At 35.5% G+C, this 70,113-nt stretch overlaps 2 protein-coding genes and 1 pseudogene across 2 annotated transcripts; 2 read left to right on the forward strand and 1 right to left on the reverse strand.

Annotated features, from left to right (window-relative positions):
- The first annotated feature begins 25,521 nt into the window (after nucleotides 1–25,521).
- On the forward strand, nucleotides 25,522–33,320 carry LOC127149586 (uncharacterized; annotated as a pseudogene).
- Nucleotides 33,321–45,122: 11,802 nt separating this feature from the next.
- On the forward strand, nucleotides 45,123–45,746 carry LOC103499218 (uncharacterized). The gene has a single exon (XM_008462164.1). The coding sequence runs from the start codon at nucleotides 45,123–45,125 to the stop codon at nucleotides 45,744–45,746; it is 624 nt and encodes a 207-aa protein (XP_008460386.1).
- A 6,555-nt stretch (nucleotides 45,747–52,301) lies between these two features.
- On the reverse strand, nucleotides 52,302–58,822 carry LOC103493004 (chaperone protein dnaJ C76, chloroplastic). The gene is made up of 9 exons (XM_008453620.3): nucleotides 58,563–58,822; nucleotides 57,518–57,646; nucleotides 56,158–56,287; nucleotides 55,502–55,622; nucleotides 55,038–55,119; nucleotides 54,693–54,746; nucleotides 54,252–54,290; nucleotides 54,053–54,155; nucleotides 52,302–52,720 (listed from the first exon to the last, which is right to left on the reverse strand). The coding sequence occupies exons 1-9, from the start codon at nucleotides 58,773–58,775 to the stop codon at nucleotides 52,590–52,592; spliced, it is 1,002 nt and encodes a 333-aa protein (XP_008451842.1). The 5' UTR covers nucleotides 58,776–58,822; the 3' UTR covers nucleotides 52,302–52,589.
- Between the last annotated feature and the right edge of the window lie 11,291 nt (nucleotides 58,823–70,113).

The raw sequence follows: 70,113 nt of genomic DNA on the forward strand, positions 1-70,113 counted from the left end.
GTTAGGACATATAATTTGTAATTCTAAATTGATGTAAAGCATGCACGCATACATTAGATATTCAAAATACATAGTATATATCATTTAAATTGTCATACAACCCAAGGGTTCTAATTTTCAATTGTTTTAGCTATGTGTTACGCAACTGTCATTCAGTGAACATCGCTGCAACTAATTTATCGTGCCACTGAGACTACTTGTTTGTGGTCTCAATGTACTGATTGTCGTCTACAGCGGTGGTTGTCGCATACTCGGAGTCCCCCTCGTCAACGTTGTCTATGTCTTTGTAATTTTTCATTTCTCTGTTTATCAAATTGTGCAACAGACAACATGTTAGGATGGTGTGACACTGCACTTAGAGGGGATAGTACGACTTACCACGAAGCATTGCCCACCGATCCTTGAGAAGGCCGAACGCGCGCTGAATCACATTTCTTGTCGATGAGTGTTTCATGTTGAAGTATTCCTTTGCAGTGGTTGGGGAATTTCCAGCACCACGCCACTCTTGCAAGTTGTACCTTTGGCCTCTGTATGGAGCGAGAAATTCCTCAGCATTTGGATAACCCGCATCGCACAGATAGTAATATCCTGTTATGAGAATCAATGGTTTATGCGCGTTTAATATATAATTTCAAAACAGCGTAGTGGGATAAAAAATTGTAAATACCCTTAGACACTTGCAGTCTGTTTGGTCATGCAAGGGCATCCTTAAGAATCCATGAGTCTTTTGCGAATCCTTTCCAACCGGCCAATACGTATACAAAATTCCCTTTCATGTCGCATACGTCGAGTACATTAGAGGCAATTTCCCCTTACGCGTTTTGAATGTAGGGTGATCTGTTGTGGGCACTTGACCTTTATGTACGTCCCATCCAACGCCCCAAGGCAATTCTACAAGTTTAAACAAATGTGCATACATTAGTGGGACATATTGATATGTGACATACAAACGACTTCGTCTACGCGTACTCTAAATACTTCCAACGTTGATCAATGCAGTAGTTTGTTACTACCACCAGTTTCTTTATCAACTCGTCGTGGAGTCGTAGCACAACCAACAAGACGGATTGAAATGTCGTGACACTGTCTCACCGGACCGTACAAATTCCCATTGAATAACGCAATTCTTCATGTCATAGGTCAGGACGTACAAGAACATGACAACCATTTCCTCAACATCGACAATCTCTGTTAATGAAAGACCAGCTACAGTTCTAAGTAAAGCATAGAATAGCAAATGTTCGCCTGTCCATGTGCATGCTTTGTCGACACACAAGATCAGACTCGTGTATCATGTGAAAGTACACAAGTTGCCTAATTCTATGTCTAATATCGTACAGTGTATGTGGGAAATGCTTATTGTCGTTCATTAATGCCTCCAATGTGAGGAGCATTTGATGTTGAGCCAATGTGCATGCAGTTAAAACTCCAAGAAGGGTTTATTGATCCATTTAAAAGTACCTAAAATTTCCTAAAAATTATTTACTAAGTATGTTATTATAATGTCCATATACATTGTGAAAAGATCCCTATTCAAGAAAAAAAAATCCATATTGAACATAAAGTTAGTATATGGAAGCTACGTAAAACTATTTAAAAATACAAAATTTGAAAACAGTGCCGACTAATGTTTGATGATGTTTTAAAGAAATAATGAAAAATCGGAGAGACGTTTTGTAAAGTATAATATTACAATTGATAACATCTGTAACGAGACGGAATGTGAAGAAACCATTTTTTTTTTTTTACTTTTGCAAAATGTTTTTACTTTTATTTAGTCATTATCGAAATTCACACTTGTAAAAACTCTTCTTTGAAAAAGTTTACTTTTTTTCTTTCAAGTTATTTTTAACATTTGATGAAAAGTTATACTAAAGTGTGTTTGAAATTAAATTACTTTATTCTAAGTGAAAAAAATACGGGTGAGATTTCTAAAAATAGTTTTACAATTAAGTTTGACAATGAATGCAAAATTTTTAAAACATATAATTTTGTACAATTAAAACTATAGTATGTTTGTAAGCGTCGAAGTTTTATTTTGTTGACAACTTTGGACGATGAGTTGAACACTTTTTACATTGTTGTCAAATTGAAAGATTTGTACGTCTCAAATGGTGTCAATGTAATTTTTAAAACACTTAAAAGCGGGAAACCTATTTTTTAACTTTTGAAAAGCAGAAAACCCATTTCAGTGAGATGTTCTAATTTTTATTGCCTTCGAATTAACCAAATTCACGCCTATACTATGTATGAAACGATATTAGGAAATAACGGGAAATAATTTGTTGCTCATTTTTTTCTTACACTAGTGTGATTCGATGAAGTGAAATTCTTTACATTAGGATGCTAATTTCCAAAATAAAATCTAATTCCATGCATGTTAGAAAAAATAATAGTACAAAGTTGAAAAAATAATAGTACAAAGTTGAAAAACATAGGATAAAAAATAATAATACAAAAATTATTCAATAAGTCCATAGAAATGTCCAAAAATTTAAAAATTACAAAACCAAAATTTCTTCATTATATTTGTAAGGAAAACTGACAAAAAAATGCACTACAAACATTGAATCTAGAAACAGCTAATCCATAGTACCTCTTAGAAGGGTGAGATGACCACGGATGTTCTGCGAAAAAAAATAGACGTTATGAAACGAGAAATGGCAAAAAGCATAAACTATTTAAAATTTACCCGAAATGAAGGAAAAAAATAAATAGAAAATCGTGAGTACATACCTTATACGTTGACGAATGCACTTGAAATGAGGATTTCAAAATGTAATACGTAAAAAAAAAAACATTGAAACGTACAAAATTTATTTTGGAAAAAGTTTGTTAGGAGCCTCAGAGTCATGAAATTGGTTAAAAAATGTGAACCAGATTTCAGAGGAAAAAAACATAGAACAAAGCAAATTAAGAGAGAAACTAGAAGGTACAGACAACACGCATGAAAATGTATCAGATGAACTAAACACATGTAACTACATTAAGACAAGATTCATTGTGGTTGAAACATCAGTGAACATATTTGAAAATAGGTAACAGTATGTATATTATCATCCAACATACATTAGAAGAGAAGACACGTATTCATGAAAGGTTTCTAATAATATAGGAAGAACAATAGGAATAAAGAAAGTGCATGGGAAAGTCATACAATGATAGGTCAGAAAGTGATGGACAATGAAGCAAAAAATGGAAAGGAATAAATTGCATACCAAAGACAAAGTAGCAAAAGACAGAAGAAGTGAGCAATAGAAGTCCTACAATGTAAGTGCAAAAAACTGAAGTGGAAAGGTGAATATATAGGGGTGGATGAGAGAAGTTATTATGCCTTTAATGCTCACACACCAAAAGAAATCAGGGGATCTCTACAAATGACAGTGTGAAAACATAGAAAAGTCATACATGTGGTTAAACCCTAACCATTGCAACCTTCCATTTTTAGCATAGAAAGGGTAGGTTGTCAAAAATATTGAAGGGACTAAACAATCTACAACGAAAGGGATTGGACGGCCAATATTTATCCCTAAAAAGTACTCAGTACAAAAATAAACAAAACAAGGAAGAAAGTACATAATCACAGAGAAGGGAAATCACAATGGAGTACTAATAATCAGATAGCCCAAACAAGAACAATTGAAGAAAAATAATTCAGTATCAACTATTGCACAACCGATAAAAGTAGGGGACCAAAAATACAGAACAACGTATTTATTGACAGAATTAGGTAATGGGGAAAGAAATATCAACTATCAACTATCAAATATGAACCAAATTAACTAATTCAAACAATATGAATTATGAGAAAATAAATTCAGAAATCGTGAAATTGATATACTCATCATCGACTTTAATAAAAAAATGTTTACAAAAGTAAAAAGATACCTCCCTACCATACGCCAACCTCACCAAATGCCCAAAAAATGGGTGTGGTGTGTAGCATGGATCTGAAATCAGTGAAGGCCAACATAAATCAACAACGGGAACACCCACGGACAAATCGACAAGTGGAGCGGTAAGGCGACTTCTAATTTTGTAAACCCAAACATGTATGTCCGTGGAGAACACCGATTAAACGTGTGATTCAGGATTTCGGAGGCAAGGAATACTCTTTACCGGTCAACGAAACCTACAAACCCTAAACCCAAACGTTTTTGACGCAAAACCTTTCGGCCAAGCCTTCAAAAAATTCATTTTAGGTTTCGAAGAGTGAGAAAGAAGGTGAACGGAGATGTAGATACGGAAACGACATTGTGGAAAGGGAAATACGCAAATACGGAGCAGAAGAAAAAGTAAAATGTCAGAAATCGAAGGGGGTTCAACTGAACCAACGTTATACACAACCATTTGAACTCCGAATTAAAGGGATATAGGGAGAAGAAGAAGAAGAAACAAGAAGAAAAAAGAAGGAAAAAGAAACGAGGGATTATTGATGGAAGGAAAATCGAAAAGCCAACACGGATTGAAGGGATGGGTGAAGATGCATTGAATAAAGAAGTGAAGAGGCTGGGTTTTCGGCAGAATAAAAAAGAAAGAGGAAAAGGTTTGATGGGTCAAAAACGGGTTTGTGAAAACCCTAAAACTAGGGTTTCCATAACCCTACATCTAAACGGAGGTTAGGTTTAACTTAACTTAACCCTACAGTGTTAACACTAACACCAAACACTCCCTTTGTTTTTATTGGTGGATGTGATGGTTATTTAGAAGAGAGGATTTAATGTACATACATACGTACGTACGTATGTTGGAAAAGAAAAGAAAATTTTCATTTTTAAATATAGTAAAATAAACTAAAATATTTACAACATATAACAAATTTTTGGGGTCTATCAATGATAGGCATTGACAGAATTCTATTAATGTCTATTAATATGATGGATAGAAGAATATCAATGTCCATCATTGATACAATATGAAAATTTCCTATATTTTATAAATAGTTTACCAAATTTACCATTTTTAACGATTCTTCATAATAACGATTAATTCCCTCATCATCTTTCGTAAGGAACCACCACCCATCTCCCCCCCCCCCCCCACCATATTCTCTCCTCTACAACAAGCTCCAGCCACGTAGACGGATGAATGTTTGCCTCACTTCGCAGATGGTTTTGAGTGAGTTTTTGACAAATTATTGGTGTTTTGTTATGGGTTACACTTTGAATAACCATTAAAGATTAAGTTAAGGATTTATTTTGAGATAAAATTGGCTATTTTTTTCTTCGTTATTTGAAGGTTTAATTGAAGAATTTGGTTGCTTTTCTCTGACAAGACAAGAATTTGGAGTTTCAACAACAATTAGGTAAGTTAAATAAGAGAAAATTGGATTGAAATTGACAATTTTAATGGATAAAAGTATTATTGATTTAAATTCATTATGTTTAGGTTGAATTTGAGAATATAATTGCAACAAAGGAATTAAGCTCTAAGTTTGAGATAAGGGGTAAACTGAATCCTCGACATGATACAAGGTTGAGTTGGATTGAACCAAATTGATTTGCGTTGACAAAAATATATATTAAGTTGGATTTGATGGTATTATATTACATGGATAATCTGATTGATTAAATTCTCATTCATTATATAAAATCATAAAGTATGATGATTAAGTAAATTGAATGAGGTTATTGAATAAATTTTCCATGATATGTTTATGATTGATTGGACTGAAATTGACTGAACTATAATGCTTTTGGACCGATGATAATTGTTAGTTTTGGCTATTAAACTAGCATATTCCTTGTATGTATGGTGTCTTACGGGATCACTATTTATAGAATGTTGATTGCATTGATCAATAAGTGTACCATCAGGTTCACAGATTGATGCGTGTTCCTACGAGACCACAAGACTGATATGAAACTATACATTGTTGTCTTACTTTCATGAAAATATATTCAGTTTTCTTCGAGTGTACCACTGATAGGACACTAATCAACAACATCAAAAAAGCAACATTGAAATTATGTATTTTCTTACTTTTCATGAAAATAAGTTCAATTATCTTCAAGTTTATCGTTGATACAAAAAATCCATCCAATAGACTCTAAACAACATAACAAAAGAAATGGGACCACATTTTCTCGCTTTTCATGAAAATATATTCAACTTTTTTCTAACACGGAAAGACACTTATCAACAACATATAAAAAAAAACAGCAATAACAATAAAACTATGAATTTTTTCTTACTTTTCATGAAAATAACTTCAACTTTCTTCAACTCTATCAATGATAGAAACCTATCATTGATAGACTCTAATGAACAACAAAAAAGGAAAAAAAAAAAAGCAATCCCTTTAATAAATATATTTTAAATGATATAGTTATATTATTGATGGAAGTTTATCGACTACAAAAATCGAAGTGAGATAATCAAATAAACCTCTAGTTAATTCTAAAGTATTTGACAGTTATAATAGCTAAAGGGACAGCAGAAGAAAATAACACAAAGAACTTTGGTAACCCAGTTCGGCAAATGTTGCCTAAATTTGGGGAGTTGCACACAGCCCTGATGAGTAATGTTATTATGATTCACACATAGATAATATACATCAATACACCAGATGCTCTCTGATAAACTATATGACCATCTTAACAAGCGTAATAGCTTAAGACTCTAGGCTCCCCTTGAACGTTTGAGTGAATCTCCTTGACGATGTCTTCATATGTCTTTCACATTACTCATCAAAAGAATCATCACAAATCAACTTGTTGGTACCATAGATAAAAGGTCGCACTACCTTCTTTATGCTCATAGCTTCTGCAACAAAAACTCTCGACTAATCTTCTGCGGAGGATTGTTATTTCAATAGTTATCAACAATCATCCGTTCCGTGTATATATATATATATATATATATATATATATATATTACTTCATATATAATCACAAAAAGATATTGATACAAGATTCCTAAAATAAACGAAGATCTTTTTATCATTTTGATAATTAAGTAAAAGATAATTTCATAAAATCTTTTTCACAAAATCCCAACAAACTCCCTCTTTTGTCAAAAAGAGGAGATTTATTTTCAAGTTCAAGATAGCGCTTCTCTGAAACTTCACCGGTCATTAACTTTTCATGATCAGCCTCAGAACAAATCATAAGATCATGATATTAATAGGACATTAGATCATCACATTCAACCACAGACTCAATCACAACAGGTGGACACATTCAACAACAGAGTAGACAACCACTTCTGAAACATATCATTTCATTTCACTAAGATGTAACTATCATAATAGTAGTAAAAAGAAATAAACATCATACTAACTTTAATAGTCCAACAAAGCTTCAAAAGAACAAACAAACAAAAAAAAAACTTCAAAACAACATCACATCTTTTGCTTAAATAAAAAAAACAAACAACTCCTCCTGCTTGCCCTACTACTCTCCCTTTGAACAAAAAAGAAATATCACTCTTGACCTTGAGCCCCAGTGCTAGAGGAAGGAATCAACATTTTTAAATAAAGAACAAACGAATCCACCTCTAAACGCCTATCAGAAAGCAAGTTAATAGATGTAAAGAGAGCGAGAGACTCAGCTATAAGTGTATTTATAATTCTAAAGGCTAAATCTCGATGAGTAAAGAAACCTTCAGCATTCTCATGTACATCTTCTGTGTCAAACATGCGGGGGTTCCTTGAAGGTCACATGTCATGTTTTATATTAGGAACATGACTTCCCTAAAAAAGTCTGTAACTTAAAGATAATGTCTTTGGATCAAGACTAGGAGCATCAACGGGCGTCAGGATCTCAACATTCAAATGTATCAGCAAACTTGAGAAAAACGGGGCAAAGAAATAGGAATTTTAACACCAAAAGTCCCTACATATCTCCTAGTCCTATAGTAACTTTAGGTGCTAATTCATCATCATCATCAATTCGTTTATATATATGCTCAGAATCATTCACAACCACATTAATCATTTTCATAACCATTCTAACTCTATTATTGAAGACTCTGTATTCCCGGCTATTTTGTGAATAACCAAGAAATATTCCCTATTCCGATTTAGCATCCCATTTTCTATGATACTGTCTGTCAAACAGAACGTAGCAAGTACTCCCAAAAACATGGAAATATTTGACATTAGGTTTCTTACCCTTCTATAACTCATACAAAGTGACAGTCATTCCAAAACGAGTAGTAATTCTGTTGTGAATATGACATGTTGTATTAACAACTTTAGCCCAAAAATGCAACGGCAAAGATTTGGCATGAATCATGACTCAAGCCATCTCTTGTAAGGTTCTATTTTTCCTTTCTACAACTTCATTCCGTTATGAAGTTAACGGAGCCGAGTATTCATGATGTATCCCTTCCATCTCATAGAAATTATTCAATTCTTCATTATCAAATTCCTTTCCATGATCACTCCAGATTCGAACAATATTTTTTCCTTTTTCACGTTGTAGACTCAAACACAAACTGATGCAAGCTTTTGCAGTATCAGATTTTCCTTTTAAAAACCTTACCCCATATAAACCGAGAAAAATCATCAACAGCTACAAACACATACTTCTTCCCTTCAAGACTCTCAGTTTGCATAGAACCCATAAGATCCATGTGTAATAATTCTAAAACTTTGTTTGTGCAACACTCCTTCACACTTTTGTGAGAAGCTTTGATTTGCTTCCCAACTTAACAGTCGCCACAAAAGAATGTGTTTTTCGAGTCAATGTTTGGAATTCCTATGACAGCCTCATTTTTTATAGCTTTATCAATACTTTTTAAAGTAGCATGTTCTAGTTTTTTGTGCCATAGCCAAGTACGATCTTCTCTGATTGAGTGACAAATATCAAAATTGTTTGATATCCAATGGTAGCAATTATTAGCCTGTTTACAGCCATGCATAAGAACTCCTTTATTTTCATCAGTCACTACACAATTGGCTTTGATGAAATTTACATTGTAACCTTGGTCACATAATTGACTGACACTGATTAGATTTGTCTTGAGTCCTTCAACATATTTAACATCATTTAGATATGGTAGATTGTTTTTCACGATATTACCTTTTGCTATGATTCTTCCTTTCGCACCATCTCCAAAGGTAACGTGTCCAGATGCACACTCTTTTAATTTAGAAAAGAAGGATTTGTTTTCAGTCATGTTCCTATCAAAATACCATGCATCAGTTGAGGTTTGAACTATTGTAAAAGCAATATTACAATTTTCTGAATGTTTTATTCTTCAAACCTTATAACTCCTCCTTTCATTTTGATTGAGAGAATTACATTTACACCTCTGATAACGATAACTGACCTTCTGTTTATAAAGTCTGACTCTTTATAACAAATAGAAAAATGGCCTAATATGACCTCTCTGACCACAGTAATGACAAATTCACCTAGTACTTTTAGCTGAAGGGCTAATAGCTTTTGTTGCAGTAGGTACATCAAATTTGACATTTACTGAGGCGGGAACAAATTTTATCTTAGTTCTTGGATTAGTGTTTTTTACTGATGAATCGAAACCAAGACCATATTTGTTGGAACTCGTTTGTTCTGAACTCAATATTACATCTAAATTCTCAAACCTCGAATTTAACATTTTTACTGACTTCATTGTCTAGTCATATTCATTCAGAACTTCCTTAATTTTAGCTTCAGTGCAGATATGGTGGACAATAATCGTTCATTTTCTTCCATAAGATCTTGAATTTTTTTTTTTCTGTATAACTCTGGCTTCAGAATCTTCTTTCCACAGAACTTTCAGCTCTTCAAGAGAACTCATTATCACTATTTTCTTCAAAATCTTCACTTTCATCTTCAAAATTAGTTTCTGTAACACTTACTATGAAAGCATTTATGACATTCTCATCTTCCTCACTATCATCAGTGTCCTCATCTGATAAAGTAGCACGAAAATTTTTCTTGTACTTTCTTAAGAACGTGAGACATTTAGCCTAATAATAACTAACTCCCTCACATTCTCTACATCTGAAAGTTCTCCCTTCACCATCATTTTTTCGTCCATAGTCACCATCCCTCCTGTTTGAGATTTCATTAAATCTTCTGGTATTGCTATCATCATCTCTTCTTCGATAATTAGTCAGATTTCTAACGTTGGATCTCGTAGTATTCAAATTTTTTAAGTTCTTGACAACCTTAGAAAATTATTTCGTCATAAGAGCTATAGATTCGTTCATATTTGCTTCGTTACCAGACTGATTTATTGTTGTCTCTTCTTCATATATTGACTTAAAGGCAATGCCCTTCCCTTTCTTATCCTCTCTTTGAGATATGGTCATCTTAAATGTAAGTAGAGACCCAAACAACTCATCCAGTTTTAATTTAGTTATATCATGTGCTTCCTCTATAACTGTGATCTTCATGTCAAATTTTCCTGGTAACGATCGTAGCACTTCACGCAATATCTTGGATTCATAAATTTTTTCTTCAAGTAGTAACGATTCATTTGTTATTTCTAGAACTCTCTCGTTGTAATGTGATACAGACTTATCTTCTGACATTTTCAAGGCTTCAAACTTTGATGTTACCAACTGTAATCTGGATATTTTAACTTTTGTAGTGACTTCATAAGCGACTTCCAATATTTTTCAAGCTTCTTTGGTTGAGCTACAAGAATTTATAAGTTTGAACACATTCAAATCAACACCATTAATATAGCATTGAGAGCTCTAGCATTCCCAATTGACGCTTGTTCTTCAGCATCAGTCCAGTCGACTTCTGATTCTGGAACAAATACACCATCTACAGTGATCATCGGTGATTCATATATAGCCACAAGGCCTCTCTACGCTTTTCCATCTAAAGTTCTAATAAAAGAAATCATACGAGGTTTCCAATATTAATATTTTTTGCCATCAAGGACAGGAGGGCGTGAAGTTGAAGGTCCTTCCCTGATTATCTCCATCGAATTGCAACTCGTTATGATACCAATTGAAAAACAGAGTAAAACAATTAAATAAACCTCTAGTTATTTCTAAAGTATTTAACAATTGTAATAGCTAAAGGGACAATAGAAGAAAATAACATAAACAACTTTGGTAACCCAGTTCGGCAAATGTAGTCTACGTCTGGGAAGCTGCACACAACCCTTATGAGTAATGTTATTATGATTCACACATAGTCAATATACATCAATACACTAGATGCTCTCTGATCAACTATATGACTATCTTAACAAGCGTAATAGCTATAGACTCTAGGCTCCCTCTGAACGTTTGAGTGAATCTCCTTGAGGACGTCTTCATACTCCCCCTGAGTTTAAGGTGACCACTTTGATCACAGCTACGTCTTTCACATTACTCATCAAAAGAATCATCACAAATCAACTTGTTGGTACCATAGATAAAAGGTCACACTACCATATTTATGCTCGTAGCTTCTGCAACAAAAACTCTCCACTAATCTTCTGCGGAAGATTGCTATTTCAATAGCCGTTAAACCATCTGTTCCATGTAAATATATATATAATCACAAAAAGATATTGATACAAGATTCCTAAAATAAATGAAGATCTTTTATCTTTTTGTGTATGGCAACCACTTAAAATAAATTTTGAAAAATTGAATTTATAGAATAATGTGGTTTAAGATAAATACATAAAACCAACTTTTAGAAAAATAAATTTTGTGTGTATAATGGTCAATGTCCCTAAGTTGGTCATTTTTCTGTGACCGTCGTTGGCTTATTTTTGTCAATTGTTTTATGGTAATTGTTATCGGTCAACTTTTGTCAATCATTTTTCTATGATTGTTATCGGTCAACTGCAAACGACTATTTTTTTTTTTTGGCAAATTGTATTGGATGGCAAAATAAAAATCAAATTTAGCAATATTAGCACTAACATTTTCAATTTTGCAATTATAGCAACTTTTTAATTTTGGTTGATATTTCTTATTTTATTCTTTTTATTATTCCAAAATTGCCCTTCTTTAGTGTTTTCTCTTCCTCTTTCGTTTTTCTTTATTGTTCTCCTTCATTTTTCGTTTTCTTCTTCTCTTCTCTATCGTTATTCTTCACCATTTCTCCTATTCACCTACTTCTCTTCTCCTGGTCTTCTTCTGCCTCTTCTCCACTGTTCTTCTCCACCGTCCTTCTCTTCTCTCTTCAGGTTCATTCTCCTAGATTTCTCCCCCTTCGTCGGCTTCTCTTTTTTTTTTTTATCATCTTCTCCTCATTTTCTTCTCCTATTCTCCTCATTTTTTCTTCAGGGAAAACAAGAATTATGTATGTATTTCTTCCCCTTTTTTGAAGCTCTAATATTATTTCTGTAAATTGCTCATATATTATTTATTAAAATTAGGGCTACGATTAATTCTTCCTCATCTCTTTTATTTGTTCATAATATCTTTTATCGAAAGTAACTTTGTAGATCAATTTGGTTTTATTTAGTTACGTTCGGTTCTGTTTTTTTTTTAATTTGTATCAGTTTTTTATATCAACGGTATGATATACTTATATTATATGTATTAGTTGACTGATCACTAGAAGAATTTTGGCCTTTAATGTCGGTTGAAAACCGACATTAAAGGCCTTTAATGTCACTTGGCAACCGACATCTTTGTGAGCGTTATTAAAGGCCTTTAATGTCGGTTGGGCTTTAATGTCGGTTTAAAAACGACATTAAAGGCCTCTTTAATGTCGGTTTAAAAACGACATTAAAGGCCTTTAATGTCAGTTTTCAACCGACATCTTTGATGGTGTTATTGAAGCCCTTTAATGTCGGTTGGGCTTTAATGTCGGTTTAAAAACGACATTAAAGCCCTCTGTAATGTCGGTTGAACTCTGATATGTCGGTTTAAAACCGACATTAAAGCCTAGTTTTTTTATTCATTTTTACAAATTTATTTTTATTTAATTGTTACATTATTGTCCTATAGACCGACATTGGGTCAATGTAGATAAATATGTTTTTCACACGCCAACAAATCAATGAAATTCATATTATGTTAGAAACTATAACATTTGTCGTTTACATTTGAATACACAAAATAAAATATTAATATTATGTTTATATATACATTCTACAATAGTACATGAAAAAAGATTCTAATACAGAATTAAATAATTACAGAATAGTCCATAAAGTAAATGACATTTGAAGCCCACCTCCTCCCCCACCATTCACAAGCACAGGACAGGTCGAGCTTATGATGCCCTTCTATGACTCATCTAACTGGTCCTGCAACAATTCCACATAATTCATTTATGTTAATGCCCTCCTAATAAAAGGGAATAGAGGCTGCAATTTGTCAATTCTGAGAGTTTCTTTTGAGAAATTTTCTATTTCGTCTTTAGATTTCAAAATGTACCTCAAAATGGTACATTGTGTTTAGTTTTCATTTGGTATTTGGTTTCAAAATGTTATATTTTACCTTAAAGTTTGGAGGTCTTATTTTCATTTAATCTCTAAGTTTCAAGATTTAGATTTTTACCATTGTTTTTTTACTAAATACTCATTCAAAAGAATTAAATTATTACTCACTAATTTTTTTATCATGGCTAAAATTAGTTAAAATGCTCAAATTATAATTATTTTTAAAAATTAACTAAAAGCTAACATGTCCGAGATCAAAAGTGAGTTTTAGTGAAACTTGGAAAAAAGTGTAAAATGTTGAAACTATGGACTAAATGGAAACTAAACTCAAAACCAAGGGTAAAGTATAACGTTTTGAAACCAACTACCCAAACTTATACTATACCAAGGAACCCTATGTTTCTCATATTTTTTTTAGGGTGGATGGTGTTCACTGACCTGCGCATCTGAAGTCCAGAGAGTAAGGTTGTCCCTCAATAGTTGCATGATGAGGGTACTGTCCTTGTATGATTCTTCACCCAGAGTGTCCAGCTCAGCAATGGCTTCCTCAAAGGCCTGATCGGAGGAGTATGAAGGGATGAGTAGGCACACGAAAGAAAGATGGGGAAAGCATACTTCTTGTAAGAACAGTTCCATGCATTTTTCAGCAAAAGGGAATATGGAAATGAACCAAAAGACTCGTGAAAATGTTAACATGGGAATTGGTTTCAAATCAACAGAGAAATTATTTAATGAAACCATCATGATGTAATTGATAGTTATTCACCATTAGATGTACAGAAGATAATACCCCATTTGAATCCAGAAATAATTCTATTCAGTGTTTGTAGCAATAATTCTATTCAGAAATAATTCTATTCAGCAATAATTCTATTCAGAAATAATTCTATTCAGAAATAATCAATGAGGTGGCTTCAAAGTATTAGCCAAGAAACAAGCCAATATAATTGTCCCACGATTAAGTCATATACTATTCAGAGATTAATATAATGTCCAGACAAGGGAATAATAGCTGTCTGCCGAGCTAACTTAAAATGAACACTTAAGTCCTCATTAAGGAAGGAAAGAAACAGCTTAATTATTTAGAGTTGAAGCTTAGAGACACTAAAAAAATATCTGAAAATGAAAACTAAACTCTCCTCTGGACCAAAAGTTATATCTGAAGACAAAAACTAAAAAACTCTTCTCTTGAAGAAGAAATAGTTGGGATTATTATTAGTTTGACAGATTTCAACTTTGGGCTAGCAATTTGTTGACAAAGGATCCAAAGGAAGGCAAATTCATTTTGATTTACATCCTACTCATAACCATTTAATGGCTGCTGCTCAAAGTGATCTATTAACACAATTATCTTAGAGTATGTGTAAACTGACCTGAAAATTACTCCATCAATCGCAACCATCAAACTGCAAGTTCTATATTTCTTGTGAGAACAAAACACCGTTTTAGAATAACCCTTTTAACCTAATAGCTTAATAATACAAGAAGAAGGGAACTCTTCTTTATCATGTAAGATATGTCATCTTTTATGAAACATCTAAGCTTTTTATTGGGATGGAGTCCTTTTCTGAAGTTAGTTCCACGGATGTTTTATGTATGCCTAGTATATTCTTTCATTTCTCCCCACGAAAGATCAATTAATTACCCAAAAAGGAAAAAAAAAATGAAACATATAATAAGCTGAAATCCAGACATAAGAGAAGAACGGTCCTATTTGTGCAGATAACAAAGGAAATCAAGCCGTGCTAACCCAAGCTGAAGTAACGTTTTGCCAATATTTGATGATGGAATAGATGAATAGAATAACTCAAGTGTCCATCAAGGTAATAAGTTCTAAGGGAGACAGTAACCAAACTCAACCATATCAATCAAAGCAAAAAATACAATCATGCTGACAAATACCAGAAATAATGCTGACAAATACAGTGAGAGAGGTTACTTGATACTTCTAAGACCATAATAGTTTAAATCTTAATGTTTTTGTCAATAGTTGGGAGGGACAACTTACATGGCCGTAGTCATCGAAGTCATGTCGATCCTGCAAATTCAAATTTTAAGATTAGACTAAATCAGTCGATTGCACATGTGCGCTAAACTGAAACAACAGTAGCTTTGAGAAAGAACACTCTAGGTGTTTGGACCCCATCTTTAAGTGGGTGAAGTGAGCTATAATAGTTGTTACAATATTTACTTGTAGTATTATAGCGACACATACTCATATAACCAACACATGGTAAAAGCAATTGATTTTAGTAACTAAGTCAGACTCCAAAGACCTCTTCTTTGAATAAACTAAATACACTAATAGGTTAATTAGGAGCTCTGTGATCACTAAATTTGGTTTCAAATGAATTGCAAAAACTTTGAAACAAGGCAAAGGATCCCGCGCCATCCAATACATATTACCTATGGAAAGTTTGGTTTATTGTTTACCTAAGCAGGCAAGGAACACTTATCACCCAAAAAAGAAAAATGAAGGAAAACCAATCAGGTATAAAGCTAACAAATTCTTGGCTATTAGAAGAAAGACATAGTGAAAGGAATAAAATGAAGAAATTAAGAATTCATGTTGTGTTATGTCATCGGGCAATGAAACCAACAAAACTTCTCACCTTTTCTTCCCTAGCCTTCCTTTCTTTTTCTGCTTCCTCAAAAGCTTCCTTTTCAGCCTGAAATTATGAGTTGTATGCTTGTTAAAAGATTTGCAGCAATCACTGAAGCCACCTGCCCAAAATCAAGGCAAATATCATTATTAGGAAGGAATACTACAATTTAAAAAACACACATGAATCTGGCCACGAGCACAACAGATCTTGTTATCTTAAAATCTCAACTATCCTTAGTTAATTTATTTCCCTAAACAATGTAGTTATAAGAGAATGTAGTTATAAACTCTACAAATATATGAAAGAAATACAATTAATAGCATAGCAGCCTCCTGCAAAACAATCAAGAAAAAACTAGATCAGATACAATGATTAAAATGTCGCGAATCCAAATATTTGATAACACTTGAACCGTTTCCATACAACTAACAAATAATAACAAAACCAAAAAAACAGCGATGTTGAAGTAGCGATTCTAAGACTAATTGAGCCAATTAAAAATCTACCGGATTAATGTGCAATTAATTTCACATCACGCAAGGACATATATAAACAGTCCATACTCCAGACACCGCCTTTCTCGAGCAAGTCAAATTCCATCAACAATTAAAGACGAAAATGAAATCAAATCCAAGCAACGAAAGTGCACAGTATACACTCTTATAACAGTTAGATGCATAGTTAATCCAACATTAGATCTTTTCCCTCACACATCGAACCATTAGGAAACCATCATGAAAGTGACAATCATAAGTACCAACTATACATTAAATAATCTCTCAAAGTCAAGAATTCAAGTGAGAAAATCAAAAGTAGGAAAATATATACTGTCAGTGATCAATAATAAAAACCAAAAAAACTCTAAGGTTTTTTAGATGGAAATCTGGCCACAACATGAAAATCTTAGTTAGTGTTATATTCTACAATCATGCTCCAAATATAAACATATAAGATGAAGAAGAAAAAAAATGATAAAATGAAACAAAAAAATATGGGTTGATCCATTGCATTTGGTCGTCCCCTTCAATCAAACATTTTCTCCAATTCACCACAGTTGTTAGGGGTCGAAAATATTGTGACAAGTTGTCTCTCGGCAAATAATTCATATCCATCCTTCGAAACCTAAGCCAACAAGAGTTGTATCTCAAAACTTAGAGAAGAGAAATCAATGAGCAAAATGAGGAAGGGGAAAAAGTGTTGCTGATTACCTGATGGGCACGACAGACAAGATCCAAATAATGTGTTGTTAATAACTCTTTCCACCTTATCAGGACTAAAGGTGTACGAGACTTCTCTATTATTCATTACCCAACCTTTAACGTCTTTACTGGGATCTGAAATCGCAATTTTAAACTCAAAATTGAAGATACTTCTCCATGGCTAACCTTTCCGTAAGTGAAACAATGAACTGGAACTGGAATGATCATCTTCACTCTCCTCTGTTGGCGACTGACGATGACTCCAACTTCACCATCTAATTGAATACCTTCCGCGAATTAATGAAAAGGTTTCAGAGCAGAAATCATCAACTAAAAATACAAGGTTGCCAGATTGGTGTTCGTTAGATTTTCGAACATCTCAGACGGCGCGACGTGGATAACAGATCTTCGAAGGTCTGGGACAGTGCAACGATGGACGGCGTGGCAGTGGTAAGCACGAGGGACGACTAAGCATGAAGGCTCGATGGTGGATGGCTCGACGGTGGTGGTGCAGCCCTAAACCTTAAAGTGAGATTGAGAAGAAAGGGAAGAAAAGCATGAGAGAGTAATGTGAAAGTTGAGAAAAATCGTGAGATGCCAAGAGTAAATTAGGTTTAATGGGGCTTTTAACTTTATTAAATTAATTTTATAAAATTAAAATAATTAAAAAAATTAATCATAGCTTTAATGTCGGTTTTAAACTGACATTAAAGCTCTCTCTTTGATGTCGGTTTAAAACCGACATTAAACATCCGTATTTTAAAAAGTGACATTAAAGATCCATTTTCATTTTTTCCAACCGACATCAAAGCCCATATTTCTTCTAGTGGATATACTTACTACGTGTTTTTTATTTTTCTAAAATTGTTGCAATTTATTGTAGTTATGGTTAAATTGGCTGTAATTGTTTTTCACAGTGGTCAATGGGATGAGCAACATTACTACGTGGATTACAAAACAAATTGTGTTTTGGTTGATGGAGCGATATCATCATTTGATTCTTTTGTGAACTTGATTCATACTGAAATTCAGGTTGAGTCATGTATTGAATTTTCAGTTTTAATTTGTTAACTATAGGCGATAATGATGTTCAACATGTTATTAAGATTGTAAACATATCATAACAACTGTATCGACAATACATAAAGTGTATCATGCTTAGTGCATCAGGTGTATTTAATTAATTGAGTGTATCAACAGTGTGTATCAACAATATATCAAGTGCTTCAAACTAATAATATGTATCAACAAAGTTTAGCAAGTGATTAAGTGTATTAAATCTATCAAGTATATCAGCAAACAATAACAAGTGTATCAACGATATATAACATGTATCAATGATATTCGGCTATAAAAACAGAGAAAAAAAGGAGAGAACAGGGGGATATGTTTTTTAAGAATGAGAGATCAGTTAAAGGGTGAAAAGCAAAAAAACTATTCTGCCAAAGGTAAGTTTGTTTTTCTTTACGTAGATTGTTCTTCCATTCTTCAAATTTAATTTGTTTTTAATTAGTTAAATTGATTTTATTCCTTCATCAAATTTTAGGATTGTGTTTAAATCTTTTAGGGTTAGAGTATTTTAATTTTATTAGGTTTAGACCAATTGAATCTATTTCTCATTAGCCTCTGTTTTGTATTCTAATTTTGTTGGGTTAAACCAATTGGATATTGTTGCATCAAATTTTGCCTAGGCTGTATTGTGTTTAATTTTTTTTAGGTTTATGGTGTTTTAAATTTGTTAAGTTTAGACCAATCGAATTTATTTTTCTTTAAATTATGGCTCTTTAGGTTAAACCAATTGAATTCCAATAGAATAGTGTTATATCAATTTTGCTACTGTGTTTAATTTTGTTAGAATACTATCACATCAAATCTGCTTGTGTACTTTAATTTTGTTAGGTTTAGGTCATTTGAAAATTGTTACATCAAACTACCTATGCTTTAAATTTGATTTAAAGTAAGCCATTTGATTAAAATTTGTTAAATGTAGAGTTTAATTTGGTTGCTTTTACTGTTTATTAAATATGTTTGATATTGATTGATTAGATTGGTTGAATGGCAGAATACTTATTTCACCACTTTATATTATTTACTTTCCAAACATTATTTCTCAAACATTATATATCTCTAATGTAGTATATTATTTTCAATATTTTATTTTTAAATATGTGGATATTATCTCCAACTTGTATTATTTGGCAACATATATTGTTGGTTGTATTATTTGTCATATTTGCCAACTATTTTATATTGTATTATTTATGGGAAAGAGTAATGTTCATTTATGGATTTTATGGTTAAAATTCCATAAATACATGAAATTTCTCAATTTTTAAAAATTAGTAAATTATTTTTAGGGGCTCTTGCAAATATGACAATTATAGTATCATAAATTAGGCCCATAGCACATCATTTTTACATTTGCAAAAATAGCAAAATTGAAGCCCAGACCGCATTTTAAAATTACGAAATTACGAAATTATCCTTCAGTCATTACTGATACACCAATATATACGGTTGATACACCAATATATTCGATTGATACACCAATATATCGTTGATACACCAATATATACCTTCGGTACACCTGATTTGATGTACTGCTTGTACACTTTTTTTTACACTTTTTTTTACTCTCTAATACTTCACTGATACATATTATTAGTTTAAAACACTTGATATGTTGTTGATACACTCAATCAATTAAATACACTTGAAGCACTAAGAATGATACCCTTTATATATCGTTGATACACTTGTTATTGTTTACTCGATAGATTTAATACACTTAATCACTTGCTAAACTTTATTGATACATATTATTAGTTTGATGCACTTGATATGTTGTTGATACAGTTGCTCAACTGTTGATATACTCAATAAATTAAATACACTTTGATGCACTAAGAATGATACACTTTATATATCATTGATACATGTTATATATCGTTGATACACTTGTTATTGTTTGCTGATACACTTGATAGATTTAATACACTTAACCACTTGTTAAGCTTCGTTGATACATATTATTAGTTTGAAACACTTTATATGTTGTTGATACACTTGCTCAACTATTGATACACCTAATCAATTAAATACACTTGATGCACTAAGAATGATACACTTTATATATTGTTGATACACTTGTTTGTTTGCTAATACATTTGATAGATGTAATACACTTAATCACTTGCAAAACTTCATTGATACATATTATTAGTTTGAAACACTTGATATGTTGTTGATACACATTGTTGATACACTCAATTAATTAAATACACATGATTCACTAAGCATGATACACTTTATGTATTGTCGATACAGTTGTTATGGTATGTTTACAATCTTAATAACATGTTGAACATCATTATCGCATATAGTCAACAAATTAAAACTGAAAGTTCAATACATGACTCAACCTGAATTTCAGTATGAATCAAGTTCACAAAAGAATCAAATGATGATATCGCTCTATCAACCAAAACACAATTTGTTTTGTAATCCACGTAGTAATGTTGCTCATCCCATTGACCACTTTGAAAAACAATTACTGTCAATTTAACCATAACTACAATGAACTGCAACAATTTTGGAAAAATAAAAAACACGTAGTAAGTATATTAGTCAACTAATACATATAATATAAGTATATCATATCGTTGATATAAAAAACTGATACAAATTAAAAAAAACAGAACCGAACGTAACTAAATAAAACCAAACTGATTTACAAAGTTCCTTTTGATAAAAGATATTATGAACAAATAAAAGAGATGAGGAAGAATTAGTCATAGCCCTAATTTTAATAAATAATATATGAGCAATTTACAAAAATAATATTAGAGCTTCAAAAAAGGGGAAGAAATACATACATAAATCTTGTTTTCCCCGAAGAAAAAATGAGGAGAATAGGAGAAGAAGACGAGGAGAAGATGATAAAAAAAAAAAAAAAAAAAAAAAAGAGAAGCCGACGAAGAGGGAGAAATCTAAAAGAACGAAACTAAAGAGAGAAGAGAAGGACGGTAGAGAAGAACAGTGGAGAAGAGGCAGAAGAAGACGAGGAGAAGAGAAGTAGGTGAATAGGAGAAATGGTGAAGAAGAATGATAGAGAAGAGAAGAAGAAAACAAAAAATGAAAGGGAAATATAAAGAAAAACGAAAGAGGAAGAGAAAACACCAAAGAAGGGCAATTTTGGAATAATAAAAAGAATAAAATAAGAAATATCAACCAAAATTAAAAAGTTGCTATATTTGCAAAATTGAAAATGTAAGTGCTAATATTGCTAAATTGGATTTTTATTGTGCCACCCAATACAATTTCCCTTATTTTTAAACAAAGTATATCTAACAATTTTATATTTTAGAATGGGACTGAGTAGTGTTTTCTTTAGAATTCATTAATTCTTTAGATACATGAAATTTTCCATTAAAGGCCTATGATGGAGATCAAAGTATCAAAATTTGATATTTTAATATTCTTGAGGTAAATAAAAAAATATTTTTAAATAAAAATTAAATTCTATTTTTCTAATGGCTCTCATGCCACCCATATAATCATCAATTCAGTCTTGGTTTTTTTTAGTTATGAAATGATAACCATGGGACATTTAAAAAATATCAAACAAAAAACTTTGTTTTGTGAACCTCGTTAATTTAGTTTAAAAGATAAATTTTGGTAATCATTTTTATGGGTGTTGTAGGGTGCTAATACCTTCCCTACACACAACTGACTCTCGAACCTTAAATCTGAATTTACGTAGACCAATTTTTTTGTGGTGACCAATCACACCTTAATATGATTGGTGGCAACTCCAAACCTTTTAAATATCAAAGATTAAATGATTGGGGATGTCGGCCGCTCCCCGCCGCGATCATGTCGCGACAGCTTGGCGACTCCACTAGGGAACTTTTGAATAATGTGTAAAAGAGTCGAGCCGTTACATTTTTTATCTTTTATTCTTATTATATTATAATTCATTGGTTCACTTAATTATTTATTTATTTTTAATTAATTTGTATGAAATATTTGTACTATTTTTATTGGTACATTTATTTTAAATTAGTCATCATGCATTTTACACACACTCACAAGCCCTCTACCCGGGTTACAACCTTTTAGGATTCGAATTGAGGATGGAGTAGTGTTGACCTTCGAGGGATTTCGACTCCTGTGCAGGCACATGAAAAATCCTCACTCAGATTAATTCTTTTGTTATTTCTTGAAATAACATTGGAATAAATTTAAGGGCCTTTCTCTTCTAGGAGTTTAGATGAAACCGATATCATGACATTATATTTTGACATATTATTATCTAAAAGTTAAATTGTCCAAGTTATTTTTATTTTTTCTAAACAAAGTTTTGCATTTTTCTAAATTTTTTAAATCATACATATTTCTTTGTTTTTTTAAAAAAGAAAGGTTCAATCACAATACTGATTTGTTAGGAAAAGCTTGATTTAAATAATGTTGTAAAGGTAGTGTTTATCTTGTAAAGGTACATGAAAACTGTTACATTTTCTAAAATTAAATAATTTTTTCCAAAATATAATAATAAGGAAAGTAGTGTTTACTCTCATTATGACACTAAAGTGCATGAAAACCTTATTTGCTTTTTCTTATTTCTTATTTCTTATTTTTCTTTTTATTATTATTATTATTACTTTTTACTTTTTACTTTTTACTTTTTAATTTTTAATTTAGTTTAATTTAATTTTTATTTTATTAGTTTTATTTTTATTGTTTTTGTTTTGGTCTTTATTATATCCTATTTTATTTTGTGCAAAGTGAAGTGACATTTTTTTTCTTTTTTTGTCTTTCCCTTCGTCATAATTGTGCAAAAAAGAAACAGTCTTGAAACACCAAGATGTAGATGCATTCATCTTTTGAGTCTAAGTTTGATGAGCCAAGTGATGTTCTTAAATGGGCTGAAGAGATGCAACAAAAATTTTGGGACGATATAAACAATTCTTCTAAAATATCAGTATTATCCAGGTGCCAACTCTCTTTTACACAAAATGATTAAACGAACCTAAAGATGATCTGGGAAGCATTGACACCTCAGCGTAGATTCATGTTCTCGAAGAAGTATGGACATATAGCAGAGTTGATGTATATACCGGTGAATTATTTTGCCTTAAGAGCCATAATTAATTTTTGGGATCCAGCATATGGTTATTTCACGTTTGGGTCATGTGATTTACTGCCAACCATAGAAGAATATCAAGTTATGCTTAGCATGCCTGAAAAAGAAAGAGAAATTGTTTATTTCTTTAACCCTAAGAAAACAACAAAAAAGACCTTGTCAAAGTTTTTAGAAACCGTCCATGCCACAGAAATTCAAAAGTATATAAAAGTTAAGGGTGGGGAAGAGAATGTGCCCTTTGATTATCTAATAAAGATGACGCAAACATACATTGATGAAGACAAAGGTCTTACACTCTTGGCATTGTGTATTTACGGAGCGGTGATTTTTCCTAAAGCAGAGGGTTATGTTGATGGAAAAGTGATCAAATTGTTTTTTGAAATGGAACGAGGATTCAATCCTATTATACCCATACTAGCTGAAACTTTTCGATCTCTTAACTATTGTAGAAATAAAGGGGAAGAAAAATTGAATTGTTGTGTTCCTTTATTATATATTTGGATACACAGCCATATCAAATTTCCCGCAGAGTTTAGGTGTCCAAGGTTAGATTTCAATAGCCCATGGAATTTAAGGCGCAACACAATCAGTGAGTTTGATATGGCAGTTTGGGATCCAACATATCCAAGGAAGGAGGCTTGGTTGTCTTCTTTTGCAAAACTGACTTTTGAAAATGTCATATGGAAGGCTCAATGGATGCCTTTAAAGGCGGTGATATATAGATGCGGAGATTTTCATAGTGTGCCTTTGTTGGGACCACGGGGAGGTGTTAACTATACACCATTGTTAGTTTTGCGCCAGGTGTAGCTCAAATAGTTTATACCACCAACTCATAATCTGCAAGAGTCCGAATTTTCATACGATCCTGAAGATTGTCAAGGGAAAAAACGTCAAGCAGTATGCGCATGGAAATCTATAAGGAAGATAAAAGACAAAGGACATTACGAAGGAGTTACTAGTGGGTACGAGGCATGGCAGGCAAACAGAAGGAAGAATATAATAGATATCTCAAGGGAGGTAGTTGAAAGGGGAAAAGAGACAAGCTTCAAACAACCAAATCAGTGGATTGAGAAGAGCAAAGAACTAGAAGAGAAAAATCGATTGTTAGAGCAAGAGAACAAGAAACTTCGTAAAGAGACAAGTCAATGGATGGATCATGCGACTTATTTGCAAAACGAACTCGAAAAGACTAAGAGTTTCTTAAAAAATCAAGATAAGTTAGAAAAGAATCTTGAGACTTTAGATAAGGAGATGAGGCGAATGAATAAAGCAAATAGAAGCTTGAAAAATGAGAAGACAACATTACAAGCAACAGTGGGGTCGCAAGATGAATATATTAAAGATTTAGAAAGTGGGAAGGAATATTTTCTCCAGCTTGTCAATGATTTGAATACATCAATTGGAAAACCAGAAACACAAATAATGGATTTGGAAGCACAAATCATTCTTTGCGTCAAACTGTTAATAGCCTACATCTGAAGATGGTCGAGTGCTCTGAAGAGTATGAGATACTGAAAAATTATGTCGATTCCTTACACTATCAACTTACTGCGCTTCAAAATTCAAGTAAGAGGATAACACAAGAATATGAGTCATTGGATACAGATTACGTGCAAATGAAGGTTGATTATGATCTGCAAACAAGAGATTTCAAGTGCTAGTGGAACGTGTAGATCAGACAATCGAATTTCTCATAATGGTGTTCAAAAGAGCAAATGGTTTTGCAGAATGGGCAGCTGATTTGAGAGTTAATATTTTCTCAATGCAACCTCATGCAATGATCTAAATAGATTCTTGAAGATGATATGCAGAGAACTGGAACATTTTGATCGTTTTCATTAATTGTTCATTTTGCTATTGACAATAGGAGTGATGTTCATTACGTTTTGTTTGTTTCTAGTTTCAGATTGATTTCCTTTATTTTGTCAAGCTTACATTATGTTTGTTTGATTTTATTATTGTTGTTTGAATTTTATATATACTAAGATTTGTCTCTCTCTCTCTCTCTCTCTCTCTCTCTCTCTCTCTCTCTCTCTCTCTCTCTCTCTCTCTCTCTCTCTCTCTCTCTCTCTCTCTCTCTCTCTCTCTCTCTCTCTCTCTCTCTCTCTCTCTCTCTCTCTCTCTCTCTCTCTTTCCCCTCTTCTCTTATACTTCAATTTTTTATTTTTCTATTTTTTATTTTTTATTCTATTTTATTTTTTAAAAAAAGGAAAATATAGCTCGTCCTACTCCAATTCATCATCTTTACAATACTAGGTATAAAAGTCGAATCATGGAAGAAAAAGATAAGGACATGGACAAAATGAGACAAGAGATTAATAATCTTGGGGAACGAGTTTCAAAAATACTAAAATTGCTTTCAATGGGGAAAGGAAAAGTCGTTGTAGATACAGCACAATCAAGCAATCCAATTCAAGACACAGATGATCTCATTTATCCTCCAGGATTCACCTCATACCACATGAATGTTCTGCAGTCTCAAACCACTCAACACTATGTTCCTACGAATTCGCTGTATGTTGTTCCACCCATTGGCCCAGGTATAGAACATTTGGAAGCTCAGGCTAAAATTCAACACATGGGACAAAACGAGAACACTCCGGCTAAGCAAAAGTTAGATGTTTTGGAAGAAAAGTTGCGAGCAATTGAAGGGACTGATGTCTATGGAAATATAGATGCAACACAATTGTGCTTGGTGCCAGGCTTGATCATTCCAGCAAAGTTTAAAGTTTCTGAATTCGATAAATTTGATGGATCAACGTGTCCAAGGAGTCATCTTATAATATACTGCAGAAAGATGGCGGGGCATATTAATAATGATAAATTGCTAGTCCATTCCTTCCAGGATAGCTTGACTGGTCTATCTAGTCAATGGTATATTCAATTAGATAATGCACACATTCACGTTTGGAAGGACTTAGCTGATGTATTTCTAAAGCAATACAAACACAACATTGATATGGCTCAAGATCGTTTAGACTTGCAACGGATGGAGAAGAAGAGTTCGGAAAGTTTCAAAGAATATGCTCAACAATGGAGAGATATGGCTGCCGAGGTTCAACCACCGTTAACAGACAAAGAAATGACATCTATGTTTATGAATACCTTGCGGGCTCCATTCTATGAGCGAATGATTGGTAATGCATCAACAAATTTTTTTGATATTATTGTTATTGGTGAAAGAATTGAATATGGGATAAAACACGGGAAGTTAGCAGAGGCTACAACTGAATATGGTGGAATAAAGAAAGGAACAATATCCAAGAGGAAAGAAGGAGAGGTTCATGCAATTGGTTTTCCTAATTCAGGGAAGCACAAATCAATTTTTGGTCAGAGAAAATATGAGCAAAACTTTCTGTCATATATAAGCAATGTCTTTCATATCCCTTATAATAGATATGTACCAGCCCATACTGTCTCTGAAACTCCAAAACCCGTTAACTTAAATTCTCCTCAACCATTTGTACAGGGTCAAGGTAGCAAAACCAATTCATTTCCTTTTTTTCTTTGATGAAGTGGGCTCTGATTTCTTTCTTTTGATCCTTTCGGACCGGACCAGGGTTACGTCTTCCTAAAAATATAGGGTAGGTCCTCCGGAATGAAACTAGCATGGACCGGAAGGTGTGAAGGCGCGAAGCGAAGCATAAACCTATGGCAAGTTACTTACGAAAAGGAACCTACGGTAAGGAACCTACTAAACCTACTTAAAGGAATCGGAGGAGGGGAGGCAAGGTTCAATGTAATATGAGATTTAGAAGACGATTCGTCCGAAGGACTCTGAAAGCCTTCTGATTCTTTCATTCTCGTTAATGAGTGAATTGTGCTTGCTTTTATTAACAACACATATACAGGGAAAGCCTATAAGAAGAAGACAAGTCCTTCTCCAGCGTAGTGCTTTCATTTTCCTATTAGGTTCACAGTATGCTTGGTTTTCTTTGGTTTTCATTCTTTTCATTGGACGTGAATGAGAAGATTCAGTCAGTGATCTACTATGCCTTTCAACCTTTCAACCTTTCAACCTTTCTCCTTTATTAGGAGTGGAACTCAGTCAATGGAATATTCTGAGCTTTGAACCTTGTGAATTTCATTTTTGCAGTTTGATTCGATTCCCATGACTTATACAGAGCTTTTACCTTAACTAATTCAAAATCGACAGTTAGCTTCTATTCCAATGATTCCTATACAACCTCCTTACCCAAAATGGTATGATTTAAATGCTTGATGTGATTATCATGTTGGAGGAGTGGGACACTCAACTGAAAATTGTTTGGCTTTAAAAAGAAAGGTGCAATCTCTAATTAATGTTGGATGGTTGAGCTTCAAAAAATCTGGTGAGAAGTCGAATGTTAATGAAAATTCACTGCCTAATCAATAAAATCCAAAAGTGAACGTTGTGGATGGCCTTGTTGAAAAGTGCAAAAATGAAGTCCATGGGATAGTAATGCCTATGGAAGCACTTTTTGAAGGTCTTTTCGAAGCAGGATATGTTACTCATGAATATCTAGACCCCAACATAAGATATGAAGGGTATGATGAAAGCAGACATTGTATATTCCATCAAGGAGTTGCAGGTCATGTTGTCCAACAATGCCAAAAATTTAGATCCAAAGTACAACAACTTATGGATTCAAAGATACTCATGATATATAGAGGACAAGAAAAAGACGAGATGAAAGACAGTAAAATATGTGCTTTAATGGATGAAGTTTTAGAAAACGAAGATTCCTTTTTACCAAGACCTTTAACAGTTTTTTATCAAGAAAGTCATAATGAGTCAACCTTCTACAATCCTAAAAAACTAATACAATCCAAGTGCCGAGTCCTTTCAAATTTAAGGATCTAAAAGCAGTGTCATGGCAGTATGATTGCCAGGTCATAACAGGTCCTTCGGTTGATAACATTACAGGAATCAACGGGGATAACCCAAAGTAGAAGATGCTACAAACCAAATAACTTAACAGTCCCTTCAGATGGTCTAATACTGGAGCAAGGTAGGAAAAATGAGAAAAGAAATGTGAAAGAGCATTGCAAAGACCAAGATGTGGAGATGCCTATCATTGCAAAAGATATAGAATACAAAAAACAAAGTGAGTATAAGATCATAGAGCAAATGCATCATACTCCAGCTCGAATTTCTTTGTTAGCATTGTTTTTTAATTCAGAGCCTCATCGAAAAGTGTTATTAGATATTTTGAACAAGGCACATGTCGAACATTACATTTCAGTGGAAAAGTTTAGTGGAATTATTGGAAACATTACATCTTCAAATTCCATAGTCTTCACAGATAACGAAATTCCTACTGAAGGCTTAGGCCATACAAAAACACTGCATATTCAAGTGAAGTGTAAAGACTACGTCATTGCTAGAGTTTTAGTGGATAACGGATCAGCTCTCAATATAATGCCTAAATCTATACTATTGAAGCTTCTCGTGGATATGTCACACATAAAATCAAGTACTGTGGTTGTGAAAGCTTTCGATGGGTCTCGTAGAGAAGTAATGGGTGACATTGAACTACCAGTTAAAATTGGCCCATGTATTTTCAACATAGTCTTTCAAGTCATGGAGATAACACCCACGTACAATTTTTTATTAGGACGTCCTTGGATTCACTCCGCAGGAGTGGTGCCATCCACATTGCATCAAAAATTAAAATTTATTGTTGGGAGTAAGTTGATTTGCGTGATGGGAGATGAAGATTTCTTAATAACAAAGTCGGTCTCAACCCCATATGTTGAAGCGACGGAAGAAGCATTAGAGTGTTTTTTCGCTCTTTTGAAATTGCTCATGCACCTATGATGGAAGTAACTGTAGATGAAGTGATAAAGCCACACAAGTCTAAAGTTGAAGTTATGACCACTAGAATAATGGGAGGTGGAGGATATTCTTTGAATCAAAACTTAGAGACACTTCTAAAAACACCGAGCAATGATGGGAGGTTTGGTTTGGGCTATAAGCCATCCATATATGACAAGATTAGGCTTCAGGAGGAAAAGAAGAAAAAGCGTTTGGCAAAGCTAGAGATGAGAGAGTTTGATCCAAGTATAAAATTTATACCTGAATTATATGATATTTTCAAGAGTGCTGGTATAAGTTATTCATCACACAACTCTGATTTGAAGGATGATTTGTTAACGAAGATGGAAAGTTTATCAGTTGCAGCAGTGGCACAACAAACATCATTTGAAGGCAACACAGTTTATGCATGTCCGCCTGATTTTGAGCTTAACAATTGGGATAGTGTAGATCTACCTACATTTTCAAGAGATTTTCAAGAGTAATGATTAAGCTTTTATTTGTTTAAATTTTTATTTTTCGAATGGCTCTATCCAAGGCCATAGTATTTATTTGCTTTACAACATTAATGTACTGCTTTCTGGTTATTTAATGAAATTTCTGCATTTTCATTTCATTCATTCTAATTTTTTCTTCTCTCTACTTTCTTTCCTGCATTTGCAAATTAAACACAAAAGTCTAAGCCCTTTCATAGACAATATTCATAAGAATGAAGATGTTAGTAATTCCAGTTCTACCATTGATGCCTTAATATACACTATGGAATCTGACAAGGAAAGTGACGATGAAAACGACGTGGGAATATCCTCATAATTGTTAAGAATGGTAAAAGAAGAAGATGAGGTTCTTGGTCCTCACCAAGAACTAGTTGAAGCAATCAATTTGGGTTCTTAAGAGGAGTCAAAAGAGGTAAAAATTGGCACATCATTGACCAGTGAATCACGGAAAAAACTGATCAATTTGTTACGTGAGTATTCATATATTTTTGCTTGGAGTTATCAGTTTATGCCAGGATTAAGTACGGATATTGTAGTACACCGAGTTTCTTTAAAACCAGAGTGCAACCCAGTGAGACGAAAGCTACGTAAAATGAAACCTGATGTACTGATTAAAATAAAGAAGGAAGTACAGAAGCAAATTGAAATAGGATTCCTCACAGTCTCCAAATATCCTGAATGGGTGGCAAACATTGTCCCAGTGCCCAAAACAAAACGAAAAAGTGAGAATGTGTGTGGATTATAGAGATTTAGATCGAGCCAGTCCAAAAGATAACTTCCCTTTACCTCATATCGACATGTTGGTGGATAACACTGCAGGATACTCAACTTTCTCCTTCATGGATGGTTTTTCAGGATATAATCAGATCAAATGGCTGAAGAAGATAGAGAAAAAATGACATTCATTACCCTTTGGGGAACATTCTGCTACAAAGTAATGCCTTTTGGTTTGAAAAATGTTGGGGCAACATATCAGCGAGCAATGCTTACACTTTTTCATGATATGATGCATAAAGAAATAGAGGTGTATGTTGATGATATGATCGCAAAATCCAAGGCAGATGAAGATCATACAACCACACTCCAAAAATTATTTGATCGGTTGAGAAAATATCAATTGAAATTAAATCCATCCAAATATATATTTGGGGCAACCTCGGGAAAGCTACTGGGATTCATCGTCAGCGAAGAAAGGATCAAAGTAGACCCAGATAAAGTAAGGGCTGCCATGGAAATGTCATCCCCTAAAACAGAAAAAGAAATTCGAGGTTTTCTGGGAAGATTGAACTACATATCCAGATTTATCTCACATTTAACACCAACATGTGAACCAATCTTCAAGCTCTTACGTAAAAACAACTCAGGAAAATGGAATGAGGATTGTGAAGAAGCTTTCAACAAAATTAAGCAGTATTTGCAGAGCCCACCAGTACTGATACCTCCAGCTCCAAGGCGACCGTTAATCTTGTATTTAACAGTATTAGAAAGTTCCATGGGTGGTGTTCTAGGACAACATGATTTATCAAGGAAGAAGGAGCATGTCATTTATTATTTGAGCAAAAGTTTATCGATTATGAATCTAGATACTCAATGTTAGAGCGAACTTGTTGTGCTTTGGTATGGACCGCTCATCGTTTGAGGCAATATATGTTATACCACACGACATGTCTTATTTCAAAAATGGATCCAATAAAATACATTTTTGAGAAACTGTCATTATCTGGAAGATTACAAAATGGCAAGTTTTGTTGTCAGAGTACGATATTGTTTATGTTACTAAAAAAGCAATAAAGGAAAGCGCAGTTGCTGGTCATTTAGCTGCTTAACCAGTAGCAGATTACGAACCTATGAGGATTGATTTCCCGAATGAAAACATATTTCTAGTTGAAAAGAATGCTAGAGATCATGAGACATGGACTATGCTTTTCGATGGTGCCTCAAATGAGTTGGGACATGGGATTGGAGTTGTGCTAATTTCTCCAGAAGGAAAGGTTTTCCCCCTAACGGCCAAGTTATGTTTTGAATGCACTCACAATATCGCTGAATATGAAGCTTGCATTATGGGACTTCAAGTAGCATGCGATATGAGTATTAAAAAGTTGAAAGTTTTGGGTGACTCGATGTTAGTGATACATCAAGTCAAGGAAGAATGGGAAACAAGAGATGCTAAATTGGTGCCTTATAGCCAATACGTTACAAAATTGTCTCAAAATTTTGAGAAGATTTTATTTGACCATGTTCCTAGGGAAAACAATCAAATGGCGGATGCATTAGCCACTCTGGCAGTGATGTTTGATCTTAATCTTGAATTTGAACTTCATCCAATCCAAATTACAAAGCGAGATGTGCCAGCATATTGCATGAATGTTGGAAATGATAACAAGCCATGGTATTTTGACATTAAGCAATACATAAAGTGTAGAGAATATCCATATGAAGCTTCAGAGAATGACAAACGCGCAATAAGGAGGTTGACCATGAACTTTTTCTTAAGTGGTGAAGTTCTTTATAAAAGAAACCACGATATGGTGCTCCTTCGGTGTGTTGATGAAGAGGAAGCAAAACAAATTATGACAGACATTCATGAAGGAATATGTGGAACACATGCTAATGGACATATGATGGCTAGACAAATACTTAGATCTGGTTATTATTGGACAACAATGGAATCAGACTGCATAAAATATGCAAGGAAATGTAAAAAGTGTCAAATTTATATGGATAAGATCCATGTAGCAGCATCTCCATTGCATATTTTTTCAGCATCATGGCCATTTTCTTTATGGGGAATGGATGTTATTGGATCCATTGATCCTAAAGCCTCAAATGGCCATCCTTTTATTCTTGTGGCCATTGATTACTTCACTAAATGGATAGAGGTTGCATCTTATTGCAATGTTACAAGGGGAGTAGTGCTCAAGTTTATCAAGAAAGAGCTTATATGTCGTTATGGTCTCCCAGAGGGTATTATTACGAATAATGCCAAGAACCTTAATAACGAAATGATGGACGAACTTTATGAGCAGTTCAAGATCAATCACCGAAATTTGACTCCATATCGCCCAAAGATGAATGAGGCAGTTGAGGCAGCTAACAAAAATATTAAAAGAATCATTGAGAAAATGACAATAACATACAAAGATTGGCATGAAATGCTACCGTTTGCGCTGCATGGATATCGCACGTCAGTTCGTACTTCAACATGGGCAACACCATTTTCTTCAGTTTATGGTATGGAGGTCGTTTTACCTTTAGAAGTTGAGATACCTTCATTGAGAGTTCTCATGGAAGCTAAGTTAGATGAAGTTGAATGAATACGAGGTCGTTATGAGCAGTTGAATTTCGTTGAAGAAAAACGGTTGGCAGCATTAAATCATGGGCAGTTTTACTAAAGAAGACTAATGCGAGCATACAATAAGAAAGTGCATCCTCGAAGCTTTCGAGAGGGAGATTTGGTATTAAAAAGAATACTTCTGTTTCAAAAGGATCATCGAGGAAAATGGACTCCTAATTATGAAGGTCCATTCGTAGTGAAAAAAGCTTTTTCAGAAGGAGCTCTACTTTTTATTAATATGGATGGCGTTGAGTTAAAAAATCATGTGAATTCAAATTATGTTTGAAGATATCATGCATAAGGCCTTTTCTTAGAGGGTTTCGTAATGTTGAAAGAAGTTAAGGGTATTTCTAGGAAACTTACATTAAGTTCTTAGAATGTTATTTCCAGATGTGTAAACTTTCTCTCACCCCTCTCTTTGTACTCCTATTCCAAGCATTGTTTTCACATTTTTTTCATTTCTTATTATATTTTTTGAACATATGTTTATTTGCCGATCTTTTCTTTTATCCTTTCTAAAAGATAGTAAACATTCATGATTCATTAGTCCATTATTCTACATTTTTTTAATTAGCAAGGATCCAGTACGACTTATTGTATTTGCAAACCAAGTAAAAGCTATGATTTTCTTTTGATAAGATTTAAGGAAATATAGGTGTCTACAAGTCCAGACAAATTTTGCTATGATGAGAGTTATCGTAATTGGAAGTCTACATCTTAAAGGGATTCACGTTTTGTGATGTCCAAGGACTAAACAATATTGGATCTTTACAACATAGTGCAGTCAATCGCAGTTTTGATTCAAAGAGTGGCGAATTTGACAACTTAAAAAGCTTTCATGATATATGTGTTTTATTCTATCTGATGGCCCTATTGATCAATTGTTAATAGGATTGATGAATAGAGCAATGAGCTATTTATTTCTTTGAAAATGACAATATTTTATTTTCAAATTAAATCTTTACCAAGTCCAAAGCAGGACGATTCCATTTTTTATCAAACCTAGTCCTGGAGCTAAGGTTGATGTCTTTTCGAATTTGGTTAAATCGAGCCCAGATCTGAAGCCGAGGCCGAAGCCTGTCTATCACGTCCTTTATTTATCAAACCTAGTCCTGGAGCTAAGGTTGATGTTTTTTCGAATTTGGTTAAATCGAGCCCAGATTTGAAGCTGAGGCTAAAGCCTGTCTATCAGATCCTTTATTTATCAAACCTAGTCCTAGAGCTAAGGTTTATGTCTTTTTGAATTTGGTTAAATCGAGCCCAGATCTGAAGCTAAGGCCGAAGCCTGTCTATCAGGTCCTTTATTTATCAAATCTAGTCCTGGAGCTAAGGTTGATGTCTTTTTGAATTTGGTTAAATTGAGCTTAGATCTGAAGCTGAGGTCGAAGCCTGTCTATCAGGTCCTTTATTTATCAAACCTAGTCCTGGAGCTAAGGTTGATGTTTTTTTGAATTTGGTTAAATCGAGCCCAGATCTGAAGCTGAGGCCGAAGCCTGTCTATCAGGTCCTTTATTTATCAAACCTATTCCTGGAGCTAAGGTTGATGTCTTTTTTAATTTGGTTAAATCGAGCCCAAATCTAAAGCTGAGGTCGAAGTCTGTCTATCAGGTCCTTTATTTATCAAACCTAGTCCTAGAGCTAAGGTTGATGTCTTTTCGAATTTTGTTAAATCGAGCCCGGGTCTGAAGCTGAAGTTGAAGCTTGTCTATCAGGTCCTTTATTTATCAAACCTAGCCCTAGAGTTAAAGGTTGATAATCTTTTTAGTTCCCTCTCTAAAAAATAAAATTTGGCCCAAATACTTTATCTATTTCCTTTGTGCACCTTTAAATATTTTCAGGATGGACAAAGGGGGGCAAGCTGTAGATACCATATTTTGGCCAGTTGTTTTTTACATTTACTTTACTTTATTTTATTTTATTACTTTATTTTATTTATTTACTTTTATTAAATTAAGTTGATTTGAATTTAAATTTATTTTTTAAAAAAAAAAAAAAGAAAACAGTAATTAAATTTCATATCTTTTCCCTATTTTCTCTCAACCACTTCCAGTCCCACGATTTTTCCTCCTCCCTCTCCACGATTCTCCCTCTCCACGATTCTCCCTCTTCACGATTCTTCCCACTTTCCCACTATCACAAACACGATCCTCATGATCTTGCAATCTTAAAAAAAAAAACTACCATCTCAGTGCCCTATAAAAACAGAGAAAAAAAAAGACAACGGAGGGATTTTTTTTTAAGAAGGAGTGATCAATTAAAGGGTGAAAAGCAAAAAAAAACTATTCTGCCAAAGGTAAGTTTTTTTTTTCCCTTTACGTAGATTGTTCTTACATTCTTCAAATTTAATTTGTTTTTAATTCGTTAAATTGATTTTGTTCCTTTATCAAATTTTACCTAGATTGTGTTTAATCTTTTAGGGTTAGGGTATTTTAATTTTGTTAGGTTTAGACTAATTGAATCTATTTCTCATTAGCCTCTGTTTTGTATTCTAATTTTGTTGGGTTAAACCAATTGGATATTGTTGCATCAAATTTTGCCTAGGTTGTACTGTGTTTAATTTTTTTTAGGTTTATAGTGTTTTAAATTTGTTAAGTTTAGACCAATCCAATCTATTTTTCTTTAAATTATGGCTCTTTAGGTTAAACCAATTGAATTCCAATAGAATAGTGTTATATCAAATTTGCTACTGTGTTTAATTTTGTTAGGAATACTATCACATCAAATCTGCTTGTGTACTTTAATTTTGTTAGGTTTAAGTCATTTGAAAATTGTTACATCAAATTACTTATGTTTTAAATTTGATTTAAAGTAAGCCATTTGATTAAAATTTGTTAAATGTAGAGTTTAATTTGGTTGTTTTTACTGTTTATTAAATATGTTTGATATTGATTGATTAGATTGGTTGAATGGCAGAATACTTATTTCACCACTTTATATTATTTACTTTCCAAACATTATTTCTCAAACATTATATATCTCTAATGTAGTATATTATTTCCAATATTTTATTTTTGAATATGTGGATATTATCTCCAACTTGTATTATTTGGCAACATATATTGTTGGTTGTATTGTTTGTCATATTTGCCAACTATTTTATACTGTATTATTTATGGGAAAGAGTAATGTTCATTTATGGATTTTATTGTTAAAATTCCATAAATACATAAAATTTCTCAATTTTTAAAAATTAGTAAATTATTTTTAAACAAAGTATATCTAACAATTTTATATTTTAGAATGGGACTGAGTAGTGTTTTCTTTAGAATTTATTAATTCTTTAGATACATGAAATTTTCCATTAAAGGCATATGATGGAGATCAAAATATCAAAGTTTGATATTTTAATATTCTTGAGGTAAATAAAAAAATCTTTTTAAATAAAAATTAAATTCTAATGGCTCTCATGCCACCCATATAATCATCAATTCAAGTTTAGGTTTTTTTAGTTATGAAATGATAACCATGGGACATTTAAAAAATATCAAATAAAAAATTTTGTTTTGTGAACCTCGTTAATTTAGTTTAAAAGATAAATTTTGGTAATCATTTTTATGGGTGTTGTAGGATGCTAATACCTTCTCTACACACAACTGACTCCCGAACCTTAAATCTGAATTTACGTAGACCAATTTTTTTGTGGTGACCAATCACACCTTAATATGATTTGTGGCGACTCCAAACCTTTTAAATATCAAAGATTAAATGATTGAGGATGTCGGCCGCTCCACGCCGCGATCACGTCGCGACAGCAATTTAGACGAAACAATGTCTTGACGTTAGTTTCAAATTCAGAAGGTGTAAATGTTATTGGCACCAAATGGATATTTAAAAATAAGACTGATGAAACTGGATGTGTGACGAAAAATAAAGCCAGATTAGTAGCTCAAGAGTATACTTAAGCTGAAGGTGTTGACTTTGATGAAACGTTTGCTCCTGTTGCTCGACTTGAAGCTATTCGACTTTTACTTTAAAACTTGAGAGGTAAAGGATATTCCAGAGGAGAAATTGACAAGACTTTGTTCATACACAGGAAATATAACCAACTGTTGGTGGCTCAAATTTATGTTGATGACATCATTTTTGGAGGATTTCCTCAGGATCTAGTAAATAATTTCATTAATATTATGCAGTCGGAATTTGAAATGAGAATGGTTGGAGAGCTTTCATGTTTTCTGGGACTTCAAATTAAGCGAAAGAATGATGGCATTTTCATATCACAAGAAAAGTATGCCAAGAATATGGTCAAAAAGTTTGGTTTGGAACAAGCTCGAAATAAGCGGACTCCAACTGCGACACATGTTAAACTTACAAAAGACACTGAAGATGTTGAAGATCACAAACTTTACAGGAGTATAGTAGGCAGCCTATTATACTTAACAGCAAGTCGACCTAACATAGCTTATGTTGTGGGAATATGTGCTCATTATCAGGCAGATCCCCGCATCACTCACCTAGAAGCTGTTAAACGAATTCTTAAATACGTTCATGGGACCAGTGACTTTGGAATGATGTATTCGTATGATACCACTCCCTTTCTAGTTGGATATTGTGATGCTGACTGGGCAGGTTCAGCTGATGATCGTAAAAGTACGTCTGGAGGTTGCTTCTTTTTGGGAAACAATTTAATCTCTTGGTTAAGTAAGAAGCAAAACTGTGTTTCTTTATCTACAACTGAAGCTGAATATATAGCTGCAGGTAGTGGTTGTACACAATTGATTTGGATGAAAAACATGCTGCATGAATATGGCTTTGATCAAGACACTATGACGTTGTATTGTGACAATACGAGTGCAATTGATATATCTAAGAATCCCGTTCAACATAGTCGAACTAAGCATATTGATATAAGACACCACTTTATTCGTGAACTAGTTGAAGACAAAGTAATCAAGCTTGATCATATTCGTTCAAATTTACAATTAGTCGATATTTTCACTAAACCCCTGGATGCTAGCTCATTCGAATACTTACGTGCTGGTTTAGGTGTGTGTCGCACTTAACTTCATGATGAGCAATAAAGATAGCGCATGTCTCCACGTTTCAAATATTTAAAGTTGTCAGCGCTGTTTTTGGAGTAAATGGAGGTCCTTTCGGCTGATGGAGCTCTTCTTTTCATTAATGGATGTTTAATTTTCAGATTATTTGAATTGTATTCTGGCTATTTAAACTAAGATCATCTTAAGTCGTTACACATTCTGGAGTTGGTACATCAGTTGAAATTCTTCATCGGTTACTCGAATCGGATTCATCATGGTGAATACTCGCAAGGGGTTTTATGTGCCTAAGCAGTCTGAAGATGCACCTAATGTCATCACTTCTTCGCCTTCTCCAGTACATCATGTAAGGGTCAGAGGTCGCCGTTTCAAAAGCATTCCTCCCCGGAGACCCTATCGACTTCCATCTGAGAAAGTGCATGGAGAGGCCACCAGTAGGATGCAGGAGTCTTTACATTTTGAGGCGGTGCCTGAAGTCGGGGAGTCTGCTGCTTCTGTTTCTCCTACTGTGCATGCACATCGAGCTTCTGAGGCCACTATATCGAATATGGATTCAGATGATTAAAATAATGTTCCGTTAATCCGTTTGTTAAAGAAACCCTCAGAGCCAGTTATAGCCAAGAGGCCCCCTTCTGATCCCCCGGGTTCCATTCACTCTCAAGAGAGCTCATCAACCGAAGGGGGATTCATTCCAACTCCAGGAGACCCTTGACGCTCACCAGCTATACCTTTAGGTCATTCTCCCTCTGTTCATCCTTCTCGATCGAAACTACCTACTTCGCAATCGAATGCAGTGCCTGCACGCATTCCTGAAATCGCTACTACTGCACGTGAGGAACAGACTGTTGGTTCTCAACATGATGATCAGTGTACTTCTTTTAACTAGATTGAGATACCTCCTGAAGACATTCCTCCTCCTACTAATGATCCTTTTGCACCATCTTCTGAAGGAAGGCCAAAGTCTCCTAAAGGTCCTAAACCTCCAAAAAGAAAAACTCAACAGGCTAGGAGAAATGTTACCACAAAAAGTGGCAGAAAGAAAATCCCTGCAAATTTTCGTCTGTTCCCATTGATGGAATTTCTTTTCACCACGAGGAAAGTGTTCAACACTGGAAATTTGTGATGCAGAGGAGATTTGCTGATGAGGTAAATATATCTAACAAATACCAATCTTGCATGAGTATCATGGACCTTATCCATAAGGTTGGTTTGGAAAAAACTATCTCGAATGTTGGCCCTTTTTATCCCCAGCTAATTAGAGAATTTATCGTCAATCTGCCTGATGAGTTTAATGATCCGAGTAGTGCTGATTATCAGACGGTAACATTAGAGGGTTCAAAATTATGTTTTCACCTGCTGTAATAAATGGTTTTCTTGGAAATACTGTTGATATTGACTGCTGTCCATCATGTCCTACTACTGAGGTTCTAGCTACTGTCTTATCTGGAGGGACCTTGTTCACATGGCCTATGGATGGAATCCATGCAGCTGCTCTCAACATGAAGTATGCCATTCTGCACAAGATTGGCATTGTCAATTGGTTCCCTTCCTCACATGCCTCAAGCATATCTACTGCCTTAGGTTCCCATTGCTTTTCCGAGGTTGTTCTCCAGTCTGCTACTTCACCTAAATGGAGCGGTGCTTACTGCATCTGATGCTTCTGGACCTGAACCTAAGACAATTGCACTTAGCTACAGACTCTTTCAAGGTAGTCATGTGCTTGATATTGACCATGATGTGCATCCAACTCGGGGCCCACATATTTTTGACACTACTAACTAAGATGAATTTGCTGAAGGCTTCTATCTGGATCGTGAGTTAGCTACCCGCATTATTAATTCCTTGACTGCTGAATCTCGTGCACTGACTAACTCCATCACTCTGTTGTCTGAACGTCGATTAGAGGTTGATGCTCTCATTCGACATTGAAGTCTTCGGCTCCATCCACTAGTCGTCAGCAGCCACCATCTGGTTAATGTCATTACTTTTCCAGTTCAAAGGGGGAGTGGATGTAATGAGGAAATGTTGAATGAGGAAATATTGTGGGATGTTTTGTTTTTAATGGTTTTGGGCAAAAATGGATAATGTTTGTGTTCTGGCCCTATTGTTTTTTATGACTGTAGTTTCTTGTTTTTGTGATAGATGAAGTTTGATAAATTCTTTTATATCCTAAATGAAATATCTTCTGAATGAAATGACATATGTCTTACTAAGAACTAAAGGTTGCGAGTGAATGAAATGACTCTGTGGTACTGTTGTTGTTGAACCAAAAAAGAAATTCCTTTTAGACAAAAGCGGGAGTTTGTTGAAGTGTAGTTAGTCTAAAAGAATATCTTTTAAATTAAAAGAGAAGATATATTTGAGAGAAGATAATCAATGAATATTTGATTCTCCTATATTTATGGAATCTCTCTAATTATCTCCAAGAATATAATAAGTTCCTATTCTTTAGGGATCTCATTAAAGATACAAGGCATATACATAGCTGGAGATATATGTATATATTGGGGTCTTGAAGATCGGCTGGTTAACGCAGAAAAAAAGAGAGAAAAGTTTTTGTTGCTAATACGGAGAAGTAACTTCCGATTTATCATCGAAGCGCCTGCTACTAAAGGTAGTTTGACCTTATGACTTTGGAAGCAACATGATTATCTAAAGTTGAGGTTTAGGGATGAGTAAAATACATATGAGACTATGGTTAGTTTGATTAATGATTGAGCCGCGCATACATTCTGGGGGAGCCTGACCATCAGACGCTGTCGACGGGAGTCTTTTTTATTCCAGGGGAGCCTGGAGTTTGATGTTAATTCACAAGTCATGTAGTTATAGCATTGAGATGTATACATAAGCTATATTGATGTTTTGATGTTTATGGTGACTATTAATAAAATTACTCATCTAAGTTGTTCACAGCTCTCCAGACGTAGGCAATATTGGCCGAACTTGGTTACCAAAGTCTCATGTGTTATTATCTTTTGCTGTCTCACTAGTTATTACTTATATTATTAGCTGCAGTAGAAACTGAAGGGTCCTTGATTATCTTTTACTGTTTTTCAGTCGAACTTCTATCAAAATCTCCATAGACAAATTCTATAAATATATGATAATTTACTCTATTACAAATCAAACAAATCTTTACATAAGAACACTTTTAAAAAAAAATTGACAAACACGTGTGTTTTCTTTCCAAAAGTTTTTTGAAAAAATATTTAAATGAAAATGCATTTTTTTTCTTAATTCATTTTAAATAGACCCTAAATTTAGATTTATAATTTTTCTTTCTAATTTTCAACCATAGTAAAGTTGATTTATATACTTAAACACGATCATAATTGTACAATTAATATGTTATGTTAAATCAAAACATTATTCTACTTTCTAGGACACACTTAAAACATGTGAATATTTCTTTTTTCAAATAAAAAAAATTGTTTTTTCATATTATAAAAATGACAATACAATTGAGACAATAATTTATGAGAATCGGATCGGGTTGATTTTAACCACATGAAAATTGCTTGGACTTGGTTGGAAGTGAGAACTCAAATCTAAACTCAAATCTGAATTATTCGAAACGGATCTAACTTTCTAAAAAAAATATTTTTAAAATTTTATTTCATTTCTTTATTATTAAAATATATATGTGTGTTTTTTCGAGGTTGGTAACCAAGTTCGGCCAATATTGCCTACGTTATTTTAACCTAAAATAACGTAACGTGCCAATTCAAAATTTCATTATACATCACCTTACTACACTATTTCATATCTTAATTTTCATTGAAACTATAAAGAATGTTCACTTCAAGAGCAGTTTTAAAACATTTAAGTTCAAGAATTTAGAAAATATGAGGATATGTTTTAAATAAATTAAAACGTAGAGGGTACTTTTTCAAATTGATTTTTGTTAAATTTGGAGAAAATGTGTGGATGAGGTGCAAAGCAAACTTATAATATTAGTGTAAGGGGGACCAATAGGAATCGCCCTTAAAATTTTACTACAAAAATTAGTTTATGCCTTCCCATTGGCTGCCAAAACTTTTAACAAAAACTTCATATAAACAAAGTTGGTGCATTTTTTAAAATATAGTTTCTTTCCATCATCATTGTTATTATTATTATTTTGCCAACATAACCACTAAAACCAACCACACCCAAACCCCTAACCAAGAGGGAAAATATTATTGAAAAACACACCTATCTAGATTAAATTATATTTGATAGAAGAACAAATCTACGAATATTATAAATAGTTTTGTCATTTTATCGAATGATGTGATAAAATTGAACAATATTTATAAATGACTCCCTTAGCTTGTGTGGTTAATTTCCTGTAACCATATATATTATATTTATTTGATACCCTCCAATGATTGTAGCTTTCAATTCAAAACACATCAATAATTGAAGAAACGTGCTTTATTTATTATTATACCCCCAACATGTGCTCAAATTCAAGGGGGCAACAATCTAACCTAACTAACAACCATTTTTCGGTTTCATTTATTATATATAAAATACTATCTTTATCTATAGTATATATAAAAGAACGGAAGTAGAGAAACTTTGTAGTCTCATTTTATCCTTTTATAATAAGTTTTTTTAGTTTTACGTTAGTGGTAATTTTGTCATTTACATAAATTTAATGTTTGTGGTCATTTTTACTTTCTAACAAGATAAAAGTTACATTTTGTTAATTTTTCATCTCCTTATTATAAATTTTCTCAAAATTTAAAACTTTTTATCCAATTAATTATGTCATTTAAATTTATCCAAATTTATTCACATTTCTCTCTCTCCCTTAATCTTCCATCTCCCAACTATTCACATTCCCTTGTCTCATATTAACTTTTTTGTATCTCTTACAACCTTGAAAATTTTTCCTTTTCAAATCTTTGGATATAAATATCCCATTTTTTTCATTCATGTTCACAAGTTCATGCTTTTTTATTCTCTTCTAATATTGTCTTTTTTTTTTTGTTGCTTATTTTTTTGTATATAGAAGTATGCTTGTGTATATTCTTTCATTTATATGTTTCTTTTTAGTACACGACAAAAGTTGGAGAAACTTGAACCACCAACTTCGTGGTTGGCATGTACATATATCTATGCTCTTTATGTTTAAGTCATGCAATATTGAAAATCTTTTTTTAATGTAAACTAATGGAATCTTGCTCATGTTATTTTTTTTCTTTTTTTTTTTTTTTTTTTTTGTCAAAGCTATTTTATTAATAAAATGGTTGAGTGACTTATGCTTTGATTTTGTTCGGACAATGTAAATATTGTTGAAATTTATAAAGTGTACATGAAGGTAATACAACGTGTAAAGCAAGAAATATTAAAGCCTTTCCTTTAATTTTTTTTTTACCTACAAATTATTAAAAAAAATTATGATTTTACATGTATAATTTCCAAAAAAAATATGATTTTGGTGGATGTTTTTATCCTTTCATTATAACTTTTTTTAGTTTTGCTTTAGTGACAATTTTCTCATTTACATAGATTTAATGTTTGTGATCATTTTCATATTTAACAAGAAAAAAATTACACTTCATTAACTTTTCATCTCCTTATTAAAAAAAAAGTTTTGAATCCATAACCGATAGTTAATGTTCTATATTATTAGGATCATCAACTTTTTCATCTTCCACAACGTAACTAATATTTACATAATGTTATATGTTATTACACAACAATTAACAACCTTTCTATCTTCCATTTTATTTGGATATATATAGAGTAGATGGTCAAGTTTGCAACATGTAAACTCAAGATATTAAGAAATGAAATTTGAATTGTGCAAACAAATCAAATTCAACATCCAATCAATGGAAAAACAAAGAGACATAGAAGATGATGATGATGAATTTGGAGAATATTGAAATGATTGTTCCAATTTTATAAAGTTAAGTTTAAATTATTTTTTTTTTCGTGTATTATTTTTCACGTTCATCGCACGCGTTCTTTATTAGTACTTTTAAAAGGTTCATATGATTGTGACACTCCTATGCGTTCCATGCTACTTGACAGCGTCATTATTGTTTGTCTTAAAGGCTTATTAGAGTGAAAGAGTGACTTACTAGAGTGAAAAGGTTGTAGAGTTCCTGTGATTAAGCCACCGAAAAGAAAAATGCACCTTATTGGTATATGTAGTAACTTTCACTCATGTTAAGTTTTTCTTAACCTTACTTTTAAGTTCTTCGAGATCTTTCCCATTCAGATATGATATTGGTTCATTCACTTCCTCCTCCTAAACTCGAGGTATTACACAGTTCATCAATTTTTTTTTAAGAAATGATCATTTGATCCTTTTAAATGAAATCCAAGGACCCAAGTTTACCTTTTTAGAATATAACGACTAATAAATAAACATTTTAAAGTGCAAGTATACAAAATAAACTAAAGTTGAAAGTGTAGAGCCTAAAATGAATATTTTGAAAATATTGGGACCAAACCAAAATGAACTAAAACCAAAATTAGAGGGCATAGTCACTTTTTTTAGTGTATAAGAACCAAACTAAACATTTTAAAATTACAAAAATACAAAATAAATGAAAGTTGAAAGTATAAGAGCCAAATGAATATTTTGAAAATAGGATGAAAAAAAGAAACCAAAAGTACTTATTAAAACTTTATTTTAAAAAAGAAAAATAGGTCAAAAAAATTGTCAAAAATAGGACTTTATGAATTTTTTTATTGTTATATATACCTTGGTCCTCCAAGTCTCATGTTGATGTTGCTTTTAAGTTAAGGTTAAAATTTTCTCTTTGAGGTAAAACTCTTAAAACTCTAAATATATAGCCCAAAAAATGATTTTGTACTTGTTTTAAAAAATTTATGATGGTTTTAGATCCCTTCTAATAAGTCTTTTTAGTTTTTTTATTAAGCAAATATCTTACGATTTCCAAATTTCAAATGTTAAATTTCAAATCAATTATATATCTATTTTATATGACTTAAGTTGCTTTTACACATGTCTTAATAACTATTTTTTTATCTTGCAAATATCTCATAACATAACTCGAAACTTTGACGCTTGAAATATCGAACATCAAATCATATATATACTCATTTTAAATGGTTTATAAAGGTTAGGAGTTTTTTTTTTTTTTCTCTCTTTCTTTTGGACATTTCTTTGTAATTCTAATAATGAAATCTTCTTTTTCTAGTTTCTTCTTCCTTTATCTATATAAACTAACTGTTTAAAACCCTCAATATAATCTTCTCCACTCGAACATTCTCCCATCAACAATGGCAGCCGAAGAAATCCTCCCACTTTTTGATCTCTTCTGGTTCCAACGGGCAATTTTCGCCAGCAAACCGCTTCTGAAAACCCACTCCTCGGCGCCGGAAATCCACTTCCAGAGCTCGGAAAGCGAGTATGCTGTCAGCTCCTCAAAGAATTTCCCAGCTTCCAAAACCGCCGTTCACTCTGCCAATAATCAAAAGCTAGAAACCATTGTTTCCGGTAAGGTAAGGGACTTTTCCGTTGAAGGGAATAATGAAAAGATGAAAATTAGAGGGAAAGTGAAAGGGTTGAGTAAGAGTTTATCAGAGTTGGAATTTGAAGAATTGAAAGGATTTATGGATTTGGGATTTGTATTTAGTGAAGAAGATAAAAATGATACAAATTTGGCTTCAATAATTCCTGGGTTACAAAGAATTGGCCAAAAAAAAGAGGAAAAACAAAAACAGATTGAAGATGGAATTTTGAAAAGGCCATATTTATCCGAAGCTTGGGAAGATGTTGAGAAAGAAAATGATAAGAAAAGGATTTTGATGAAATGGAGAATTCCAAGTTTAGGAGCAACTGAAATGGATATCAAACATCATCTCAAATCTTGGGCTCATACAGTGGCTTCAACTGTCAGATAACACCAAACTTTTACATTTTCTTTTTACCATTTTGGAGATCAATTTTTGTTGGGTTTTGTTTTGTGTTTGTTTTCTTTGCTGCGATTGGAAAGATCATTCCCTTTCCAAATACTTCCATGTTCTTTGATGGTTGAAGTTTGTAGTATGTTTACATTTTCATTTTTAGCCCTTGGGACTTCGAAATTGTCAAAGAAATAAAAAGTAAAAATATACGAGAATAGCTTAGCGGATTATGTTGGTTTGACTCTTTCTACCCTCAATTGTATTAAAAATTAAACATTCTTTTCAATTTTTGTAACTGATGTTCTAGATGACCAAATATATCTTTTTATGAATTTTGTAAGTACGATAATTATAAGGATGAATGATTAAACCACCGATATCACATAGGAGTAAGACATGTTGATTTCTATTAACTTATTTTCACTTTGTTCTATTACCTTGACAATTTCTATCTTATTTTAAGGACAAAATTGATAGCAGAAAAAATGTGCTATTTAATCTCACTTAATTATTCGATACCGCTCTATATTTTTATGTTTCGATCATTTTGATTATTTTATAGGTTTCAAGAGTCAGGTAGAACTGAGCATGAGGGAGAAAAACGAGAGAAAAAAGGATCAATTCAAAGTCCTAGTGAAGAAATTAGGCCAAAAGATTAAACAATGTTGTCACTCAAAGGAGTGCAAAACCTTCATTTTCATGACAGCGTGTTGCAGTTGATATAAATTCATAGCTTTAGTTTTTACGTCATATCTTTTGCTCAAGTGGTCGTTTTGGACTTATGATCAATTGGTTTTCTTTTTTTTCGTTTTTTCGCCCTCTATCCATCTATAATATAAGATTTTAGGTTTACTTTCATCTTATCCATCTATCTTTTCCACCATTATGGAAAGGTAAGATCTTTGTTTTTTATATAGTTTTGAGGATTTTTGAGGAGTCCATTGTATTTTCGTGATTATTTTGACGATATGATCAAGATTTCTTGTAGGAGTTTTACTCTTGATTTATTAGTTATTATGAATTATATTTTCTTGTTATTGATGGACACGCAATGCCTGATTGTGTATTTCCATGGTTTAATTTAGATTAATGTATAGCCTGTGGCATATAATTGTATGTTAATCTCTAAAATGTAATAGATTAGATGGACTTTGTGATTTGTGATCGACAACAAAAAATATTGTTCTATTGACCAAGGGTAAACCGTATTAAATTTCTTATTACGCTACAAGAAATCGAGGTTTTCCCGACACACAAAAATGCGTTGGAAGAAATGACGTTGGGAAATATGTCTTATCCCGACGACACTTTTTGCACGTCGGGTAAAGAAACTTTTTCCGACGACGTGATAGAGTCGTCGGGAAAGATGACAACATTTTCGAGGTTTTGGTGAATAGCGTCGGGAATAATAACTTATTTCGACGCCCCTTGCACGCGTCGGGAATTGTCAGTCGAAAAAGTTTAAAGTTTTTAAATATATTTGACTTTTCCCGACGTCGTACATAACGGCGTTGGGAAAAGTTTATAATTTTTTAAAATATACTTGACTTCTCCCGACGTCGTACATAACGGTTTCGGGAAAAGTTTAGAATTTTTTTAAATATATTTGACTTCTCCCAACTCCGTACATAACGGCATCGGGAAAAGTTTATAAATTTTTCAATATATTTAACTTCTCCCAACGTCATACATAACGGCGTCGGGAAAAGTTTAAAATTTTTTAAATATTTTAATTTCTCCCGACGCCATGCATAACAGCGTCGGGAGCTCTCCTTTAAAACCAATTTTTCAAATCTGTTTGACAGATCTGAAAGAAAACTGAAAAATGAGAGAGGGAAATTCCAAAGTTCCAAAAGAGGAAGAAATGCCATCCACCATCCGATCTTCACCGTCAATCTTCGTCGTCCGATCTTACCGCCGCCCCTCGCCGTCGGTAAGTGAATCCCTTCTTTTTTTTTCTTTATTTTGGTTTAGGTATTAGAAATATAATTAAATTTGTGATTGTCTTGTGGATTTGTATCAATAATGTTTAAAATATGTTCATTTTGGTGTGGATTTGTCGTTGATTGTGTAGATTTTGTTCTTATTGTGTTGATTTTTTGTTATTGTTCTTTATGTTCTCAATCCTCCCTTCCGATGTAAATTTTCTGTTGATTTTGTTATTGTTTTTATTGTTGTTTATGTTCTTTATTATTCTTTATGTTTAAACTATGTATCAATAATGTTGATTGTTAAATTTTCCATTCGTTTGTTTAGATCTCATTCTCGGTTGTACAAAAAAAATAGTGGATCTCCCGACGCTATATTTTGGTGTGTCGGGAGAGGCTCTCCCTACTCATTTCCCCCGACGTCGTTCCCGACGCAGATTTATGCATCGGAAAAGGATTTTCCGACACTTTTCATATATCACCCGATGTTTTTGTGCATCGGGAGACCTTCATTTTCTTGTAGTGTTAGGCTTTTCCTATTAGAAATTTATCCTAGCGCAGCGTAATACAAATAGTTAAATTGATTATCATCTAACTAAATTGCCTAATTAGATATTTAGGACCATTCGTTAACTTTTCTAATCAATTGGACTAGGCATAGGTAAAAAGTTAAAAAAAAAAAAAAACATACCTTGACAATTCAATGATCAAAATTACATTGGGCACACTACAAGAAATGGGGATTTTCTCGACGCCAAAAAATGTCGGGGGAAGTGAAAAACACGTCAGGAAAGGATCTCCCAACGCAGTTCTCGGCGTCGAGACAAACGTCGGGGGAAGTGAGTCGAGATAGGCTTTCCCGACGCTGTGTTGGTCACGCGTCGAGAAAGCCTCTCCCGACGCCGTCTTTCCCGACGTAATCCACGGGGTCGGGAAAGCCTCGTTTTCTTTCCCGACGTCATGTACTGCATCGGGAAAGCCTCCCCCGACAGGCTTTACCGTGCAGTTTTATTAAAGAACCGTTTTACCGATACTATACTGAAAGCTCAAGAAAAGGCACTTGAAAAGGTTCGTTAAACTTGAAATTTTTCTTGTTTGTCCAATGTTAGGCCAACCCTATGATGCACAAACGCACACATATTCATTCAATAAAAGTTGTTTCAATAAAAGGTGAGAATGGAGAGAGAAGAACTTGAAAGACAATAAAGAGAAGGTTGGAGTCTTTACATTGATGACAACACAATCATAGTAGAGAAAGTAGAGCGATCAAAACTATTTCAGGAAGTTACTAATTCCTTTTTCAATACAGAAAAAGCTATGTTGCAAGCAGAGGCAAAAGCTACAGAGGATGCTCGGAGGAAGGTTGAAGCTGAAGTTGCGGCCGCGGCGACGGACGGCGGCGAGCTACGGACGGCGACGAATGTTTCTCTCTTCTCCGAACCCTTTCCCTTTCATTTTCAGTTATGTGTAAAACAAAAACGAAATAAATATTCAGGGGATCTCCCGACGCACTACTTACTGCATCGGGGAAACCTAGGCCTTTTCCGACGCAGTACTTGCCTTTCCCGATGCACACTTACGGCGTCGGAAAAACCTAGACCTTGGGAATACCCCTTATTTTCCCACGTGAGCCTTTTTTCGACGCACTACTTACGGCGTCGGGAATACCTAGGTCTTTCCCGACGCTGGCCTAACACGTCGGGAATACCCTTTATTTCCCGACGGCCTTTTCCGACGCGTTAGGTCGGTGTCGAGAATATCCTTTATTTTCCGACGTCTTGTGCCCGACGCGTGAATTGTGCGTCGGAAAAACCTCTTATTTCCGACGTCTTACTTTATGCGTCGAGAATAGCTTTTTCTCCCGACGTCTTACTTTATGCATCGGGAAAACCTCTTATTCTTGACGTCTTTTTCGACGTCGGAAAAAGTCCGATTTCTTGTAGTGACAATTACATTTCTAGCATTACTTTCATGTCTTTACTTTTATGCACATTTGAATCACAAAACACACCAACCCCCTCTCTTATTTTATCACTTCAACTTAATAATTAACTTTGATAAACCAATCTCCTAAGTTTCCTATTGGATCGACTTGATTTGGCCAAATTTGTACTACTTAACAGTATAGGTAGCATTGATTAGTATAGTATAAATTTGATTTGATTGGCTATTTACAAACAACAATAAAAGACTAAGATAAAAAAATTTATCAAAATTCAGAATTAAAACTGTATTCTTCAAAGTCCAAAAACATAAACAAAATATGCTTCAAATTTAAGGATATTTTGTACCATTTAACTAAAAATACATTAAATTTTGTTTGTTCTTGGAGATCAAGGAGTTGTTAAATTGCATCACTCAATTTGATAATGGGTATGTTTTTGTCTCTTGAAATTAAAAATTCAAATTTCCAAAGATCCCACTTCCCATATTAAAATAAATAGCAAATAGAATTTGAGTGGTTAAAATCACCCAATTAAAATGTTAAATATTTATGAAAGTTCTCACCGAATCCCATCTTACACATAACAATGTGGTTATGAATTTACAACATCCAAACAAAATTGCTATAAATTACTAACACTCACATTAGTTCAAACACAGTGGAATCCAATAATATGCATGGTTAGTAATCCATTTAATTAAGATGTGGATATATTGAGGAGTTTTTTGAACAAAAATTATGAAAATGATGACTGCTATTTAAATGGATAGATAGAAGTTGTTCTGTCACATCATTGTTAATGTCAAATAAATAAGTTGAAATTTGTGGATGAGTTTCCTCTTCTCTATATCAAAAGCATCAAATGATAATCTTCAAAGGAAAAAATTAAAAAAAGAAAATAAAAGGTATCAAATGATAAGGGTGATATACTAAAAGCATTCATGATAAGAATTAAGAAATATAATTTATTTCCCCGTTGTTTGAAGAAAGTGGAAATACAATACAAAAGCCAATTTGATCTTTTCATAATAGTGGAATTTAAAGGAATAAGCTCCTAATTCAACGAAAGGATTCCCATACCTTTAATGAATTAATAATGTTTACAAAATAATAATAATTAATCATAATCATAAATAAAAAAAATAAAATCATAACCAAACACTTCCACTGAAAATAAACTAAAACAAAATAATAAATTTTTAAAAGTCCATTTGCATCAATGTTTTTAATTGTGGTGAATCAAAAAAAAAAAAATTGAACAAACTATTTATAAAATATATATATATAAAAAATCCTAATAAATTAGGTAGAGTTTGATTATTACGACATTTCACTATTTTTTTCTTTATATAAAACACTCTGCGTGAAAAACGATGGAATCATTGCTTCTCCTTTTCCTCTTTTAATCATAACCCTATTTTCACTATGCAATAATTAGGTTGACTTTCGAATAAAAGTTCGGAAATTTGTCTAAATAACGAAGTAGTAAAAATTTGAAGAAATTATCTTTCTAATCCTCTCGAAATATGCATTGTTGTGATATGTATAAATATAACAAACCAATAAAATATTTATAACTCGTAAAGAAAAATGAAAAAGTATATAAAGGTGGGTAACCTTTTCTGTAAACATTTCAAACTTTGTCTTTTATTTTCATCGTAATCTTTCCATCTATCAAATATAAAACATCTTGAAAAAGTTTTATTTAAACTTGGTAGTTAAATCTAAACAAATGTTGACCAATGAATCTTTAAAAAAAAAATTATTTGACTGTGTAATCAAATCTTACCAATCATGCACCAAAAAAATAAGTCATTTAGATTTGATTATCTGAATCTAAAAATCTAAACGGTTAAATCTAGACATAAACAATCAAATTGAAACGAACGTGTAACCAAATTAAACAAACAATAGTCAAATCTGAACGATTGTATACCAAATATATTATTCAAGCGTTGTTGATGAGACATTTTTATCATTTTCATTGTAAACCTATGGGTTTTCTGTTTTCGAAATTATTCTATACAATATAAATATTTTGTAATTTTATTACATTTATTAAAAGAAAGATACGTTTTTAGCCTATCGACTCATTTGATTCCTAAGTTTCCAAGAGTATCTTTTTAGTCCTTCAACTTTTAAAAATAGTTTTAAAAGATCTTATTTCTTATTTAATTATAAAAACTGGTTATATAATATTTAAATTAGAAAAAGAATATTTTAGGAAAGTATGATTGTTTGAAATTATTTTTCTAATTCAAAATGTCATGATTGTCTAATAAAAAGTACAAATATAAAACAACTTGGAGATCTTTTAAAATTTATGGACTAAACACATCTTCCAAACTTTATAACTAAAAATGTATTTTTCTAAAAGAAAGAGAGGGAGAAATTTCATCTTTCACAATCTACACTTTTTTGACAATCCATCAAAATTAACTTTTTTTTTTTTTAGCACATCCAAACTATCTTTTTCTTTTGTTTAGAGTTATTGATGAGTTTCTAAGAGACCGAAATTGTGTGTAAGCTTCAACATATTTTACATAATATTTTCTAATGTAATTATTTAGATCAAGATTGATGAGCAATGGAAAGACGTTAAATTTTAATCTACTTCTGGGTTTCAATCTCAACTAGAAATGACCCAGTGCTTGCAAAATGAATGATATTGTAACACAATGAAGAAAATAATAAATCCCACCGCTTCCCATGAATCAGTTCGTCTATAAATGTTTTTACAAATAATTACACAAAACGGGATTTGATCCCGTGCAGCAATTGAGCCTTGCAAGCTCAAATGGTGATGATTTGATTTTGATTTTTTTTTTTTAGTTTTATAGTTACAAACGATGGAGGAAATGGGATTTTTTTTTTAATGAAATGATATATAACTAATTATGTACGACTATAATTAAAGCTTACGAATATATATTATGTATATATATAACTTAATATTTACCTAGTCAGTCAGTTATCGTTGCTGGAGATTGACTCGGGAAGTTTGAAAGTAGGAGGTTTGTCAACACCCCGTCTAGAGTATTCTCTCCATCGACGAGCAGCAGCTGCAGCTCTCTTTGCTCGTTCATTTGTTTCCTCTTCTGCACCAATTTAAAACTAGTTTTTAGATCATTTCTTTGAAAAACGGAATTAACTATACATTTTAACATGTCAGTTATCGATACTGATATTTCAATGAACTGAAATCCTCGAAACTAGAGGAAGGGTCGATAGAATTGTTGATAATGTAATACACATAATGATTTTCTTTTCTCATATTCAAAATCACTATAAACCACTTCTTTAATCACTCAAAATTAACTTAATATTGGAGTTTACACTTCTACATGCAATTTTCACATCATCAAATTTAGTTTTGAATGATTAAAAATATATTTCAAAGTAGTTTCAAAATGGCAAAAGTGATTTTGACCAAATGTTAGTCTTAATTCCCAAACATATACCATAAAAACCAAAATATTTAAGCTCTATTTAGTAACTATTTGATTTTTTAAAATTTTTTAGTTTTTGAAAGATAAGCTTCCAAGACACTATTCTGCTGGGCCTCAAATCCTTCATACACATAAAAGAAAGGGTAGAAAGCCGCATAATATGCCAAGGAGAGCTAAGAAGAGAGGGAAAGAAACACATGAGGGCCCGCACGAGGCATGGATATAAATAAGGAATGTTTATTAGGGGTAGAAAAACGAGGTCTTGATTTTGGTGGAAGCTATCGTAGGCTTTTAGAAGAAGATGCCGTCTCGAAGGAGCTTGGTGTTCTTTTACTATTTCTATCATATGTTGCTTTTATTACTTGTTATTTTGTGCTCTTATGTGTTTGAGAACTTTCGATCATTTTATTAATATATTACAGCAGAGTACTATCTCTGTTTTGGCCTTATTGTTGAGGCTTTGTTGAATTTCAAATTTAGTATCTTAACATACTCCTACTGTCTACCTATTGAGTTCTCTTTTAGTTCTCAAAAACCAACCTAAGTCTTAAAAACTAACAAATATGTATATTGTATTCTTAAAAAATGTTCTTGTTTTAAGAATTCAACCAAGAACTCAAATACCTTTTAAAGAAATGTGAAAATGGGGAGGAAACAAACATAACTAAAAAACAAATTTGTTATCAACGACCTAAATTATAATTCATAAATTTTCCAGTTTCTACCTATAGGCTCGTGATGTCGGACTCTAAAGTTACTTAAAATGTTAGTTTTAATACCATGACTAACTTCAAGAATGTTATGTATATTATGAAGATCTAAACAGTATATCTATCGTAAATGTTATCAACAAGTTCATTTAATCGAGATGTCTACCTCAACATCATATTGATCAAAAGTATGATCCCACGTAAGGAAGCAGACAAATTTAAAACTATAAATAAATTGAGAAATTAATGAAGGTTGTTAGTCAATCATTACCTGAATTTCTTTGATCTTTAGGCCTACCCCAAAGATTGCTCCAGTATGAATCATCGGTATCAGAATTCTTCTTCTTTTTCATCATCCTCACTTTTGCTTTTTCCTGCAAAAGATGAAGTTTATAAAGCTCCAAATATTAGAAAACAGAAATTAAGAGCAAAAAAATCATAGATCATGCACTCGTAAGTATAAAACCTACCAAGACTTTTGCTTGCCTCTTTTCCCATCGAGAACTTGCCTGCAGCATTAGTAGCAAATAATTTATTGTTATTGTTATTGTTTCAATAGAAACTCACTTTAGCAAGATGTTTAATTTTTGTACTAAGCAAAAGGAGAGTTCATAATATGAAGTAAATTAGTGTTGGGTAGATTTCAAACTCAAACTTGGATTCGTAGGATAAAAGAGAAATTAATTGGAGTTAGTTACAATAGGCATCAAATTGTATAAGTCAGTCTCAAAAGGAGACTGCGGTAGACTAGAAATTTCCAAACCAACGTAAATAAAAAGGTTATTTTCTTTAAATTAATTTATAATCATGTTTACCAAACACTAAAAACAGTTTAGATTCCCACCTAATCAATGATTATACGTAGGATAAATCAAAAATCAATCCCAAACACAATCTTAAAATGTTCATACCAATCTAAAAACATCCACAGCTGATGATCCCATTCCGGACAGCATAAATGCAACCTGACCATAAACATTCCAATTAGAAATCTTGATTTCTCAAAAGAAGAAACGGAACCCTTCCTCTAGAAACTTCAAATTGCTTGACTAAGCATCGAACTTACAAGTCTAGTTTGAAAACGAGAGGAAGGAATTGATGAATTGTTCAAACATACCATTCATAAACAGTCATTTTTTAAAAAATAAAATAAAATATGGAAATATAAGACTTCTCATAGATAAAATGAAAAGAGATGCACAAAGTATAGAAAATCTAGGAAATACAAAGTTATGAATATTGCTATGAATTCATACGTTCACTCTTTCGACCCTGCGCATTTCATCTTCGAGCAGAGATAATTGTGCAGCTGAAGTCCAATGGATGCAATCGACTGGACTGGCGAGGGAGGAGAAAACATTAGTCAATGCATCAGGCAGAATTTAAAGCCTGAATATGAAAAATCAGTAATTGAATAGGCTGACAAATGCCCGATGAAAGAAGAGAAACATTTCAAATAAGTAGTTGAACTCAAACCCGTGGTAAGAATGATGGATATCAAGGAATAAATTGGTCAAAGTATATGATCTCAAGTATAGTCTTCAACTATCACTTTCTTAACCAAATTATAGCATGAATGCTTGTACTAAAGTTTTGAATTGGAGTACAACTTAAAAATAAATCTAACAACAAAATTTAACAATTCCCACGCTATGAACCTCAAAATTTGGAGAATAGGGAGCGGTCAGTTCAGAGTCAGATCTGCATAGAGTGAGCTTACCAACTATCAATTGCTTCTTGGACTCGTTGTTGATTTCCACACTGGCTGTACACACGAGCTCGTCCGAAATCTTCTTCTATTCCAAAGACATCGGGGGCCACATTGGCACAATTTTTGCAGCCTGGAAATATGTTAGCAAGATCTTAGATGATTCAACGTTATCAGGAAACTGAAAGAGCAATCTACTTAGGTATATTGTTAGGATATCACTTCTGGTAACCAAATCAGTAGGTTGTGAACGACTTTGAAATGTCTTTTATGCTTGCATATGCTTCAAAGGATGTTCTGATGGTACTTGTGGAGAAACTACCCGAATCAAACAGATGGCAAAGGGAAAATCATTGCAACTTCGAGAGACCTAACCATTAGTTTGAAATAACTTTTGAAGAGAATTTTAAATTATAATAATATTTATTTTAAAAAAAGGTGGAGTCAAGAGTGAAAACACTTCTTCACAAATGGGAAGAAGCACTAATTAAGTGTTGATGGTGTGTTATTTGACTTTTCAAAATTACTTTTCAATATCAAACTAAATACTCTGAACAGTTGAAAAAGAGACTAAATGCACATTTCACCTTTCAAAAAATCATCTCAAACCCACCACACCAAGAGAACTACAAGGGTAGAATAACATACGAGAAAACTCAGTCACATACCTATACAGCTGAATTCATCAACAAAAGCAAGATCCTTTGTGCTTGAATCGTCTATAAAAGGGTTAATTGCAGTCAAAGCATATCCATGAATTTCATCATAAACCAACCGCTGGACTGGGTCACTAAGCACCTGCAAGGTAGCATTTTTATCTATGACAAAGGTCGGGAAAAAAAAAACTTATTTTCTAATCTTAAAATATGTGTCATCTGAATTTGTGGATGAAATTTTGTTTAAATAAAAAATATTATTATTTTATTCAGAATTGGATTCCCACATTGCTTAGAAAGCAAAGTGGAAGCTCTGTTAAATACCTATACTTTGAGTTATAAGTTTGGGCCTCAAAGGGACCCTTAGGGACACCTAAGTTTTAGAAAGGGTGAGGAAATAGTCAAATGTGACTTTGTCAATATCTCCACACGTTCGCCATCCACCTAGACATAATAATAGATTTATCTTTTTGCGTTAATTTTGAAACGATTTTCTTAATTAATTTTTTACTGTTACAGAACCGTTACCACGTTTGACCATTACGTTCTTGCTCCACTATATACATCACACTTCCTTTCTCATTTGAAACTATCGAATTGAAATTAAAAAAAAAAAAAAAAAAAACTATTCTCTAATTTCCTTGAATTTTGAGTAAGTATCCAAAAAGTGTTGGTTTTCTGTTTGGTTTCAGTGAACATCCGAACGACGAACATAGGCTATTTTATCTTGGGGATGATGGGACAATTCCAGAATTGTTTGCATACCGAACAAAGTCATGAAACGTCCTAAAGAAAGTGAGATCCACAACTTAGTCATACTACTAATGTGTTTCTATTTTGCAGATTTATTCTTCTGACGTATAGCTCATTGAAATGCACCAACAGAATTCTTCGTAGTTCAACTCGAGAAGCCCAGTATGCTACATTTCAGTTACAGGAGCAAAAAACTAAATCTAGTGGTGATAGCTAGTTGGACCAAGACCATAGTCCAACCATAGTCCAATGTTGAAATTTCCAATTCGTCCCTACGGTACAAAAATTCATCAAAACCCCAATAAATCTTAATAACATTTTTGCAACAGGAAATAAAAGTTCATAAACTGTAAATTGTTACATGCTATAATTCAAGGTTGAAATTATTAACAATTTCAAAGTACATAAGTTAATTTGTAATAGTTAACAAAGTACATGAGTTAATTCGTTACAAAATAAGGTTGGAGACATATATTGCTTCCGGAACCTCTCCTACCCATTTTTTTATTATTATTGTGGATTCTTCTTCTACTCTATTCATGATTGGTTCCAACTTTATTAGCCGTAGTATAAGTACAAAGCTTAAAGCATTTAGCATCCTTTGAATTTGATATCCTACCTCATAGACTTCATTGATGAACATACAGAAATTCGTGGTATCTTGATCATCACCACTCAAATCTGGATGGCACTCTTTCATACAATTATAATAGGCCTTCTTAATCTGTTCTGGGCTGGCATCTGGAAGCTATAAACGAAAAATAAAACCATTTCATTACAGACACTAAACATGTAATCACAAATTCATATGGGAAAGAAAATTGCAGAAAGGAAAAGGAGAATATAATCAGCCAGAACAATGCCAGTGCAACAAACACCATGAGAATGTAACTGAATACGAAAAAAATACTTAAAATGTGTGTTTGCTAGAACTTCCAAGCCAAAGTAGTTTCTCTACAATCTACAGTTGTAACATACATATAACATTTTAAAATTTTCATTTGATACAAATGCACGTTCTAATGTTTAGGGTGCGTGGATTATCTAAAAAGTGATCCTCAAACAATCCGGCCAACTCGACGACATCAATAAACTTATAATTAAAACCACTTTTAACTAAACATACATAAAGCCCAAAGTATTTTAATAAAAGAAATTACAAACTAAAAGTGCTTTAAGATAAAAATATTTTAAAGAAAGATACTTAAACTAAAAGTACTGTCACACCCGCCCACCCTTTATTCTTCATTTCAAAGAGTTTTCCCATTTAACTTGATAAAAAATTATCAAGAGTATTTAACAAATGCATTTAAGTTCAGCATTTTATTACAAGTATGCTAAGTACTTTTTCACAATAACTTCTAAACTTATGAGTATCCAACAAACTGTAACCATATCTCTCTCATAAAGTAATCAGAAATCAGCATTCAACAGTTTTAACAATTCAAACTCGGCAAAAAAAAATGTAAAATCAAGAACAAGAAAAGAAGAATCCAAGGAAGCAACCAAAAATGGCAACACAATTCCGGATTCTCATCACAAATTAGCCACTAAATGTTCATATCCAATCTAAGTAAAACAACCAAGAAAGAAAGGGAGAGATAACCCAACAGATTTGAACACGAAAACAAAATCCAGATAAAAAATAAAAACAGCATATATACCAATCCTAAAACAGCATAATAATCATCGGCAACGGACTCCGTTGATGCCGAATCCCTTGCGGCGACCTTCAAACTGCTGCAGTTCCGTCTGGCAGGGCCGCGGCCAATAGCGGCGGAAGGCTTAGGAAGAGAACGCCATGGAGTTAGAAGAATGGGAGGTTGAGATTGGAGTTTGATGGTTTCCGTACAAACAGGAGAGAGCAAGTGAGCCATTGGAGAGGTTGAGTTTTGAGTTGAAAATGAAGTAGAATAAAACGAGGGGGAAGAGGGGAGGGGTAAAAATGGAAAGAAAATTGATATTTTTAGGAGATATTTGGAAATTATGAGGAGGAAGAAATTTTGACGTGGAAGGGTTGGTGATGAGGTGGCGGATTGTGAGCCACTCGAATGTGGAAGAAATTAGATAAATATAAGAAGGAATAGAAGAGGCGGGAGTTACGTAGAAGCAACCCACGTGTCGGCTTGTGGATTATTGTCGCCTCACGTGCTATGATGCCGTCTTCACTCTTGAGTTTCTGAACCCAACTAACCTACTTCGGTTCACGACGGTTCGGTTTGATTTTGGGCTGGGCTTAATATAACAAAATTAGTAAATTTTCTTGGGCTGGGCTTAATAATAACTAAAGTTGAAAGATCCATACAAATGATTAGCAAAATGAGTGTTTGGATGCAAAACCAATTTTGAGCTTTCTTGATTTTTTTTTTTTTTAAACGCATATGTACTCGATGTTTTAAAACCGTTAAGAATAATAATTTTTTGTTGTTAAAAAATGTTAAGAGAGTCTTTTTTTTATAGTCGTAAATGTTTAATATATTTGATATATTTTTAATATATTTATCAGTAGTATGTTTTATTTCAGAGTTTTTTCAAAAATATAACACCTCCAAAATATTTAAACTATATAGAATAATTTTTAAAACGAAAAAAATCCACAAGCCAACAATGAAAAATACTAAAAAATGCCTAGTCAACATGCCATTAATTAGCCACTTGTGCGCGTAATATGTAACGCCCGACAATTTCGGTTTCCTTTTTGTTTTGACCATTAATATTAATACTAAAGTGTGTTTATTATTAGTATTAAACTAAAGTTTTTTTTTTTGTATTAATTTTGAAGTTAGGGGGTGAAATAAATTATTGGCTTAACAAATAAATGGCCTTGGAAAGGGTCAAAGGTGGTTATTGGAGGAGAGAGGAAAGAGGGTTTTAAAGATTTCTTTTATTATTTTTATTTCTTTTAAAAAGAGGCCTTGGGACTCGTGCGTAAAGAGGAAGAGGAAAATTTTTCAAAGAAAGAAAAAGGGGGAAAAAATTTTCCTATTGAAACCCTAGCCGCCGCACGCCGCCGCACGCCGCCGCCGCCGCCGCCGCCGCGAACCCGAGCCGCCAAGCATCCTTCTCTGTTCAGCAGCGCAGCCGAGCCGCAATCGCAACCGAGCCGTCGCCGAGCTTCCAGCCGCGCCAGGAGAATCGTCCAAGCCGATCTGCGCAGCCGAGCGTCCGTCGGAGCAGCCGTCTCTCGCACGCCGAAGCCGAGTCGAAGCCGCCTCCGCGCGTCCGCAGCCAACCCGTCAGCCAGCCGAGTCGCGCCGCTTCGATCCGACGCAAGCGCAGCCGAAACGCCAGTCGGTAGCCGTCGCCGAGCGAAGCCGCGGTAGCCGGACCACCAACAGCCGCCGCGCCGCCCGAAATCCGGAAGCCGAAGCCTCGCGCGCAAGGGTCCGACCGAAGACCCGCCCCGCGACCCGAACCGACGCGCGCCACCTTCCGGAAACCCGACCCGCGCCCGCGTGCACCCGTGCGTGAGCCGCGCCCGCGTGTGAAGCCGCGCCGCGCGCTTTTGTGTAGCCGAGCCGCGTCTCCCCTGTTGCAAGCCGAGCCGCGTCTCCCCCTGTTGCAAGCCGAGCCGCACGCGAAATCCCTGTACCGAGCCGAGCCGCGTCTGCCCAAGCCGAGCCGGTCCTGTCTTCTTCCAGCCGAGCCGCCAGGACTAAATTGGCTCCATCCACCTATATTTTGGTAAGCTAATTAATTATTGTGGTCTTTCCGGTAAGACTCCATGCTCGGACGTTAGTTAAATTAATTTGGATCTAAATTAAATTATTTTCCTCAAGGGACGTCTTGGACCAAGAAATTACTGCAGCGCGGGATTTCTTCAGTAGGGGCTCGAGCACTGCAACCTCCTTCTAGGGTAAGCTATTTCAATTGAGTCTCGAACCGTTAGTCGTTGGCGACCTATTTACAATTTTGACTCATTAAACAGTTAGGACTTCGTCGCTTGGAAAGCGTACTGCCTCGCCGTTAGGACTCGACAAGTAGATCTCCAGGTAAGAGATTCTACTACTAGTTTCATGTTTGAAGTATGAGACTGTGTATGCCCTATGTTGCATATTGAGAAATTGACAGCTATGATGCCTGAAATAAATGTTAGTATGAGGCAATGACGATATAGTTGTGCTATAGCCTGTTATGTGTGGCAAGATCTATTTTGGTTACGACGAATGTCGGGACGGAGAGTGTAGAAATGATTTGTGTGACATGTTATATGCTGATGCCATGTGTATGTATACTGCAATTAGGGTACCTGTTAGCTTGATTCTGTTAGAGTCGTACCTGCATGGGTGTCCTTCGGGATCACCACCTATCGAGGACTGTGTGGTCCGACGGGACGCCAGTCTAGCATGATATAGACATGACTCGAGTGACTCGACGGGGTCCTCGCATCCCGACTGTCCTAGGTGTCCCCGGGCACCGAAGACCAGAGTTACGTTCCTACGGGAGCGCATGATTGCACGTGTTCGGGAACGTGCCAAAGATTGGGTACCAGTTATCAGGACTCTAACAGGGAGTTAACAGGCACCTAGTGGGACTAGTAGTGGGTCCCTTACTGAGTATTCTTATACTCATTCTCTCCATTTTATGTTTTCAGGTAGAGGACGAGGCAAGGGCAAGGGCAAGCTGGCGAGCGACCCGAAGTGAGACCGAGGAGGGCCATAGGGACTACCGCTTCCGCTTATTTCTTAGTTCAGATTTTAGCATTTGAGTTTGAGTACTTTTTTTATTTTTCACTATCTTTTATGTAGATAGGGCCCGAGTAGGATTTCAGGACGTTTTTACATTTTTGCATGACTACCTTGTTTATGTTTTTATAAATGAATTTCTCGAACCGTATGCTTTTTAATAAAATTTTTAGACTTAAACCACTTGTTCTATATTTAGTGATGACTTCGATTCAGCATAAGGAGTTGGGTCGTTACAGTTGGTATCAGAGCACAGTGTTTTAGGTTCTGTAGACTGACCTACGATGTAAGTCATTTTTGTTTGGTTTTACTTCACCCTATGGCTATACGGTCCTTCGGCACTCGCCAGGTATGTCTAAAGCCTTGCTAATGTTAAGATTACAATTTTGCCTGAATAGTCTAAGACCTAGATATAGGGTGTTAAGTTCTTGTGGTGAAAAGTTTGTTGGTGAATTTAGGGAGAATGCCGCCACGTAGAGGTACACGCCGAGGAGGTGGTAGGGGAGGCAGAGGAGCCGGTCGTGGCCAGCCGGAGGCGCCACCTGTTGCACCGGCAGTCGACCCAAACGCACCGGTCACCCAGGCGGATCTCGCCGCGATGGAGCAGCGTTATCAGGACATGCTGCAAGCTGCTTTGGCGCCTTTCCTTGCCGCCCAGCAGAACCAGGCCGCCCCTGTTCAGGCCGAGGCCGCCCCTGCTCAGGCCCAGGCCGCCCCTGTTCAGGCTCAGGCCGTCGCTCCTCCAGCCCCTGAGGAAGCTCAACCAGTACCAGTTCAACTGTCGACCGAGGCGAAACACTTACGGGATTTCAGGAAGTATAATCCCAAGACCTTTGACGGATCCATGGACGACCCCACAAAGGCCCAAATGTGGTTGACGTCCATAGAGACTATTTTCCGGTACATGAAGTGCCCAGAAGACCAGAAGGTGCAGTGTGCAGTCTTCTTCTTGGAGGACAGGGGCACCGCCTGGTGGGAGACCGCGGAGAGAATGCTAGGGGGCGATGTAAGCAAAATAACATGGGAGCAGTTCAAGGAGAACTTCTATGCTAAGTTTTTCTCCGCCAATGTGAAGCACGCCAAGCTGCAAGAGTTCCTAAACTTGGAGCAAGGCGACATGACGGTGGAGCAGTACGACGCCGAGTTCGATATGTTGTCCCGCTTTGCTCCCGATATGGTAAGGGACGAGGCTGCCAGGACGGAGAAATTCGTTAGAGGACTCAGGCTAGACCTTCAGGGCATTGTCAGAGCCCTCCGCCCAGCCACGCATGCTGATGCACTACGTATAGCACTGGATTTGAGCCTGCCTGAGAGAGCCGATGCGTCTAAGGCTGCCGGCAGAGGGTCAGCCTTGGGACAGAAGAGGAAGGTTGAGACGCAGCCTGACGTAGTACCGCAGCGAACACTGAGGTCAGGAGGTGTCTTCCAGAGACACCGACGGGAGCTTGCAGCAGCCGGGAGGACTCTGAGAGAGCTACCCGCTTGTACTACCTGCGGGAGAGTCCACGGAGGTCGTTGCTTGGCTGGAAGTGGAGTCTGCTTCAGGTGCAGACAGCCGGGGCACACTGCTGATATGTGTCCTCGGAAACCCTTCGAGACGACACCGCCCCAGCCTTCTGCGGCCCAGCAGGGGAGAGTTTTCGCCACTACCCGGCAGGAGGCCGAGCGAGCTGGCACTGTGGTGACAGGTACGCTCCCAATTTTGGGGCATTATGCTTTTGTGCTATTTGACTCTGGGTCATCCCACTCGTTTATCTCCTCCGTTTTCGTTCAGCATGTGGGTTTAGAGGTAGAGCCTTTGGGTAGTGTTTTGTCGGTTTCTACTCCATCTGGGGAGGTCCTGTTATCCAAAGAACAAATAAAGGCATGTCGGGTAGAGATAGCGAATCGTATGTTAGACGTGACCTTACTAGTGTTAGACATGCAGGATTTTGATGTGATACTAGGCATGGATTGGCTGTCAGCCAACCATGCCAATATAGACTGTTATGGCAAGGAAGTTGTCTTCAACCCTCCCTCCGAGGCTAGTTTCAAATTCAGGGGGGCAGGTATGGTATGTATACCCAAGGTCATCTCAGCCATGAAGGCTAGTAAACTACTCAGCCAGGGTACTTGGGGTATTTTGGCAAGCGTAGTGGATGTGAGAGAGCCAGAAGTCTCCCTATCTTCCGAACCAGTGGTAAGAGAGTACCCCGACGTTTTCCCAGACGAACTTCCAGGACTTCCGCCTCCCAGAGAAGTAGACTTCGCTATCGAGTTAGAGCCGGGCACTGCCCCAATCTCGAGGGCCCCTTACAGAATGGCTCCAGCCGAGCTAAAGGAGTTGAAGGTCCAGTTACAGGAGTTGCTGGACAAAGGCTTCATCCGGCCCAGTGTGTCGCCTTGGGGAGCCCCAGTTTTGTTCGTGAAGAAGAAGGATGGGTCAATGCGCCTTTGTATTGACTACCGAGAGCTGAACAAGGTGACAGTCAAAAACCGGTACCCCTTGCCCAGGATTGATGACCTGTTCGATCAGTTGCAGGGAGCCACCGTCTTCTCCAAGATCGACCTGCGATCAGGCTATCACCAGTTGAGGATTAGGGACGGTGACATCCCCAAGACGGCCTTTCGATCGAGGTACGGACATTACGAATTCGTTGTGATGTCTTTCGGCTTGACTAACGCTCCTGCAGTATTCATGGATCTGATGAACAGGGTGTTTAAGGAGTTTCTAGACTCGTTCGTCATAGTCTTCATTGACGACATCCTCATTTACTCAAAAACTGAGGCTGAGCACGAGGAGCACTTACACCAAGTTTTGGAGACCCTTCGAGCCAACAAGTTGTATGCCAAGTTCTCCAAGTGTGAATTCTGGTTAAGGAAGGTGACGTTTCTTGGCCACGTGGTTTCCAGTGAGGGAGTTTCAGTAGATCCCGCAAAGATTGAAGCAGTGACCAACTGGACCCGACCGTCCACGGTTAGTGAAATTCGAAGTTTTCTGGGCTTGGCAGGTTACTACAGGAGGTTCGTGGAAGACTTCTCACGTATAGCCAGCCCGTTGACCCAGTTGACCAGGAAGGGAACCCCTTTTGTCTGGAGCCCAGCATGCGAGAGGAGCTTTCAGGAGCTCAAACAGAAGCTAGTGACGGCACCGGTCCTGACAGTGCCCGATGGTTCGGGAAACTTTGTAATCTATAGTGACGCCTCCAAGAAGGGACTGGGCTGTGTTCTGATGCAGCAGGGTAAGGTAGTTGCTTATGCCTCCCGCCAATTGAAGATCCATGAGCAGAACTACCCTACCCACGACTTGGAGTTGGCAGCTGTAGTCTTTGCACTGAAGATATGGAGGCACTATCTGTACGGTGAGAAGATTCAGATTTACACCGATCATAAGAGCCTGAAGTACTTCTTCACACAGAAGGAGTTGAACATGAGGCAGAGGAGGTGGCTTGAGTTGGTGAAAGACTACGACTGCGAGATCCTATACCACCCAGGTAAAGCAAATGTAGTGGCTGATGCGCTGAGTAGGAAAGTTGCACATTCAGCAGCGCTAATCACCAAGCAGACCCCCTTACTCAGGGACTTTGAGAGGGCAGAGATTGCAGTCTCAGTAGGTGAGGTTACCGCACAGTTGGCTCAGTTGACAGTTCAGCCAACCTTGAGGCAAAAGATCATTGCTGCTCAGCTGGATGATCCTTACTTGGCAGAGAAGCGTCGCGTGGTAGAGACAGAGCAAGGTGAAGGCTTCTCCATATCCTCTGACGATGGCCTTATGTTTGAGGGACGCCTGTGTGTGCCGGAAGACAGCGCAGTTAAGACGGAGCTTTTGACTGAGGCTCACAGTTCCCCGTTTACCATGCACCCTGGGAGTACGAAGATGTACCAGGACTTAAGGAGTGTCTATTGGTGGAGGGGCATGAAGAGGGATGTGGCAGACTTTGTCAGTAGATGCTTGGTGTGCCAGCAGGTGAAGGCACCTAGGCAGCATCCAGCAGGGTTGTTGCAACCCTTGAGTGTGCCAGGGTGGAAGTGGGAGAGTGTGTCGATGGATTTTATTACGGGACTGCCCAAGACCCTAAGGGGCTACACGGTGATCTGGGTTGTGGTCGACAGACTCACGAAGTCGGCCCATTTCGTGCCAGGGAAATCCACTTACACTGCCAGTAAGTGGGGGCAGCTATATATGACAGAGATTGTGAGACTACATGGAGTACCCGTATCCATCATTTCAGATAGAGACGCCCGTTTCACATCGAAGTTCTGGAAAGGACTTCAACTTGCATTAGGTACAAGGTTGGACTTCAGCACGGCATTCCACCCTCAGACTGATGGTCAGACAGAGAGATTGAACCAGATTTTGGAAGACATGCTGCGAGCCTGCGTACTAGAGTTTTCAGGAAGTTGGGACTCCCATCTGCATCTGATGGAGTTTGCCTATAACAACAGCTACCAGGCTACTATTGGTATGGCACCGTTCGAGGCCCTGTATGGCAAGTGCTGTAGATCCCCTGTCTGCTGGGGCGAGGTTGGAGAGCAGAGGATGCTAGGCCCCGAATTAGTGCAGACGACCAACGCAGCCATACAGAAGATCCGAGCTCGTATGCTGACAGCCCAGAGCAGACAGAAGAGTTACGCTGATGTACGACGTAAGGACCTCGAGTTTGAAGTGGGAGATATGGTCTTTCTGAAGGTTGCACCCATGAAGGGTGTTCTGAGGTTCGCGAAGAAGGGGAAGCTGAGCCCACGCTTCGTAGGGCCGTTCGAGATATTGGAGCGGATTGGCCCCGTGGCTTACCGCTTGGCGCTACCCCCATCGTTTGCTGCAGTGCACGACGTATTCCATATCTCCATGCTGAGGAAATATGTCGCAGACCCAACACATGTGGTGGACTTCGAGCCACTGCAGGTTAGCGAGAACCTGAGCTACGAGGAGCAGCCTGTCGAGGTCCTGGCAAGGGAGGTCAAGAAGCTTCGCAGTCGAGAAATTCCACTGGTCAAAATCCTTTGGCAGAACCATGGAGTGGAAGAGGCCACGTGGGAGAAAGAAGAGGATATGAGAGCCCAGTACCCCGAGCTGTTCGAGGATTAGAACTTTCGAGGACGAAAGTTTTTTTTTGGAGGGAAGATTGTAACGCCCGACAATTTCGGTTTCCTTTTTGTTTTGACCATTAATATTAATACTAAAGTGTGTTTATTATTAGTATTAAACTAAAGTTTTTTTTTTTGTATTAATTTTGAAGTTAGGGGGTGAAATAAATTATTGGCTTAACAAATAAATGGCCTTGGAAAGGGTCAAAGGTGGTTATTGGAGGAGAGAGGAAAGAGGGTTTTAAAGATTTCTTTTATTATTTTTATTTCTTTTAAAAAGAGGCCTTGGGACTCGTGCGTAAAGAGGAAGAGGAAAATTTTTCAAAGAAAGAAAAAGGGGGAAAAAATTTTCCTATTGAAACCCTAGCCGCCGCACGCCGCCGCACGCCGCCGCCGCCGCCGCCGCCGCGAACCCGAGCCGCCAAGCATCCTTCTCTGTTCAGCAGCGCAGCCGAGCCGCAATCGCAACCGAGCCGTCGCCGAGCTTCCAGCCGCGCCAGGAGAATCGTCCAAGCCGATCTGCGCAGCCGAGCGTCCGTCGGAGCAGCCGTCTCTCGCACGCCGAAGCCGAGTCGAAGCCGCCTCCGCGCGTCCGCAGCCAACCCGTCAGCCAGCCGAGTCGCGCCGCTTCGATCCGACGCAAGCGCAGCCGAAACGCCAGTCGGTAGCCGTCGCCGAGCGAAGCCGCGGTAGCCGGACCACCAACAGCCGCCGCGCCGCCCGAAATCCGGAAGCCGAAGCCTCGCGCGCAAGGGTCCGACCGAAGACCCGCCCCGCGACCCGAACCGACGCGCGCCACCTTCCGGAAACCCGACCCGCGCCCGCGTGCACCCGTGCGTGAGCCGCGCCCGCGTGTGAAGCCGCGCCGCGCGCTTTTGTGTAGCCGAGCCGCGTCTCCCCTGTTGCAAGCCGAGCCGCGTCTCCCCCTGTTGCAAGCCGAGCCGCACGCGAAATCCCTGTACCGAGCCGAGCCGCGTCTGCCCAAGCCGAGCCGGTCCTGTCTTCTTCCAGCCGAGCCGCCAGGACTAAATTGGCTCCATCCACCTATATTTTGGTAAGCTAATTAATTATTGTGGTCTTTCCGGTAAGACTCCATGCTCGGACGTTAGTTAAATTAATTTGGATCTAAATTAAATTATTTTCCTCAAGGGACGTCTTGGACCAAGAAATTACTGCAGCGCGGGATTTCTTCAGTAGGGGCTCGAGCACTGCAACCTCCTTCTAGGGTAAGCTATTTCAATTGAGTCTCGAACCGTTAGTCGTTGGCGACCTATTTACAATTTTGACTCATTAAACAGTTAGGACTTCGTCGCTTGGAAAGCGTACTGCCTCGCCGTTAGGACTCGACAAGTAGATCTCCAGGTAAGAGATTCTACTACTAGTTTCATGTTTGAAGTATGAGACTGTGTATGCCCTATGTTGCATATTGAGAAATTGACAGCTATGATGCCTGAAATAAATGTTAGTATGAGGCAATGACGATATAGTTGTGCTATAGCCTGTTATGTGTGGCAAGATCTATTTTGGTTACGACGAATGTCGGGACGGAGAGTGTAGAAATGATTTGTGTGACATGTTATATGCTGATGCCATGTGTATGTATACTGCAATTAGGGTACCTGTTAGCTTGATTCTGTTAGAGTCGTACCTGCATGGGTGTCCTTCGGGATCACCACCTATCGAGGACTGTGTGGTCCGACGGGACGCCAGTCTAGCATGATATAGACATGACTCGAGTGACTCGACGGGGTCCTCGCATCCCGACTGTCCTAGGTGTCCCCGGGCACCGAAGACCAGAGTTACGTTCCTACGGGAGCGCATGATTGCACGTGTTCGGGAACGTGCCAGAGATTGGGTACCAGTTATCAGGACTCTAACAGGGAGTTAACAGGCACCTAGTGGGACTAGTAGTGGGTCCCTTACTGAGTATTCTTATACTCATTCTCTCCATTTTATGTTTTCAGGTAGAGGACGAGGCAAGGGCAAGGGCAAGCTGGCGAGCGACCCGAAGTGAGACCGAGGAGGGCCATAGGGACTACCGCTTCCGCTTATTTCTTAGTTCAGATTTTAGCATTTGAGTTTGAGTACTTTTTTTATTTTTCACTATCTTTTATGTAGATAGGGCCCGAGTAGGATTTCAGGACGTTTTTACATTTTTGCATGACTACCTTGTTTATGTTTTTATAAATGAATTTCTCGAACCGTATGCTTTTTAATAAAATTTTTAGACTTAAACCACTTGTTCTATATTTAGTGATGACTTCGATTCAGCATAAGGAGTTGGGTCGTTACATAATATATTTAGATACCTAGATTGTTTAGTTTTGGTTACACGATCATTTAAATTTGGCAACATGATCATTTAGATTTGACTAAACGATCGTGTAACCAAATCTAAATGATAAATGATCGTGTACCAATATCCCAATTTTTTTTTTCAAGATTCTTTTTTATACTCAATCGTTTAGATTTGGCTACTCAAATCTAAATGTGTACTAATATCCCAACAATTTTTTTTCAAGATCTTTTATATTTGTTAGATTTGGTTGTAGCTAAATATAAACGATCATATACCAAATTTTCAACTATTTTTGTTGGTGTACCAAAATCTTTTATATTTGGTACACGATATTGAACCAAATAACCATTTATGATGGATTAAAAACAAAAGTCATGACTTTAAAAAAAAAAATTTAAGATGATGGAAAGGAATGACAAACTTATAATATTTAAAAAGATGGCCGGCTTTATAGACTTTTTGATTTTGTTACATGGGCATAAATATTTTGCTATTCTATTATATTTATGAAAGTTAACATTTTATTTAACCAAGTCATACATTGGCTAGGATCAATTAATCTTTTTTATTAGTTATAATTTTAATTTCAAAGCCTCACCACCTCTTTTGCATTCATCTGGTCGTCCACTGTTGAACTTTTACAAAATATATTATGTTTTTATTTTGCTACATGTAACCCCGAACAATAATGGTGAAACGAGTAACAGAGCCATTAAGCTACCACAAGTATTAAAAATTAAATAATTTTCTTTATATATATATTATATATATACGATAAAGTTGAGGGAGACTTGAACATCCCTGGACCTATACTAAATCCACCGATGTTGTAGCAACGACAAAACAATGTAGGCGAGCGACAGTGGAAAGATTGGTAGGCGGCGAGCCATTGTGGGACAAGCGGCAGGTGACTGGACTGTTGGTGTCTTGGGTGTCCAGTGATGTAGGTTGTTGAGGTGGGAAAGGTTCGTGATGGTCTTGAAGAAAGGATGAAGAAGATGGAAATTAAGAAGTTTGGGAAAAAAATTTAGAGATTTTAGGTAAGGGTTGTGTTTTGGTAGGGGTAAAGTTAAGATTGGGTTGATTTTGATTTTTTTTTCGGTAAAGTAATTCAATTATGATATATTTTGAAATTTTAGAATGATTATATTTGTAAGATGAGTC

The sequence above is a fragment of the Cucumis melo genome, chromosome 5 (genome assembly GCF_025177605.1).
Source record: "Cucumis melo cultivar AY chromosome 5, USDA_Cmelo_AY_1.0, whole genome shotgun sequence".
NCBI classification, from domain to species: Eukaryota; Viridiplantae; Streptophyta; class Magnoliopsida; order Cucurbitales; family Cucurbitaceae; genus Cucumis; species Cucumis melo.

Coding starts and splice junctions, on each gene's coding strand:
- LOC103499218 (XM_008462164.1), top strand. CDS start 45,123: ATGGCAGCCGAAGAAATCCTCCCACTTTTTGATCTCTTCTGGTTCCAA.
- LOC103493004 (XM_008453620.3), bottom strand. CDS start 58,775: ATGGCTCACTTGCTCTCTCCTGTTTGTACGGAAACCATCAAACTCCAA. Junction 54,747..55,037: donor GCAGGGTCGAAAGAGTGAAC/GTATGAATTCAT, acceptor GTTTATGGTCAG/GTTGCATTTATGCTGTCCGG. Junction 54,156..54,251: donor AGAGGCAAGCAAAAGTCTTG/GTAGGTTTTATA, acceptor CATCTTTTGCAG/GAAAAAGCAAAAGTGAGGAT.